Here is a 68289-nt window from a genome sequence, read left to right on the forward strand (position 1 = left end):
CCACCACTCTGGACTGTGGGTAAGAGATGTAAGGCCAGAGGCGCGACTGTGTGTCACGTTTAGAGGGAAAAACTGCTTGTCCCTAACTACGGAGCAGGAAGGGGAAACCCACTCCAGTAGTCTTGCTTGGAACATCCCACGGACAGAGGAGCTTGGCAGGATACAGTCCATGGGGTGGCAGAGTCGGACACGACGGAGCGACTTCAGTCTTTTTCAACCACCCAGCAGAAATGAAGTGACCGCTCTGTTCACTCTCAGCAGGCCGCCCCCCCACCCAGGGCGGCTCCTCTGGGGACCCGCAGGGGAGGAGGGGGAGAGGCGGAGGAAGGGGCAGGGGCGGAGGAAGGGGGAGGGGGAGGGGAGGGGGGAGGGGAAGGAGGAGGGGGGAGGGGAGCAGGGCGGGAAGAGGGGAGGAGAGGGAGAGGCTCGTGGGGGACGCCCAGAGGACCAGCACCGCTCGGCGCGTCTCGGGCACCTCAGGGCGCCCCCGCCCAGCCCCGCTGTCCCCCGGGGAGCGGCGCCCATGCCCGGCGCTGCAGGGCGGGCGCTTGGTGGGGAGGCGGGACGCAGCTTTCTAGGCCTTCAGTCCGAGCAGTTCAATTCCTGCAGCTGGCGGGGCGCTGAGACCTGGGGCAGAGCGAGTGGTGGGCCGGGGGGCGGTGTTGGGAGGGCGGCCCCGACCCCTTCTCGGAATCACGCGCCCAGAGCCGGGGCCTCAGCGCGAGCCAAGGCGTGCGGGGAAGGCGCGGTGGGCCGGAGGGAGGGCTGCCCTGGCTGGGGGCGCGGAGACAGAGGCGCTCGCTCGTCTGGCCGGACCGTGACGCGGGGTCTGGGGCTGTGGGGTCTCCCCACCCGCATGGGTCCGGACCCTGTGCCCGAGGCCCCGTGCGTGCTCTTACGTCCGTGCGTCTCGCCCTGAGGAGTCTGTCCTGGAAAGGCCCAGTTTTCAGCTGGTGGAGGGGCCTGGGTTGCAGGCCCTGAGTGGACGATTCGGGGGGACCGGGGGAAAGCAGGTTTCCCCGGGAGGAGAACGGCTGCTTTGCCAGCCGACAGTGAGACTTGTTCCGGCCTTCAGACCCAGCCCTGCACCTGCTGGGCCGTTACCTGGGGGCCACCCGTGCCCCACATCCTGTTGTTAGGGGAGCAGCCTCTGAAGCCGGGCAGCCCGGATTAATCCCAGTCAGTCACCCACTTGCTCGGTGACCTTCCTGTGTCTCTGCTTCTTTGCCTGTTGGTGGGGTGCCATGAGCAGTCCCCTGGTTGTTGTGAGGATGGAAGGACACCCACCACTGGGCCGAGGGCGCTCGCCTGTGGCCGCACTCACGTGAGGCCCGGCCTCTGAGCGGTGCCGCTCCGTGTCCTGCTGAGCCAGAACCTGGCTGGTGTCTCATCGGCGCCATAGCGTATCTCAGATGGAACCCACACGGCTGGCTGTCTGGGTCCTCCTGACCCAGCTTGGGGCACCCCAACGCCTGAAAAAGGCGCTGGGAGGGATTGGGGGCAGGAGGAGAAGGGGACGACAGAGGATGAGATGGCTGGATGGCATCACCAACATGATGGACATGAGTCTGAGTGAACTCCGGGAGTTGGTGATGGACAGGGAGGCCTGGCATGCTGCGATTCATGGAGTCGCAAAGAGCTGGACACGATTGAACGACTGAACTGAACTGAACTGAACTGAGTGTGTATGTTTTAATACCAAACTCTTAATTTATCCCATCCCCCAACTGTGCAGAAGGACAGATGAGTGGATAAAGTACATGGGGTACATACACATAGTGCAGCATCACTCAGCCATCGAAAAGGAGGAGACAATGCCATTTCTAGCCACAGGGGAGAGACTAGAGATGATCATGCTAAGTGAAGTAAGTGAAACAGAGAAAGACAAATATCGCATGATATCACTTCTCGGTGGAGTCTCAGTTAGGTTCAGTCGCTCAGTCGTGTCCGACTCTCTGCAACCCCATGAACCACAGCACTCCAGGCCTCCCTGTCCATCACCAACTCCCAGAGCCTACTCAAACTCACGTCCATCGAGTCGGTGATGCCATCCAACCATCTCATCCTCTGTCGTCCCCTTTTTCCAAGGAGCAAGCGTCTTCATTTCATGGCTGCGGTCACCATCTGCAGTGATTTTGGAGCCCAAGGTGGAGTCTAAACATGGATATGAATGAACTTTACAAACGAAAAAGAGCCTCATAGACTTAGAATTCTTAAAGAAACTTATGGCTACCACAAAAGAAAGGTGGGAAGCCAGGAGAAATTAGCTGGTTCAGATTAACATATGCACACTGCTGCTACTGCTGCTAAGTCGCTTCAGTCGTGTCCGACTCTTTGCGACCCCATGGACGGCAGCCTACCAGGCTCCTCCACCCGTGGGATTTTCCAGGCAAGAGTACTGGAGTGGGTGCCATTGCCTTCTCCTATATGCACACTGCAATTTATCAAATAAGGATCTGCTGTATAGAACAAGGAACACCACTCAACACTGTAATAATCTATACGGGAAAAGAACCTGAAAAAAGACATATATACATCTAAACAAATCAAGTTGCTGTAGATCAAAAAGAAAAAAAAAAAAAACCAGGACGTTGTAAATCACCTATAGACTCCAATTCCAAATACACTGAAAAAAGAAGACCAGAACGCTGACTCTGTCCCCACAGGCCTTGGTGGCCTGGGCTGGGGTCACAGCCCCGGAGCTTGAGCGAGCTTGGTTGCTGAGGCTGGGGGCGCTGGGAGGGTGTGCCCGCCCACCAGTGCCTCTGATGGCCCTGGAGGGCCCGCTCCCATTCTTGAGCCCAGTGTCCAGATGGCGGCGGGCCCTCCTGCGGTGAAGCGAAGCCGCTGCACCCACACGGGGCTGGGGCCTCGGGGAGGAGCTCTGAGAGCTCCCTGGGCTCCCGGTCTCCTGGGCATGGGCGTCCCACCTCCAGCCTCCTCAGTTAGGGTCTCCCCACCTGTGATGCCAGCGCCGACCCCACAGTGCTGTTGCAGGGAGTGGGATGCGCTGGGGGATAAAGAAGCAGGGGGAAGAAGTCTTGAGACACAAGCCTTGGGGTTTTCTTCTGGCACATTCCGCTGGAACTGACAAGCAAGGAACCGGATTTCCCCCGCCCCCCTCCCGCTCCGCCCCCCCTCCCCCCCTCCCCCTCCGCCCCCCCTCCCCCCCTCCCCGCCGAGGCCCTGGTCGCCTGAGTAACCAGCGTTGCGCCTGAAGCAATGCTGCCACCCCGTGGCCGTCTTCCGTAACAACAACTTTGACACCAGTCTGCGGGCTAAATTGCTTAATCCTGTCTGACTCTTTGCGACCCGGTGGACCATAGCCCGCCAGGCTCCTCTGTCCACGGGATTCTCCAGGCAAGAATACTGGAGAGGGTGTCATGCCCTCCTCCAGGGTATCTTCCCGATCCAGGGATCGGACCCGCATCTCTTACATCTCCTACATTGGCAGGTGGGTTCTTTACCAGCAGAGTCAACTGGGGAGCCCTGAAACCAGTCTGATGGGCTCTGAATATTCACAAGGGCTGCCAAGCTGGAATGGACTCCTGCCATTCTATGCTCGGAAACGTCCTAGCATAGGTCCTGAGAGCTGGTCCTGGGAACTAAATGGACACAGGGCAGGTACACGGGAGGGAAGCGTTCACACTTATTTCCCATGGGTTTGATGTGACCCAGGGTGCCCTCCTGAGGAAATTAAGACCCAGAGAAGCGGCAAAACCTAAATGCTTTTCTGTTGGGTTGAATGAAGAGGGGCGATTGTGCAGAAGGAACCACAGACGTGGGGAGGCGATGGAAGATGAGAATGTTGCTGAACCAAGTCTGTGTATGCAGACTTCTCTCCTCCACTCTCTGCCCGTGACAGCAACGTCCTCACGCTCCTTCCAGCAGACGGAGGACATCTTCCATGGGGGGTCAGGTGGGGGAGAGGTGTCCTCTCCTGCTTCCTGGAAGAAAGACGGGAAGGCTCTGCACACCTCTGGCACCTGCTGTATTGAGGGCGGGGCTGGGGGATTGCTCCCTTTTGCTGATGTTTTTTAAAGTAGCTCAGGGACTTCCTTGGTGGTCCAGTGGCTGAGAATCCACCTTCTGATGCGGGGAACGTGGCTTCAATCCCTGGTTGGGGGACTAAGATCCCATAGGTGGCAGGGCAACTAAGCCCAAGCACTACAGCGAGGGAACCCTGAGCGCCCCCACTACTGACCTGGTGTCCTCTAGAGCGCGTGCCCAGCAACAGGAGAAACTGCCCGGTGCAGCCAGAGTGGCTGTGGCTCCGGGCAGCATTCCGGTTTCTTTACACCCAGGTTCTTTGCCTGCAGTCTCGCTTCGGACAGGAGGAGGGCAGCTTCTTCTGACCTAATGAGGCCGAGCAGGCAGGGAAGGCAAGACAGCGGGGGACAGGGGACGGGCCTGTTCTCTTCTCTTGTGTTGGGAAGGTGACTCTGCTCTTGCCAGAAAAGATCTGATCTCTCTGTGAATCACCCAGCAAGATGTCCACCGAGAGGAGGAAAAGCAAAGTCCCAGAGAAGGTTGATGGTGGACGCTGGGGTCTCCTGAGCAGTGGTCTTGGGGGAGGCACACCACACCCCCGGTCTCGGGACCACTGTGTCTATGGCCGGTTTGGGGGGCAGGTCATTTTGAATGCACGTGCTGCCGCTGGGCCACCTTGGGGCAGTGTGTCCAGCCCACCTGAGTGGTGCTGCTGTGCCCACGTAAGACGGGGGTCACCAGGGGTGGCACCATGCCAGAGAAAGGACACAGCACTGAGTCACGGAGCAAAGGCACCTCTGAGACCGCGGCTCTCTGAGCTGGATGGGGTTGGAGATCGGTAGGAGATCTGTTTGCTTGTCTGCTGGGGGCGAGGTAGGGGAGCGCCGTTCTCAGCACCGAGAATGTGGACGGGAGGCGACGCCCACCCTTGCGATCTCGCCGCTGTCAGCTGCTCGCACACCGCAGGCGGCCCAACACGTGGTCAGCTCCCGGAGGCGCCCCACAGGCCTGTCAGAAGGCGGCGCGAGCTCCACCCCTTCTTCCTTTGCTGGGGGTGGGGTCTCCTGGCCTGGGGCTGTGCCCTGTGGCACCCATGCCAGTGGACCCGACCCTCAGAGAGTGGTGCTGCCTGGGTGCCTCAGGCAGGCAAGCAAACTCAGATGCGGAGAGAGTGCCGGTTCTGGAGAAAACGGTCAGCTTGTCAGCAGGGAGGTGTCTGGCTGGTCTCCTGGGGAAGGACGCTCGCGGGTGTCTCCGCACGCGGTCGTGCGCGCAGGCTGCGAATCCGAGAACGACAGGAGCAGAGTCGACCTTAACGAGTCCTCGTCCAGGTGGGGTTCCCTGTGGCCGCTCAGCTCACACATGCGCCGTGCTGGCACCACGGGGGCCTCCATTGCCCGCCCTCCTCGTCCCCCAGCCCCTCCTCCACGACAGGTGTTCCCCGGTGGACGTGAACCTGCCACATCCGCACCGACCCCGTCATCCAACCACGTTCCTCTAGGCCGGGTGCTGTGCCCACACTTCCAGGCTCTTGGCCAGCCTGCCAGGGAGTTCACTGCTGTCATGGGTCAGCAAGGATGTAACCCCGGCCCGCTTCTATACCAGCTGATGGCCTGGCACGTCCCCCAGGCACATTCCCTCACCACTGTCTTTTGGAGCCCCTGGTGACTGAGGTCCCTGAGACACTGCGTCTGCATTTCAGTGGGCACACCTACAAATGTAGCCACCCACCATAAGCCATGGCTGCTAATAGATACTACACATATACCTATGGGAAGGGTTGAATTTTTTAAACTCACAACCAGGTATTGCTGAAGAGCAACTGGAACTCCCATACAATGCCGGTGGATGTTTCCAGTGGGGCACCGCTTTAGAAAGAGTTTAGCAGTTTCTCGTCATGTGAACAACACATCATATGACACAGTAGCTGCACTCCTGGGTGTTTATCTGAGAGAAATAAAAACACATTACACAAAAGCCTGAAAGGGAAAGTCTTTAGGAGCTTTATCTGTGATTGCCAAAGGCTGGAAACAGTCCAAACATCCACCAAACTGTGTCTGCAAAGGTGCTGCGGTCCACGCACACAGTAGCGCATCACTCAGCAGGGAAGACGAAGGCGGTACCGAGATTCGCGAAACATGGTGATGCTCAGCAGCGTGAACGGGGAAGAGGCAGACTCAGGAGGAGACAAACGACGTGGCTCCCCTGACAGGACCCTCTTGGGGCAGAGAACAGGTGCATGGTCGCCATGGGCCGGCAGTGAGGAAAAGGGCTGGATCCGAAGGCACACGAGGAGCTCTGGAGGCGACGGTGTCCGTCATGCCGCGGCTTGATCACAATGGTGACTGGGCAGCTGGATGTGTGCGGTGAAAGTTAGGGAGCGCTACAGAAGAAGGTGGGTTTCACTGTATGTAAATTACGTCTTAATTTACAAAAGGGATAAAGCACAATGAGACACCAACAGAGCCCTGCTGGAATGGCTCAGACTGAAGGACCGAAGTAGTGAGTGCTGCCAAGCAGGCAGCTGGTGGGGATGCACAGTGGTGCGGTCACTCTGGAGGACAGCCCGGCCGTTTCTTACGGAGTTAAACCTGCACCTACCACACAAACCAGCCATTGCACTCTTATTTACCCAGAAACTTGCTCGTGAATTTCTAGAGCAGCTTTATTCACTGTATTCAAATGCTAAAACAACTGAAATGCTCATCAGAAATCATAGAAAGATAAATAGAGGTAAATTCTAGAAAAGGCAAACCACAGTGATAGAAACCTATCGGTGGTCCTCCAGACCCGGGGGTGGGTTGGGGCGGAGGAAGGCGGACACTGGCTGTAAAGGGCACAGAGCGCCTCTCCAGGGACTGCTCTCCGTCTCGATGGTGACGCGGCTCCACAACTGCACACGTTTGCTAAAGCGCAGTGAGCTGTACAGTAAAAATGGTTTGTAAGGTATCCGTCAACACAGCTGGCCTAGAAACTGAAAAACTGATAAAGTATTCTAACAAAACGGTACGGCTTAGGCGCCAGGTTAGAAAACCGTCCCCAGGAAACAGGGAAGCGCAGAAACCGCTGTGATTTGTCACAGAGATGGCGCTGCACCGGGGTGCCTGCTCGTCCACGCGGGAAAGCTAGTGGGGCTGGAACCCACATGCAGGTTCCTGAACCTGAACACACAGGACACTGGCATTATGACCTCGCAGAGGGGGAGGGGGCCACGTGATGTTATGCAGAGTGCAGTAAAAATAGATCAGCAGAACGACACAGGAGTGGAAACAGCTGCAGGCTTATGCCCTTCCTGGATTTTGCCGAGATGCCAAGGTAATTCAGAAGGCGAGGGGAAGCGTTTTCCAAAAATGGTGCTGAACACCTGGGTACAGTGCAAAGAAACGAACCTCAACCCCTGCCTCACACCACACGCAAGCACACGCTTGAGATGGACACAGACCTAAAGTTAGAAACGGGAGCTGTATCCTGCACAGTGAGGGAAACACGGACAAGTGGGAAAACGAGGCGGCAGCCCTGAACAGCAGGCGTTCATTTGCAGGATGTTTATCTGACAAGGGGCTAAGGCCTACGATACGTAAGGGAGTCATTCAAGTCCACAGCAGAAAACAATAATAATAACTCAGTTAAAAATGGGCAAAGGAGCTTTAGAGACATTTCCAAAAGCAGACACTGTGAATGGCCAACAGGTACATGAAAAGATTCTCAACATCATCAGCCGCCCGGGGTCTCCTGCATTGCAGGCAGATTCTTTACAAACTGAGCTACCAGGGAAGCCCTCATTAGTCATCAGGGAAATTCAAACCAAAACCACAATGAGATATGACCTCACTTTCGTTAGAACTGCTTTTACTAAAATAATAATGTTTTGGCTAGGAATTGAGGGAAAGCAAACACTTGTACACTGTTAGTGGGAACATAAATTGGTACAGCCATTATGGGAGTTCCTCAAAAAATTAAAGATAGAACTAACTTATGACTCAGCAGTCCTATTTCTTGGTACTTATAAATCCAAAGGAACTGAAATCAGGATCTCAGAAAGACACCTGCGCCGCCATGCTCATCGCAGCATTATTTAAGAAAGGAAGCAGCCGGAATGTCTGCTGACAGAGGAACAGATGAAGAAAATGTGGTGGATAAACACTGAAGGAAGTATTACACAGCCTTTCAAAAGGTGGAAATTCTGCCTTTTGTGACAACACGGATGAACTTTGAGGACCTCATGCTAAGTGAAATAAGCCAGACACAGAAAGACAAATGCCGCGTGATCTCGTTTATACGTGGAACCTGAAATAGTGACACTCACAGAAGCAAAGAACAGAAATGTCAGCTGCCAGAGCCTGGAAGAGGGGAAGGGGGGTCTTGTCAAAAGAAGCAAAGGTGAATGGGCTTCGGGAGCTATAGTCGCCAGTGCTGTGTCTTATACACGCAGTTTGCTGAAAGAGCAGGTCTTAAAGGCCGTCGCCGCAAAGGAGGGAAACCAAAAGGAGAGAAGAGAGGAGGAGGGAAGAGGCAAGCACGTGAGGTGACTGTGCCAATTATTTCACAGTGTAAGTCTGCATCAAAGCATCGCTGTGCACTTAATACATATAACTCTTATTTGTCAGCCGTAACTCAATAAAGCTGGAGGGGGAAACCAAAACTGTAAAGCTTCTAGAAAGAATCATGAGAGAATATCTTCGCAACTGTAGTATACAATCTTTCTTAAACAGGATTTTAAAAAGCACTGACCATAAAAGAAAAAAAAATACATTGAACATCAAAGTAATATATAACTATTTAAATTCTTAAAGTATTTTTATTTATCTTGGCCTCACCATGAGGCATGTGGGATCTTGGTTCCCAGTCCAGGGATCGAACCTACGCCCCTTGAAGTGGAAGCACAGTCTTAAGCTCTGGATCACCAGGGGAGTCCCTATACGTAACTTTTTAATGCAAGAAAAAAAATGTTTTCTAGAGATTCTCTAACCATCCTAACTTCAGAACAAACCTTTGAATGGCTTTTGTTTGCTTGCTTTTTTGTTTTTTGATTCCCAGAGGAGAAAAGGGGGGAGGGGGGAAGCTTGGAAGAAGATTCAAAGAGGGGAAGAGAGGAGAGGATAAAAGTCTTTAGTTCAAAAAGTTCTGTCCTGTTAGAAGATCACAGTAGGTGGACTTGTCAAAACCACACTATTATGGATAAAGAAAACATGATAGGTGCACAGAGACACACAAGGAACACCGTTTGGCCACGAAGAGAAGGAAATCCCGCCGTGTGTGACCAGGAAGGCCTTGAGAGTACTACATTAAACGAAGTAAGTCAGACAGAGAGAGACACATTCTGTACGATCTCAGTGGTCTGTGAAATCTATAAACAAACAGCAGCCACAGAAGCGATCAGAATTGTGGCGACCAGAGGTGGGGTGGGACGGTACACTAGAGGAAGGTGATCACAAGGCACAAACGTGCAGGTATCAGGGAAGTGAGTCCTGCCGACGTGATGGACAGCAAGGTGACCGCAGTGACCGCTGCTGTGGAGTATATTTGAAGGCTGCTGAGAAAGTAAATCTTAAAAATTCTCACCATAAGGAAATTTTTTTCCTTTTTGGTATCTGTATGAGGCGACAAATGTTAATTTATGGTGGTAATCATTTTTCAGTTTATATAAGTAAAGTTATTATTCTGTTCACCTTAAGATGGGGAGGGAGAGAAGAAAGAACTGAAATACATTCTTAGTAACGAAAAAGGCCAGAGAAAGAGAAGAGAAGGGAACTTCAGAGGCCTGGGTAGTCCTGGGCCCGGGGGAGAACTGGAGCTTTGGAACCAACTTGTGATGCCTTAGAGACCAGGCAGGCAGCCTGGGATGGGGGGCAGGATGGGAGCTCTCCAGTCGGGGAAGGGGTTCTTCAATACCCACCCCTCGTCTACTGACTCAAACTGACAGTTAACTTCCAGACTCCTGGGCTTGAGACAAAAGCCTGGAAAGCTGGCTTGCAGACTCAACCCTGGCCTCACCCAGAAGCAGGTACCTGCCAGGAGGCTGGGGTGCTGGGCAGCCCCCATTCAAGCTGAACAAGGGTTGTCAAGCAGGGTCCCCCGGGAGGGATGCCCAGGTTCGGCCACCTCAGAAGAGCCCTCTGGGCCCCATCCTACAGCATTAAAGGGTTTTCTCCTTGATCTCAGGGAAATTTCTGCCCTCTGATAAACCCTCAAAGCACCTTTTCTATGAGACAAAAATCTTCATGGACATAACACTCTAAACCTGGTCAAGACATCACATGATTAGGAATTTCCAGCCACTTAAGGTTTCCACCCTTCTGACCAGCCGGGGATGGGAGAGAGACATGTACTAACCAGCTTCCCTCGGTCCCTCTGATTTGACTCAGAACCTCGTAATCTGTCAACCCTAATCCCGGGAAAGAGAAGACTCAGAAGGCAGTGAGAGCTGACAGAGGAGCCCCAGTCGCTGGCCAGTCAGTCACACCCAGGTGGAGACGCCAGTTGAGTCCGAGGTCTGGGGAAGGCCTGATTAACGCCAAGCCCTGACTGTCTTCCTCTTGGCAACGCGTCCTTTGGGTGGGGTCACCGCTCCAAGAGCGGATGCAGGACAGACGTGCTCTGGTCTCAGCTGGAAGCCCCGACGGAAGGGAGGAAGGGGAGGGGGCTGGACACGACCAGCCCCCTTGGCCTCGGTCTCCCGGGGGCCATCAGCCTTGGCCTCTGTCTCCTGGGGGACATCAGCAGGGGCAGGTCAGCCGGGCGGAAAGGCTCAGGAGACTCCAGGAGAGGCAGGGAGGAAGCGGGAGCCGAGCGTGCCAGGCCCACACCTGCCTATCTTTGCAGAGCTGCTCCAGGTTCCCGGACAGTGCACGGCTGCCTCTGCAAGTACCTCATGGTCGTCGTGTCCCTGATCCTCCTGGGCTCCTTCCTCCAAGAGAAGCGTGAAGGAGAGAAGCAGCTTATGTACAGTTTACTGGTGGTGAGTCCCCGGGGGGAGCTCAGACCACATGCCAGTCCTTCAGTGGGGAGTCTTCCCAGTTACACAGACGCCCTAACCTCACCATGCACACTCTAAGGAGAAAGCTCTGGAAGGATCAGAAGTGGGTCAGAGACAGGATCAGTGCTGAGCCAGCCTTGATACAAAGTTGGGGTAAAGGCGAGGAGGAGGGGAGGGCATTCATGTGTGCAGGGCCTGCCAGGACCCGCCTGCCGGGAGGGCCACCCGGGGGCCACATCCCTGAGCCCTGAAGGAACTCCCCAGCAGCGGGCACCACTGCACCTGGAGGAGACCGAGTCCTGCACGGGCCACGCCAGGGCCTAGAGCCCACACTGTTCTGGAAGGCCTCAGACCAGCCTAAGCTTAGCGTAGAGCGGGTGAAGGAAGGTGCTTCAGAGACGTGTGTGTGGTCAGAACTGGGAGAAACAGAGCTAAGCACAGGACCACCACCAGCCTTCAGTGTCCGTTGCAGAGCCCAGCACGGGCTGAGCCGAGAGGTGACCTTTGCCAGCTGGAGGGTGGAGTAGTCAGACACGGGCCAGGTGGAGGCAGGTGAGTCTCCATGCTGCATAAGCCAGGCCCTTCCCGTTGGCCTTCTGCATAAGCTGGGGGCCCCCTACCCCTTTTAGAGGGCCCTGTGTGTGCCCATGATGAGAGGGTGCTGGTTGGCCGCATCCCGGGCTCGCCTGGCCTGGCTCTCAGGGGCAAGCCCAGGGCTGATGCTCACCTTACTCTGAGCAGGAGGAAAAGAAGAAAATACTGTGGCAACTCAACCAGCAGCAAATCAGCTCTGAAATCAAGAACCATCTGCAGGCCTTCAAGGACATGCAGAAAACCTCCCCAGGGCTCCAACGTGCCAAGTACAAGCTCCTCGCCGGGGCCCCTCCCCACGAAAAGAGTGAGTAGGTGCAAGGTCGTGGCCAGACTGGGAGACGGCAGACCAGAGGCACAGACTGGCCAGGAGAAGGAGGGCGGCTGGGGCGGGGGGTGCAGCTGTCGGCGGGGACAGAGGGTGCTCCGAGCCTGGGCCGGCCGCAGAGTGCGGAGCAGGCATCTTTGCTCTGTACCTGCCACCCCCCAAATGAGCAACACACTAAGAAGCACAGAGCAGCCTCTTAAGGACTGTCCATCAGGGAAACTCACTCAGGACAGGTCCCCTCGGGGAGGAGGACAGGTGGGAGAGCGCCCACAGGAGATGAGAAGAGAGCCTGGCCAGACAGGGAGGGGGCAGTGATAGGGACCTCTGGGCTCTGCATTGCCAGGCCCCGTGGGTCTACACAGTTCCCCAAAGAGCCTCCAACCCAGGTCTGGCAGACACACACAGCCACTGGGATAACTCTGAGGTCAAGGCCAGCAAACATCCCATTGGACCTGGCAATCTTCTCCATCCGAGGGAGCCTTGTCCTTCAAATGACACCCCCAAGCCCCCCAGCCCCCGCCCCGGCCAACAGCCTTTCAAAACAGAGAGGAGAGCAAGCCGCGTCCCTCTCCTGCCCAGCAGTCAGCTCTCCCTGGGAACGGAAGTGGGCGCTCCTCTCGGGCACTGGCCCTTAGGGCGGCCGTGCAGGGGAGACCTGGGACCTGCCCACCCTCAGGAGGTGCTAACTGCCACCCTCCACCCCCAGAGCTGCTGACGGTGGGCATCTCCTCGGCACTGCATCCCCACGAGAGCCGCCTCCTGGACACCCTGCGCTCCCTGTTCCAGGCGTCCTCAGGCCCCGAGCTGGGCTGTGTCATGGTGCTGGTGTCCCTGTCGGACTCCGACCCTGAACGGCTCAGCCAGACGGTGGCCAACATCTCTGACCTCTTCCAAACACACATTGAGGCCCGGCAGCTGCTGGTGGTCCGGGGCCAGCTCGGCGGGCCCCCTCCCCTAGGCACCCTGAGACCAGAGGACCTCCCCTCGTCCTGCGAGGCCCTGTACTCCGCACAGAAGGCCGACCACGCCCTCCTCATGAACTTCGCTGCCAACCTGTCTGAATACTTCCTGATGCTGGACGACCAGGTTCACTGCATACCCAAGTTCATTTCCACCATCTACTGGACGCTGTCTGCTTGGAAGGAGCTGCCTTGGGTGACCCTAGAGTTCTCTAGCCTGAGCTTTGCGGGGAAGGTGTTCCGCTCCAGCGACCTCCCCCGCCTGGCCTCCTTCCTCCTCGTCTTCCCCAAGGACACCCCCACGCACGTGCTTCTCTCTGAGTTCCCTCTTCTCCTGGCCCAGAACACGCCGATCCGCTTCGGCTCCTCAGTCTTCTACCACATGGGCAACCGTTCAGAGCTGGAGAATGCCTGCTTCCCTGCAGACAAGGAGAAGGTCTTTGGCGAGCCCGACAACCCCACAGCCAGTGTGCGCACGGACATGGTGATGCTGTCCAACAACATCCCGCAGTACGCCTACACCCTGAACAAGGAGAGCTTTGCTACCCTCAACCCCGTCCGAGGCAACTACCTGACGGTGATCCTGGAGGAGCCCCAGAAGGTCACCCGCGTCGAGGTGCTGACGGGCTCCGACAAAGAAGGGAAGCACCAGCTGCGGCGAGGGCAGGTGCAGCTGGGCTTCGGGCCCCTGGAGGACCTCCAGGGCTGTGCTCGCTACACCCTGCTCGGCCCCGTGGTGGAGGGACGCCTGGACCAGATGGTGTCTTATGAAGAAGACTCCCTGGAGGCGCTGGGCTGCATCCGGCTGCTGGTGCTGGAGGCCCAGGAGTCCTGGCTTCTGATCAGGCAGATCAAAGTCTGGACCACGGAGTATGACAAGGAAGAGGAAGGGTAGACCGCGCCGCGGGGAACCGGGAAGGGTGGGGCTTGGGGATGGAATCAGCTCGGCTGGCAAGAAATAAAGGTAGAAATTGGTCAAGGCCTGTTCACTCTTGAGCTGGACGACCACGTAATTTGTTCTCCTACCTGGGACACTGTTGAGAGTGATAGTGAGAGGAAGCAAGAGTGAAACTACACAGGTCAGCAGACATAAATCGGACCGCCCCAGGCGAGCTGAGAGGCGCCGTCACCCCAACTCTTGGTTTTCGTAGGCTGCTTCAGAGGGTAGGCGCAGACCAAGGAGGGCACCAATGAGACAACACCCTTCTGGCTTCCGCGGGCCAGAGGGAGGGAGGGAGGCACCAGGAGCTGCCTTGATTCTCATCCACACACAATTATAACACCCCAAGATCTTTCCAGGAAGGACCTGTCGCTCCACCACGGTCATGACAGCTCCATGATCATGGAGGGGGCTGACGGCAGCTCACGTCCACATGCCTGTCTCGGTCAGTTCAGGCTGTTATATTCCAGGGGTTATAAGCAACAGAACTTTACTTCCCATGTCCTGGAGGCTGGGAGTCCAAGGTCAACGTGCCGGAAGGTTCAGTGTCTGGGGAGAGCCCACCTCCTGGCTCACAGACGCTGTCTTTCTGCTGCGTCCTCACACGTGCACCAAGGGGGCAGGGGGCTCTCTGACTTCTTTTATGAGGGCACCAATCCTATTTTTGAGGACCCCTCCCTCAAGCCCCATTCGCCTCCCAAAGGCTCCACCTCCTATTGCCATCCCCTTGAGGGTTAGGATCTCAAGGTATGAGTTCTGGGGTCGGGGGGGACACATATACACCAGAGGAAGACCCAAGCCTCTAATGTGTCAAGGTTAAGACCTTGCTGGAGGAAAGTCTGCTTAGCTGGGACTCAGGAATGGACGCTTCGAGTATTCATGAATCTTCTAGAACCGTGTTTACATACTTTCATTTTTCTAAGGAGAGGGCAGCTTACTTTCCCTCGAGCACTGAAATGTACCCTATCTGCCTCATAAAGTTACGAATAGCTGAACCAGCAGCTATAACCTTCTAGAGGAAAGAAACAATATGTAACTTAGAAATCTTTCTATTCCCATCGAAAAATAAGAAGTCAGAATTACACATTCCTGCCTGTATCTATTCAGGAAATATTTGGGTACAGACTCAAGGTTAGTAGTAATAATATGAACCAAACTTGAGTGACACCAACAAAGAACTTAATGCAAAATCAATAATTAAAATTAAATGCAACATAGGTACCAGTTCTCTTTCATTTGATGAACGAAATTGATGAAGCCCAATAAAAACATAAAGGAAAGGGTTTTGTAGGGTTTTGAGGGGTTTTTGAAAATTTTCCTGAAGTTAACTTTAAAAAAAAAAAAATAGTGTTTGAACATAAGTAGTTGCCTCTCCCTGAGGTATTTTTCTCCACTTCACTAGAAACGGAATAGCATCATGGAAGACCGTGCACGCGCACGTGCTCAGTCGCTCAGTTGTCTCCGACTCTGCAACTGGGGACGGCAGCCCGCCAGGCTCCTCTGCCCATGGGACTCTCCAGGCAAGACTACTGGACTGGGTTGCCATTTCCTTCTCCAGGGGATCTTCCCTGACCCAAGGATCAAACCTGCATCTCCTGCGTTGGCAGGCAGATTCTTTACCAGTAAACCATACATCTAAAAAAGATAAAAAATACCATGTTCCTTCCAATATGTGTTAACCAGTAAAATGAACGCAAAGTCTTTGGGTGAATTTCCATTTAAAATTTTGATAAGGCTTTTTTCAGCTGACAGAAACCCTTTTTGCATTAGCCTGATAATTCTTCCTTACCTTGATATCTTGCTGTTGCTTTCAGTCAGATGCTATATGTATTTTGTTCAGCTTTTCTAGTTGTCTGAAATAAGATGTTTCAAATTACCTGATTGCTATTATAAAAAAAACTTTTAAGTATGACTTGAAAAGATCTTCAATACACAACCATTAAATGAAAATACTCAGGCTTCATTACAATATTTTCAATACAGAATTTATTAATTTATGCAAAAATATCTATACATTTCTATTCAGTGTAATCATAAATAAACTACTGAAGATTTTGCTACTGGCAGTTTTTCTGACTATGAATCCTTATATTAAACAGGGCTTCCCTGGTGATCCAGTGGTTAAAAATCAGGGGACACAGGTTTGACCGGTGGTCCGGGAAGATCTCACTTGCCTGCTGCTGCTGCTGCTGCTGCTGCTGCTGCTGCTAAGTCACTTCAGTCGTGTCCGACTCTGTGCGACCCCATAGATGGCAGCCCACCAGGCTCCCCCGTCCTTGGGATTCTCCAGGCAAGAACACTGGAGTGGGTTGCCATTGCCTTCTCCAATGCATGAAAGTGAAAAGTGAAAGTGAAGTCGCTCAGTCGTGTCTGACTCTTAGCGACCCCATGGACTGCAGCCTACCAGGCTTATCCATCCATGGGATTTTCCAGGCAAGAGTACTGGAGTGGGGTGCCATTGCCTTCTCCAATGCATGAAAGTGAAAAGTGAAAGTGAAGTCGCTCAGTCGTGTCTGACTCTTAGCGACCCCATGGACTGCAGCCTACCAGGCTCCTCCATCCATGGGATTTCCCAGGCAAGAGTACTGGAGTGGGTGCCACTTCACTCGCCTAGGGGCTGCTGAGCCTGCGCAGCCTGGCGCCTGCGCCCCACAGAGGGCACCACCGCTAGAGGAGCCCTGCCCCCTGCAACTAGACTAAGCCTGAGCGCAGACAGAGACCCCGTGCAGCCAAAAATAAACAGATGCAGAAACTCTTTAAACAAAATAAAACAACTAAATATACCAGATGTAACACTTAAAAGTTGCTGTTATGCGTATTCAGTCCAGTTCAGTCGCTCAGTCGTGTCTGACTCTTTGTGACCCCATGGACCGCAGCACACCAGGCTTCCCTGTCCATCACCAACTCCTGGAGCTTAGTCAAACTCATGTCCATTGAGTTGGTGATTACTGGGATGAAAACAATATATGAAATTCTCAGACACCAAATAATTAAACAAAAATGGGACTCCAGATAGGTCAACAACGACTTAAGCTGGTTTCGCCCTGAGGGAATTCAGCGTCTGTGATAGTAGGTGGAGTGGGGTGCAAGCAAGGAGCAACGGACGGGATCACCCAGGATTTCAAGATACGGGAGACAATCAGCTAAGCCACAACACCACGAACTACACATTCAACACAAAAAAATTTGAAACGTGCACAAAAACCGACCAGGCAGCAGCTCAGCAAGTCCCAGAGAACTGAAGAGACACTCCAAGGTCTCTGGCAACACAGTTAGCTTCTAACCCACCTGGTTTCTAAATGACAAAAAGAAAGATTTTTAAACCCATACTTTAAAAATAAACACATATTTCAAAATAATTTATAAGCTAAAGAAAAATCATTACGGAAGTTAGAATATATTTACAGCTGAATCATAATGGAATTACTATTAGGAAAACTTGGGTCATGCAGTTAATCCTGTTCCAGAGGGAAATTTACAGTCTTAAGTGAAAATAAGTGAGACTAATAAATAAAATAAACGAGACTAAAAATTAAAACGGTAAGCATCCATCATAAGAATTTAGTAAAAATAGAAGAAAAAAAACAATGAAAATATAAGAAATGATGTCTTCAATATAGGCTAAATTTAACAGCATACGAAGAAGCATCATAAAGAGAAAGAAAAGGCAAGATACACATGGGAGTATTGTTAACATGTAACAGACGAAGATTATCCACCCAAAAATATATAAAGAATAAGTAGAAATCAATGAGAAAAAGACAGGCAACCCCATGGGCCGAAAACCTCAACAAGGAACCCTGCAAATGAGGAAGTGTTTCACAAGGAGGTCCTCTCATTTTTCCCCAAAGAACTGCAAATAAACATCAAAACGTCTGAAGTTAAGATGTACCACACGTCGGAAAGAATGTAGAACAAGGGTTGGTAAACTGCAGCCAACCCTTTGCTTGTGACCAAACACAGCCCACGGATTGCTTCACCAATACAGCTGTGTCGGAGCGCGGCCATAGTCACTTTTCTACACGCTGTCCAGCACTGCTTTCGTGCTGCAAGGCCAGAGTTGAATAGCAGTGACGGATACTCTATAGTTCACAAAATCTAGAACATTTACTGTCTGGCCCTTTAGACAAAGTGTTTGTCAGCCTCCGATGTGGAGAAGCAAGAATTCTCCTCTCTACTAGTGGAAGGGCAAACCACCACACTGCTTTAGAAAACTGTTTGCAGAATCCACTGCCTCTAACATGGTGCACCTCATGATGGGGCAATTTCATTCCTAGTCACACACTCAGCAGAAACCCAAGTGCCTCCAGAAGACATGGAGGACAAGGTATATAGGAGCATCATTTGTAATGGCCCCAAATTGGAGGCCACCCAAATGGACATCAGTAGTAGAACAGATAGGTATTGATAAATTTGATCTAATCATACAACGGAACACTAATCAGCAATGAAAATGAATAAACTGTGATCACAACAATACAGATAGATCTCACAAACACAATGCAAAAAAGACATTAGATACAGAAGACCACATACTGTATGATCCCATTAATACAAATCCCTGCTGCTTCTGCTAAGTCACTTCAGTCGTGTCCGACTCTGTGCGACCCCATAGACGGCAGCCCACCAGGCTCCCCTGTCCCTGGGATTCTCCAGGCAAGAACACTGGAGTGGGTTGCCATTGTCTTCTCCAATGCATGAAAGTGAAAAGTGAAAGTGAAGTCGCTCAGTCGTGCCCAACTCTTAGCGACCCCATGGACTGCAGCCTAGCAGGCTCCTCCATCCATGGGATTTTCCAGGCAAGAGTACTGGAGTGGGGTGCCATTGCCTTCTCCGAATACAAATCCCTAAAGGACCGCAAAACCAGCAGTCCCCTCCATGTCATTTGAGGCTGATACCCAAGTCTTACCGACTATGGAAGCTTCTCCCACCAGTCACTTTGCTCAAAGGAGAAGCCCAGCAGAGTCACCTAAGAGGAAAATCAATGGGACATAGAGACAATCAGTGTCCTTCAGAGTTGCTGAAGGTATGAGGGCTTTGATGGAGGAGGGAGGTCATCTCAGGAGGAGGGAGTTAGGGAGCTCTTCTGAGCCTGGAGCTTCACCACCCATTGTCCAGTCTAGTGAAGGCCGTTCTGAGGGTCTGGATGGCAGGGGATGGGTGGGAATCGGGTGACTTATCTCTTGGGGAGCCTGGAGGTCAGTGCTCATCACCTGAGCTGGCGTCCTTTGGGTCACTTGGGAGTGTCTCTCTGTGTCCAGCTCCAGACTGAAGAGTCTGGCCACCACTCTGCCCCCCTCCACCAGAACAGGTCTCTGAGTGCTTTTCTGTGGGGTCTGGAAGGGGTTGAGTATCCGTTCATCTGAGGGGTTCTGGTAATGCTGGATGAGGATCGACTATCTGTTTTTGTAAATAAAATTTCACTAGAAAGTAGTTACTTTTATTCATTTATGTATTATCTATGGCTGCTCTCATGCTACAGCAGCAAAGTAGAAGGAAGAGTTGCTACACAGACTGTATGCCACCGAAATATTTACTGTCTGACCAAACAGAAAAAGGGTGCCAGCTCAGACCCACACAGAGGGAAGACCACGTGAAGATACGGTGAGAAGATGGGCATCTACAAGCCAAGGAATCAAGCCTCGGGAGAAATCCAGGGCAAATGCCATTCCAGTTGGGAACTGCGTATTAGAGAGAATGGCCATCCTGGCCAATGTGTGCTCCAGGCTGTCAGCGTCTGTGTCTGACTCCTCCCATCCCAGGCTTCTGCTGCCAGCAGAGCTCAGCTGTAATCCCTAACCCGGCGTCAGCACTGTCTGCTGAGTCACTGCAGCAGCTGACGCCTGTGGAGAGCTTTGCTCTGCGACAGTCCACACGCTGAGTACCTTACATGTCTCACTTAGGTCTCACATCAACCTATGAACTAGACAGACAATAGCACCCATCCATCTGTAGACAGGAATCACAGAGAGGCTGAGTAAGTTGTCCAGGTTCTGATTCAGTTTCATCTACCCCCAAAGCCAGGTCTTCGGCCCTGGAGGCAGGAGAACCCAGATCCCGGTAAGTGCTCAGTCCTGTCCGACTCTTTTGTGGCCCCATGGACTGCAGTCCACCAGGATCCTCTGTCCATGGACTTTTCCAGGCAAAAATACTGGGGTGGGTTGCCATTTCCTCCTCCCAGGCATCCTCCTGGCCCAGGGATGGAACCTGCATCTCCTGCATTGGCAGGCGATTCTTGACCACTGAGCCACCCGGGAAGCTGGAGAATCTTGACCTGGACCCTAAGTGAGCTCCTGAATGAGCCTGATGGCCGGAGGGCCTGGCCTTGCGAGCAAAACCAGTCACGGAAGCAGACAACGAAGTTGGCCCTGTCATTCCTGAGGAGACTCGGCCAGGCTGTGGCTCCTCCGGTTGAAATTCTGCCTGTTGAGAAACCAAGGTGACTACACAACGTTAGTTACTGGCAGGCCCTCCAGCTCTACGAGCCTGTCTCTCGCTGAGCATCTGCACGCTTGAGATTTCCAGCTCCCGCGGGGTGTGTGTCTACGTTTGACAGGACTCTGCCTGTTGGAGCCGGAGCGGTCCAAGCGGCCACTGACCGAAGGCTGGGGAGGAGGGGCTGGAGCGGCAGCCCCTCGGGGTAGGGCTCGGGGTCTGGGGGAAAGGGGTGGGGCGCCGGGTGGCCCCGCCCATCGGCCCCGCCCCAGACCCTCTCCAATCCAGGCCCCGCCCCCTCGGGCCCCCGCCCACACCGCCCCCTCCCTCCCCGCGGCGCATTGTGGGATCCGGCGGCCGGCTGCGCGGCGGGCTCAGCGGTTCTCGTCATGGGGCTGCAGCCGGTAAGACCCTTGCTCCGTACCCCGCGCCGGGGGACTCCGCCCCCTCTGGGACCCGGCACTCAGGTCCGGACCGGGGGCTGTCGCCGCCGGCCCCGCCCAGCAGGGCTTCCCGTCCTCCCTGGATGCCGGGGTCCCGGGGCCGCACGCTTGGGTTGGGGACCCCACCCAGGCTGCCCCCGGGCCTCGGCTGGCCCTGGGCCGGAGTCCGGGTTAGCCCTCCTGGGGCGCAGGTCTCCGGGGCCCGCCCCCGCCCGCGCCCTGGGCTCTTCCCTGGCGCGGCGGTCACTGCCCCCTCTGCCTGCAGAGCCCGGTCCTGCTGGCCTCCCTGGGCGTGGGGCTGCTGACGCTGCTCGGCGTGGCTCTGGGCGCCTACCTGGTGCGGAGGTCCCGCCGGCCGCCGGTCACGCTCCTGGACCCCAATGAGAAGTACCAGCTGCGACTGCTAGACAAGACGGTGAGTTGTGGAGTAGGGGCGGGGCCGGAGCTCCGCTAGACTGTGGCTGGGGTGCTCGGGAGCCTTGGCCGCATCAGACCTGCCTGGTGAGACGCTTGTCATCTGTCCTCCAGACCGTGAACCACAACACCAAGAGGTTCCGCTTTGCCCTGCCGACGGCTCACCACGTTCTGGGGCTGCCTGTGGGTAAGAAGGGTGGCGTGGGCTCCTTTCCCTGGTGTCTTGACAGGGTGGCTCCCCTCCTGGGGTCTCCTGCACCAGACTCCTGCCTTCCGGTGCCTTTGCACTGTGTCCCCCTTTCCCCACCAGGCTGTGAGGTGCCCTGGGCCACTCTGGGCGTGGCTTCGGTGCCCCCAGACATCTTCAGCACTCAACACTCCCCGCTCCTTCCTGCAGGATTTGAGCAAATACTGCTCCTGAGAAAACTCTGCCCTTCTCCCCATTGCCCAGACCTTCAGCTCTCCACTAAGGTCCTGGCAGTCGCTGATAAGAGTTTCTGCAGAGGGCAGCTTTTGAAGGGTCCAGCTAGGGCCTCAAAGGGTTGAATCCTTCCTGCCTGGTAGCTCACGGGGACCCCAATAGGGAGCAAGATGCTTTTCTCCTCTCAGACCTCCCAGAGTGTTTTGAAAGGTAGCCTGAGTGCAGCCGGTCCACATGTAGCTCTGCACGTGGTCCCCAGGCAAACATGTCTACCTCTCTGCCCGGATCGATGGCAGCCTGGTCATCAGGCCATACACTCCCGTCACCAGCGATGAGGACCAGGGCTACGTGGATCTTGTCATCAAGGTAAGAGGGTCAGAAGGAGCCCCCGGAGCCCTTGTCCTCCTCCCTCTGAGCTTTGTAGAAACTTCCAAGATGTGTTGGATAGGAGGCATTGCATGTCCTTTGTGGACGTGAAGACAGAGCCCTGGTGTCATCCCTGCCCAGCTTCAGGAAGGTTCTGTCACCGGGGGACTCAGAAGCCAGGGACATTCAAATAAAGTTCTTTCCATTCTGTCGTATCAGGTCTATCTGAAGGGTGTGCACCCCAAATTTCCTGAGGGAGGGAAGATGTCTCAGTACCTGGATAGCCTGAAGATTGGGGACGTGGTGGAGTTTCGGGGGCCAAGCGGGCTGCTTACTTATGCCGGAAAAGGTAACGGCCCACCCCCACGACTCTGGTGCCCGCGGACCTCTCTGCGGAGTGTGGCTCTGTGTGTGCGTGCACGTGGGTGAGGCCTGCCTGCCCCGCCTGTGAACACAGCCCCGGTGTTAGACGAAGGTGTCTTCCGCAGCCCCATGGCCCGAGATCAGTTCCGCATCCACACAGTTCAACAGCCATGACAGCCGTGGGGATGACTGACAGGCGTGCGCTGCTCCCGCTCTGCCTCAGAGACTCACCCCCAGGCCGGGCTGCAGAGAGCCAGGGATGACAGCGGCGTTCGCCCTTCCCATGGGAATAGCGGGTGCATTAGGCAGCCTGGGCGCTGCTCTGGGCCACTGGGGAGGTAGAGTCACACCTGGCCCCGTGCCTGTCGCCCTCGCCAGGGAGTGACCCTCTGCAGGAGGCAGCTAATGACTCACTGTTGCTCATCATGTGGGACAGACAGTCCTGGCCTGGTTGTCCCGCAAGCGCCTCGTTGTCAGGGCTGGCCCAGCACCCCCGCTCCAGGATCGGATTCCACAGCAGCTGCTGAGCTGGCCTGGGCTGTGTTTTCGACTCTGCATTTGTTTTCTTACGTCGCTGAATTGACTTTGTTCTTTCTCGCATCTCTTCACTCAACCTCTCAGGGAAGTTTAACATCCAGCCCAACAAAAAGGCTCCACCAGAAGCGCGCGTGGCCAGGAACCTGGGAATGATTGCCGGAGGCACAGGTGCTGGCCCCAGGGCTGCCCCCTCCCTCCCTCCATTGTGACGTGGCTGTGCCAGCTCCGGGTGCCCCTCAGAAGATTTGGTAATCATGGCCAAACTGGGGGTCCCCGGCAATGCCTAGAGCTCCCCGGGTGCTGCGAAACAAAATCACAGTCAGGTAGAAGCCCCCCCGAAAATTTATTTTTAGTTCACAGTATGAGAGAAAGATCAGGTGGGCTCTCCCAAGACCTCAAATTGAATGAATCTAATAAATTTTGCGTGAGAACAGAGAAGCAGCTAGGAATAGGACAGTGGAGAGAAGGAAAACTAGCATTGGGCATCTGCCTGTGTCAGACACTGTGCTAGGCTCTTTATATGTATCCGTGACGTAGGTATGAGCCTTCCCTTTTTAGGGATGAGAAAACGGAGGTTCGGAGAGGTTGAATGCTTTCCGCATGGCTGGAGGCAGGGTCAGTGAGCAGCTCTGCCCAGTTTCAAAGCTCAGGCACTTAACCTGCAAGTCCAGGGCTCCAGGACCCTCATCACGGAGTCAGTAGGTGCTTAAAGTCATCTGGGATATCAAGCCCTACCCTCCAGCGGACTTCAGGAGATTCCTGGATTGGTTCTTTAGAAGGATTTCAACAACATGAGGGCTTCCCTTGTGGCTCAGCTGGTAAAGAATCCGCCTGCAATGTGGGAGACCTGGGTTCAATCCCTGGGTTGGGAAGATCTCCCTGGAGAAGGGAAAGGCTACCCACTCCAGTATTCTGGCCTGGAGAATTCCATGGACTATAGCCCATTAGGTCGAAAAGAGTGGGACATGACTGAGCGACTTTCACTTTGAGTATTTTTTTCAACAACATGAACTTATGTGAACACTGAGCACCTGATCCCAAGTCACCTACCAGATAGGAAATTTAGTGAGTCTGGGATAAAGGGCACATCTGTCCAGAAATGTCGGTGCTGTGAAGTCACAGGAGAAGCACAGAGAATTAGGACATGAAGGAAAGCAGAGTTAAGGGCTGAGTAGAATTAAGCTGATCGAGTCGGGCAGCTCACAGGCAGGGATGGGAAGTGGGCCTCGCGTCTCACTGTGGGGCGTCTGTGTGCAGGAATCACTCCAATGCTGCAGCTGATCCGGGCCATCCTGAAAGACCCAGAAGATCCCACCCAGTGCTTTCTGCTGTTTGCCAACCAGGTTGCTTCGCTTTTCTCAGTCCTGGGATTTCATGGTTACTGTGTGGGGCGGGTGGTCCCGATGGGTACACTGGCCCAGCCTCTGCCCAGGGCTCTGCTGCAGTAGAGGGTCCTCCCCATAGTAAGCAGGACAGAGCATTGAGCCAGATTCCTCCCCTGAGAAAAGAGAAAGAGGAAACATTTGCAGAGTGTAGAGACTGGCTCCTTGAGTTTCCTGTTACACAGTCCATCTTCATTCCTTTTATTGTGTCAGTAAAGGCTCCTTCCCTCGCCTTCCCTTCATCCTAACTCCCTCAAAGCCTTGCTTATACCCTTGAACTTCTGCTTGCTTTTTCTTTCCTGGTCAGAAAGTTGTTATAGCAGAGAATTTTTTATGTTTTGGAATCTGAGAAGGTTCCTAAAGACTGCTTCTCCTCTTCATTTCAGACTGAAAAGGACATCATCTTACGAGAGGACTTGGAGGAGCTGCAGGCCCGACACCCCAGCCGCTTTAAGCTCTGGTTCACCCTGGATCACCCCCCAGAAGGTACCTCCCCACTGCTGGACGTCCAGATCAGGGTTCCCCCTGCCGTGGGTTCTGGTCTCAGTGAAACCCCCTGATGCTGCCAGCCTCTGAGTGCATGGACACAGTGCTCCCCTGGACCCTTCCCTGCTGTTCCTGTTGACCGGGGCTGGCAGGGCTGGCTGTCCTGCTGACCATTGGGTGCTGCTGCACCTGGAGGCCTTCTGAGGAGCCGAGCCGGAGCACCGTCCCCTGCCCGCGCTGCCCCCCGAGGCCAGCACGGCTCTGGAAGGTGGCGCTGTCCTCTCCCTGTGCAGGTTGGGCCTACAGCAAGGGCTTCGTCTCTGCGGACGTGATCCGGGAGCACCTGCCCGCTCCCGGGGAAGACGTGCTGCTGCTGCTCTGCGGGCCGCCCCCGATGGTACAGCTGGCCTGCCACCCCAGCCTGGACAAACTGGGCTACTCGCCAAAGATGCGCTTCACCTACTGAGCCTCCCCGCACTCCCCTGGCCCTGTGGCTGCCCTCGGCCCCCAGTCAGCACCCAAAGGCCATAAGCCCTAGGCGCCCTTCCCGACAGTATCAGCCTATTTGCCTTACTCAGAGCTCAGGTCTGGATGGTCCCTGCAGGAACAACATCCTCATAGCCATGGAAGAGGGCCAAGGTGGAGTCTTCCCCTGGAAGGCCCCCAGTCTCCCTGTGATGACATGCAGGTCAGGCTCCTGGAGCGGATTCTCCCATGAGTCAGAGAAGAGGAAGCTTGCACACTTGTTCCAAGACTGGCTAGTTCCTTGATTGCATCACAGTCTTCTTTGTGTCTGTGGTGAAAGAACCCTGTTTAATGGGTTTCATTTAATATTTGGTGCTTAACCCATAGCAGACTGTGTATGGGGTGGGGGTACAGACTTACAAACCTTATCTTTAGAGACAAGGGAGTGGAGGAAATGGTCTCCTCAGCCTCAGAGAAAGGAATCTGAACTGCGTTTGGTGTCCGTCTTGCTCTGGACCTGCCGAGGCTGGAGGGAGGGGGCTGCCCCTGGTCTGAGACTGCTACTGCTGCAGAAACCTCTGGGTTATGCCAATAAACGGGGCTCAAGCCCTGGGTTTCATCTAAGAGGCCGTTGTGTCTGGCGTCCTTGTTTCCAAGGCTTTTCATGCTGAGAATGTGAAGAGGAAGTGTTTCCCAGCATAGAATTTTCTTCACGTCTTCTACTGAACCTCGGAGTGGTTGTGCCCTGGCTGAAATGTGAGCTGTCCCTAAAGTCCACACTCCTCTCAGCAGCTGTCTCAGCAAAGCCAGAAGCGCAGGGTCTCCCTGGAGACGCCTCAGGAGGATGAAGGAGAATATAAGCGAGAGGGAAGCTTTTGGAGCCCAGGTGTCCTCACAGTGGTCCCAGGTTTGGCTGCTCCTGCTCTCCTGCCTTCTCTCGGCCCTTCACTGCACTTGTCCTTCAGGGTGCCTGGCAAATAAGTCAGAGTATTGTCTTTCTATTTGGAAGAGAAGCCTTGGTCCTTTAAAAAGTAACCTGACCTCACCAGCCCTGGCCAGACTGGTTGGTGCCTGGACAGAGTTCCCTGGGCCCATCTGTCCTGACCACCCTTTTCCTGTTCCAGCAGCTGGGCCCAGTCCACTCCCTCTCAGCATCATAGCGGGGTCCCTCCCTCTTCAGATCCTCTGTTAGTCACACTGGCACAAAACAATGCATCAGGAGGAAGGTTGGCATTGTTTTTCTGCATGGAACTGTGTCTGACTTCTGGGGCCCCAGAAAGGATGGCTGTGGGGCCCCCCAAGGTAGAGCCAGTGCTGAATTGCTCCTGGTGTCCCTTCTGGCATGTCTTGATCAGCTGGCATGTGTATGTACCGGGCTCTGTGAGCACTTGGACACCTAACCACCAAAAAGGAAAATCTTGCTTAGGATTGTTGGGCTCAGAGAGTGAAACACCCCAGCAAAGAGAATTCCCTACACAGAAGCTCATTCCTTGTCTTGCACGGGTTTCTGTCTTATCCACTCAATATACAAACATTAAGGACTTCCATGTACCAAGCCCTGTGCTAGGTCCTGAGGATTCACTGTTCTTAGACCTCAAACAACTCATAGTCTAGAGTAGGACAATGATAAATAACTACAACACGGTGAACACTATGGAACAGATACAAGGTGCAGATGGTAAGAGTTTTGAAAAGATTCTGAGAGGAAGAGAAGAACGTTTTTTAGTTAAAAGCCACATTGCAGGCATCGTGCCAAATGTTCAGTTCAATCTCTCAGTTGTGTCTGACGCTTTGTGACCCCATGGACTACAGCATACCAGGCCTCCCTGTCCATCACCAATTCCCAGAGTTTACTCAAACTCATGTCCATCGAGGCAATGATGCCATCAACCATTTCATCCTCTGTCATCCCCTTCTCCCGCTTCAATCTTTCCCAGCATCAGGGTCTTTCCAAATGAGTCAGTTCTTTGCATCAGGTGGCCAAAGTATTAGAGTTTCAGCTTTAGCATCAGTCCGTCCAGTGAATATTCAGGACTGATTTCCTTTAGGATGGACTGGTTTGATCTTGTAGTCCAAGGGACTCTGAAGAGTCTTCTCCAACACCACAGTTCAAAAGCATCAATTCTTCAGCACTCAGCTTTCTTTATAGTTCAATTCTCACATCCATACATGACTACTGGAAAAACCATAGCCTTGACTAGATGGACATTTGTTGACAATGTCTCTGCTTTTTAATGTGCTGTCTAGGTTGGTCCTAACTTTTCTACCAAGGAGCAAGAGCCTTTTAATTTCAAGGCTGCGGTCACCATCTGCAGTGATTTTGGAGCCCCAAAATATAAAGTCTGTCACTGTTTTCCCATCTATTTGCCACGAAGTGATGGGACCAGATGCCATGATCTTAGTTTTCTGATTGTTGAGTTTTAAGCCAACTTTTTCACTCTCCTCTTTCACTTTCATCAAGAGGCTCTTTAGTTCTTCACTTTCTGCCATAAGGATGGTATCATCTGCATATCAGAGGTTATTGATATTTCTCACGGCAATCTTGATTCTAGCTTGTGCTTCATCCAATCCAGTGTTTCTCATGATGTACTCTGCATATAAGTTAAATAAGCAGAGTGACAATACACAGCCTTGACATACTCCTTTTCCTATTTGGAACCAGTCTGTTGTTCCATGTCCAGTTCTAACTGTTGCTTCTTGACATGCATGCAGATTTCTCAGGAGGCAGGTCAGGTGGTCTGGTATTCCCATCTCTTGAAGAATTTTCCACAGTTTGTTGTGATCCACACAGTCAAAGGCTTTGGCATAGTCAATAAAGCAGAAATAGATGTTTTCCTGGCACTCTCTTGCTTTTTCGATGATCCAACAGATGTTGGTAATTTGATCTCTGGTTCCTCTGCCTTTTCTAAATCCAGCCTGAACATCTGGAAGCTCATGGTTCACATACTGATGAAGGCTGGCTTGGAGAATTGTGAGCATTACTTTACTAGCATGTGAGATGAGTGCAATTGTGCAGTAGTTTGATCATTCTTTGGCATTGCCTTTCTTTGGGATTGGAATGAAAACTGACCTTTTCCAGTCCTGTGGCCACTGCTGAGTTTTCCAAATTTGCTGGCATATGGAATATAGAACTTTCACAGAATCATCTTTCAGGATTTGAAATGGCTCAACTGGAATTCCATCACTTCCACTAGCTTTGTTTGTAGTGATGCTTCCTAAGGCCTACTTGACTTCACATTCCAGGATGTATGGCTCTACGTGAGTGATCACACCATAGTGATTATCTGGGTCTTGAAGATCTTTTTTGTATAGTTCTGTGTATTCTTGCCACCTCTTAATATCTTCAGCTTCTGTTATGTCCATACCATTTCTGTCCTTTATTGTGCCCATCTTTGCATGAAATGTTCCCTTGGTATCTCTAATTTTCTTGAAGAGATCTCTAGTCTTTCCCATTCTATTGTTTTCCTCTATTTCTTTGCACTGATCACTGAGGAAGGCATTTTTATCTCTCTTGGCTATTCTTTGGAACTCTGCATTCAAATGGGCATATCTTTCCTTTTCTCCTTTGCTTTCGCTTCTCTTCTTTTCTCACCTATTTGTAAGGCCTCCTCAGACAACCATTTTGCCCTTTTGCATTTCTTTTTCTTGGGGATTGTCCTGATCACTGCCTCCTGTACAATGTCACTAACCTCTGTCCATAGTTTTTCAGGCACTCTATCAGATCTAATCACTTTAATCTATTTGTCACTTCCACTGTATAATTGTAAGGGATTTGATCATGATCATGGTGTAATTGAATCCTTATGATAATCCTGAGTCTGGGATTCAGGATATGTAGGAAGTCACATAGCTGGTCAGTGGCTGGCAGAGCCTGAGTGTGAACCTAGGATTGTCTTGGTCCAAAGCCAAAACCAGAACTGGGCATTTTAAGTTGCTTGGATCTTTTGAAAGAGAATGACGGGGTGGGTGATCCAGCAGAAGGATCGGTGTGTACAAAAGCCTGAAGGACAGAAGAGAAGTTCATGTTGGAGAACTCGGCAAGTTCATTGAGGCCCAAATGCCAGAGGGCAAGTGGAGGCAGGTGAGGCCTGAGAGTGGGTGAGAGCCTTTAATGCCAAGCTGAGAGCAAACTCCTGTGGACAGCATCCATTTCTGAGGGTTTTATACAGTGGGCAGCACATGATAGCTAAGATTTGTGAAGCATTTATGATTTAACAAGCACCAAGCCAAAAACCTGCAGAAATTATCTCAATCCTGACAAAGAGCCTATGAAACAGCAGTGTTTTATTCCTATTTTTCAGACGAGGTACTTATCATGGAGGGTTCAAAAATGTGCTCAAGGTCAGAGGCTAGCCAGTGATGGAAGCCTGGGTCTATGTGATTCCAGAGCCTACAGTTTTAACCAGCACCTGGAGAATTATTCCCACTGCCCTGAAGCATCCGTTCAGTTCAGTCGCTCAGTTGTGTCCAACTCTTTGCTATCCCATGGACTGAAGCACGCAGGCTTCCCTGTCCATCACCAACTCCCACAGCTTGCTCAAACTCAGGTCCATTGAGTCGGCTCTGCTCATTGGAAAAGACCCTAAAGCATCAGGATTATAATAAACCACCTTGTCTCTGCATCTTGAATAGACTGGTCACTTACCAGCCTTGTGACAAATGAGGTGTCACGCCCCCAGATGGCGGCTGCAGCACCCTGTGGTCCCCATCCAGCCTCAGCCGGAGCCCGGGCCAGAGCAGGGAGTCCGCAAGAAAGTCCAGCCAATGCCGCGCCGCTATTCCTGACCAGGAACCTGCTGGCCTCTTGCCTCACACGCGTGGGGCCCTCAGTAAGTATTTGCAGAAAGGAAGGAGGGGCCATGAGGTTAAAGAAGAGGGATTAAGAAGTGCCCAGCCTAGAGGACAGGTGCGGGATAGGAAATTCAGCATTGCTTCACAGGGCTCAGTCTAATTCCCAGAAATTCCTTCCTCAACGGGAGCAGAGGTTAGCAACTTGTGGGGTGTGGGTCCCTCTAGGCTTTGCGTGGGAAGGTTTACGATTGGAGCAGAGCGAGGGGGCGGGGCCCGTGCGCGGGAGGCGGGGCCGAGGGGAGCGGACCTGCGATTGGGACTTGAGGCGCCGTCTTGCCGCGGAGGGGCGGCGCCGCCAGGAGGGGCGGGGCCCACAAGGGGAAGGCGGGGCCGAGGGGGCGGGCTTGTGGTCCGGACTGCGGAAAGATTGCCGGACAGAGGAGTCTTGGCGTGCTGCAGTCCATGGGGTCGCAGGGTGAGACACGATTTAGCGGCTGAACAACAACAAAGATCACCGGGCTGTAGAGAGCGGGGTCAGGTGGAGGGGCGGGGCCGTCTGGGGGCGGGACCAAGAGGCCGGCCTGTGATTGGGCTTCGCGAGAGCCGGGAGCCGCGCGTCTGAGAGGACGTGACGCTCTCGCGGAGGTGACGCCCTGCGGTTGCGCGCCCCTTCCGGCCCCGGGAGGGCGCAGAAAATCCGGGCCGCTCGGCCGCAGGCCGTCTCCAGCGACGCGGGATGTAGCGCCGGCGCCGCGGCCCCCAGCACAGCCCTCCGCCCGCTGTAAGTTCCCCTGGGCTCGATGGCGAGCAGGCCGGAGGGCGGGGATCGGCCGGAGGGCGGGCTCCCCACGGGAGTCCCGGCGCGGGCCTGAGGCAGCTGCCGTAGGGCCGGACCGCCCGGGCGTCCCCAGGGCCCCTGGACCCCTGCTCGGGGCCAGCCGCTCCTCCAGCCTCAGCGCGTCAGCTGTCCCCGTTCCCGGCCCCTCCCGTGCGAGTCGCGTCCCCCGCTGTCAACAGCCGCGGTGGCGGCCGTGCCGCCCCCAGTCGCCAGGGCGAGACGTCGGGCTTCAGGCTCCGGCTCGGGCCCGCCAGGCCGGAGCTGAGCCTGGTCCCAGGACCGCGCGAGGCGAGCGCCGAGGGGCTGCGGGCCTGAGGCCCGGAGCCGCCGTCCGGCTGGGAGCCCCCGCCTTCGGTAGCCCGAGGAGCCCCGCGGTTACTAGACCGTGACAGTGCCCCCACCTTGGCGGCGGGGAAGGGGAGGCTGGTGGACGGTTGGCCTGTGTGTAAGGTGGCCCTAAATGCTGCAATGTGAGCGAAATCTAAAGTACTTTGGGGAAAAAGGAAATTTCATTCCCTCAGAAATCTCTCATAGGTGCCATCCTATGTTTGAGGTTTTTGGTCAAGCCCGCAGTGTTTAATGGAAGATACGTTTCCCCTCGGTTTCCGGCGCTACGCAGGCGAGTGGGAAACGGACAAGGCGAATTTCATTTAGGGAGCTTCAGGTGTCAGAGGAGCAACAGGAGGCCTGCAGAGTGCTTTGCTAGGTTAACCTGGCGTTTCCCCCACGGAGGGAGAAGACACAGCAGGGGAAGGATGTATAGGCTCCCGCTTGAATCAAGCGAGCACTGGACTGAGTGGTTCTCTCTGAAGTGAAGGGGCTCTGGGGTCTGTTTACGGCTGTTTACCGAGAGGTAGGCTTGCATCACCTCCTGTGGCACAGCTGCTGCTGCTGCTGTTTGGAAGTGTCCACGCAGTGCTGGGATCCAGGCGAGGCGCTGACACACGGATTGCAGCCCCGGAATTTCTTCACCGCAGGAGTAACTTCCGTGTACTTGGGGCAGCAGTCTTAAGAACTGGTGTGTTGCCTGTAAGCAGCCATCTTAGGGCAGGTCTCCCCGAAACTGTACCTTATTGTTGAGTAGAATCTGAAAGCATTCTGTTCTCAGGGGCCAAGAAACTATCCGATGCCCAGGGGATAAACAGAGATTGTAAGCAACTGCTTTGCGTGCAGGTGGAGAGCTCAGACAAGGGCGCACCCTCCCACTGGGCTCCCGCTGCTAATGGGTAAAGTGCACTGCGGATTTTAGCTTTTAGACTGTCTTCAGTTTCTTCTTGGGCTTCCCAGGTGGCTCAGAGGTTAAAGCATCTGCCTGCAATGCAGAAGACCTGGGTTCGATCCCTGGGTCGGGAAGATCCCCTGGAGAAGGAAATGGCAACCCACTCCAGTGTTCTTGCCTGGAGAATCCCAGGGACGGGGGAGCCTGGTGGGCTGCCGTCTATGGGGTCGCACAGAGTCGGACATGACTGAAGCGACTTCACTTTCACTTTTTTTCAGTTTCTTAAGTCTGGCCTCACATTGCCTTTCCAAGATTTCCTTGTGGAAAGTGGATTATTCGCTGCCCTGGGGACTCTGTTCTTTTGCGCTTGCCCAGGTTCACAGCACTACCCTCAGGAATGCTTTGATCCTATCTTTACCTATCAAAATCCTTTCTTAAAATCTTCCACAAAACCTTTCCTGATATTCCAGCTCAAACTGAGCTTTTCTTATGAATTCCTCCAGCACCTTCTGGCATTTAGCCTTGTAGTGGTACTAGTAGAACAGATAAGTTATTGCCGCCTCTTAAAATTGAGGCCAGACTCCTCTCTGCTTTGTCTCTGTAGCCACAATGCCACGCTTATTTGTGGACGGGTAAAGAAATTTTCACTTCTTTCTAGGCCAATAAGTCTGTTCTTTATTTCCCTCAGAAATTTCCTTGACTTCTTTCATGTAAAGCCGAAAAGGAACTGTTGACACACTTGCAACACTACCCACCTACTAGTGATCATACTGGTGAACTAAGTGAAGTTAGTGAGAGTCGCTCAGTCGTGTGTGACTCTTTGCGACCCTATGGACTATACAGTCCATGGGATTCTCCAGGCCAGAATACTGGAGTGGTAGCCTTTCCCTTCTCCAGGAGATCTTCCCAACCCAGGGATTGAACCCAGGTCTCCCGCATTGCAGGCGGATTCTTTACCGCCTGAGCCACCAGGGAAAACCGCAGTCATCTTTACATGCAGAAGTTTCGTTGGTACTGGTGGGGTGTTTTCTGGTGCTGGTATCCATCAGAGTTGTTAGGTTTTGCCCTTAATGTCCATTTGTCCCTCATGTCGCCCACTGGACTGTGTTCCTTTCTCTATTTTCAAGGTTAATTGCCGTTTCCTGCTCAGAAATGTTGGGGGCATGGTTACTGTGTATGAAGTTTTAGCTGGCTTAGATAGAAAAGATCCTTGAAAGTGCCCTCGAGGCAAACTGGTTCCTAGTGATTCGCTTTTAGACATGTACCTCATTTACTTCTGTTTCATCGGGGCTCTCACAGTATACAATTACCATATAATGTGTTGACTGTACTTAAAAGCCAGGTATTAAAATCAAGGGCTGGTATGAAATGCCTCGGAGAAGGCAATGGCACCCCACTCCAGTACTCTTGCCTGGAAAATCCCATGGACGAAGGAGCCTGGTAGGCTGCAGTCTATGAGGTTGCTAAGAGTCGGACACGACTGAGCGACTTCACTTTTCACTTTCATGCACTGGAGAAGGACATGGCAACCCACCCCAGTGTTCTTGCCTGGAGAATCCCAGGGACAGAGAAGGCTTGTGGGAGGTCGTCTATGGGGTCGCACAGAGTTGGACACGACTGAAGCGACTTAGCAGCAGTAGCATGAAACGCCTTCACATTCCTTTTTACTTTACCTTGTGTTATGGCATTTGGAAAGCGTACCTGTCTGGGATTCAAAAAAGACCTATTTCTGTTGAGATAGCTTTACCTGGAGAAGAGCTACAGAGAACGTTAGATTTTGGTTTTTCGTCGCCGACTCTTCGGTCAGTGACGCTCGTACTTACATAGGGAAGCTGAGGCTCCACCGTTGCGACGCAGCAGCTTCAAACAGAAGCCTGTGCCTGCCTCATCCCCTAGCAGTGCTGTGCGACCACCTTCCCTGACAGGAGTAGAGAAGGTGCTCATGTTCTGTGTCCTTAGTGCTTTGACTAGTCTTGTCTTGGGCTTCCCTGGTGGCTCAGTGGTAAAGAATCCTCCTTGGAGAAGGAAATGGCAGCCCACTCCAGTACTCTAGCCTGGAGAATCCCAGGGATGGCAAAGCCTGGTGGGCTGCCGTCTGTGGGTCGCACGTCGGACACGACTGAAGCAACGCAGCAGCAGCAGCACAGAAATCACGGTTGCTTGGATCAGTCTTTCTGCTGATGAGGACAAGTTCACTGAATGTGAATGGACACTTACTTCTGGCACTGTGGTCGTTGGGTTTTCTGCCTGTTGCTGGGACTGCATCCGCAGCGATCTAACAGCAAACTGGTCCTTGATGTGTGTGCTTTACAAAAAAAAACTCTGCATACATCGTTGAAAAGAAAAAAAAAAAGAATCCTCCTGCAGTGCAGATATGGATTTGATCCCTGGATCAGGAAGATCCCCTGGAGAAGGGAATGGCCACCCACCCCAGTATCTTGCCTGGAGAATTCCATGGACAGAGGAGCCTGGAGGGCTACAGTCCATGAGGTTGCAGAGAGTCAGATGCGATGGAACAAGTCTTGCTTTACTGTGAGAGTCAGGTAGGCGTAAGAAGGAGCTTAACTTGTGGAACCTCCAAGGACCCAGGGACCCTAGATTAAAAATTTCTAGAAGTTCTGTGCCTTTGACTCTCCTGAGAAGGAGTGTACTATAATGTGAAAAACTTGGGAACTGGTGCACAAAATAAATGTCTCCAAAAGTATGAGGGAAATAAACTCACCAACCAAGGCTGGCAGCTAAGAATCAGTTCTTCCCCAAGTTTGGTGCCGGATAATCTTGTTTATAGGGGCACAGGCAGCCCCTGCCTCCACAGCCCTAACCCTCTAATGTCACAGGGCTATCCAGCTGGAGAGCTTAGTGGTAAAGATTTATTAGCTTGAATTAAATAAATCCCATCAAAAATGCACTCAGTGGAGTTTGGCCCAGTTATAATTGCTTTATTGGGTGTGGCAATTTTGAGGAGACATGTGTTTTCTCTAAAATATATAAAGATAGGAAAGTTTGTGAGGGCCACCCTGGTGACTCAGTGGTAAAGAATCCACCTGCCAACGCAGGAGACACGGGTTCAAGAAGATCCCTCACGCCAAGGAGCAGCTAAGCCCGGGCACCACAACTACTGAGCCTGCGCTCCAGAGCCGGGAGCTGCGACCCCCGCAGCCGCAGTCAGCAGCTACTGAACCCGCATGGCCTAGAGTCTGTGCCCCGCAACCAGAGGGAGCCCCTGCTCGTCGCAACTGGAGAAAGCCCGCGCAGCAAGACACCCAGCACAGCCATAAATAAATAAAATTCATCTTTAAAAAAGTTTAAGAAGAAACCCTTGAAATATTAAAAAATCAGAAGCAAAGCTCGTGGGAAAGTGAAGACCATTTGGCTCTGAGTGCTCGCGGAGTCCATCCTCACACCCCAGGGGCTGGTGCTGACGTGGCGCAGCGGACACCGAAAGGCTGGCCTGTCCCAACCGCCAGCTGCCTGGGAGAGGCCCACCCTGCCGAGTGGACTTTCAGGTTCCAGCTGTACTTGCTCTTCTTTCTTACCAGACCTCCACGCCCTTTCCCTCCCTTCCTGCCCCTGTGTTGCTAGCTTAGAAGACCCCGCTGGACAATGGACTCTGCTATGGTGCCATGACCTCCGCTGAGCGTCATTGTCTGCTCTTGGATGCGTGGCAATGTGTCTTGTGTGATGAGCTGTAACTGGTGCCTGGCTTGTGAGTTAACGGGTGCTTGTCAGAGTTAGTGACTCTGGGTCTAGAGATAATGCTGGGGGTGGGGTGTGGGAGCCAGAGGGGCTCAGAAGCGACAGGAGGTGGTTTCGACTGAACGAGGAAAGCCTTTGAAGATTGCCACAAGACTGAGGTCCTCCTAGGAGGACGCTGGACTTGAGGGCGTAAGAGCATCAGACCCAGTGAGGAACTTAGGAAGCGCGCCAGGCTGGAGTCTGCGCCTGCTCTCTGGCCCTGACTGCCCAACGTAAAATGTGTACGTTCTCGCTCCCACTGGCGAGACAGGCCACAGCACTCAGCTGCACTGGGTGTGCGCCGTCCCCGTCCAGGGCTCTCCCTGCGCTGTCCTGTTGGAGCAGTGATGCCCTCACTGGTTCTGTGCATGCCGTGGGTGACCTCATGCCACCGGATTACAGGCTCCTTTCGGACAGCGACTTGTGGGACTTGGGGTTTTGCACAGAACCTTAAAGTACCTTAGGGTGCTGGCACAAAGTGCATTTGTTAAGTATTCCGGGGGTGTGTTGGCTGCTCTGGGGAGGGGGACAGAGAGCGGCCCAGAGGCGCAAGCGCCTAACGCCTTAGCTAGCGTCACATGCTTGCTGGCGGGAATGCTGCCTCCATCATTCTTCCATCTATTCTGAAATACAGGTTCTGACCACAAGCAGGGATATGTATAAATTAGTCATCTGTGTAGCACTGCCTCCCAGAACCTGAGAAAATATCTATTTTTTAACCCTAGTGGCCGCCTCTCAAGTACTGTATTCTAGCTAAGTATATTCCCCTTTTCATACTTTTCTGGGATGCCCAAAGCTATCTGTATTTTTCACTGCAGTGTAAATTGTTTCTTCCTAAAGTTGTTCGGGAGTACTTCAGTTTGAGGAAATGTGTTTTGTGGTCAGCCTATTGAAAGAGATTGCCCAGTGTTTCTGCTCACGTGGGCCGCCTGTCTCTTGAGGGTTTCATGGGCCTCTGGCTTCCTGTTCTCCTGGGGCTCAGGCGTTGGCTGTAGCTGTGGGCTGGCATCTTTCTGTCGGAGTCCTGCGTGTGTGGAGGAGCCACTGCCTGTATGTTGGCACCACAGCAGGGTCTGTGGACGGAGTCACGGCCATTTGCTCTCCTGAACTAGCTCTCTGCTGCCTGCAGCTCTCAGCTGTGCTGATGGCTGAGCCTGGCATGACTATTTTGAAATTTGCGGGCTGCCCTACCTGACCACATAGATCCGGTCATAATCTCTGAGAAGGGATCGAGATGCCTCTCAGGTAAAAGAACAGGTGCACACGTCAAAGACGGACGTGCAGCGAGCACTGGAGGCAGACACGGCCCTCGGGAGCGAGGCTGCGCTGACTGCCCTGATGAAAGTGGCGGCCCCCGAGCTCTGCTTCCTCCCCGAGGGCAGCGCACTCCCTGCAGGTGTTACCTGGCCGTCTTTGCATTGCCTAGTGGCTCCCAGAGCTCAGGTGACCAGTGCAGGAAAATGTTACTATTCTGGCTGCTGCTGCTGTGAGCAGTACATTCCTTTGTTGGGAGCGGGGAGTTGGAAGTCTTAGGGCACTTTTCCCTCCTCTAAATGTTCATCTTATCTTCCTGAGGCCTGATTAAAGATTGCCTCCTTCAGGGTCTGTGTGCCGTCTCAGCTCCAAAGCTCTTTGGAGTGGGGCCCAGGTTATGATCTGTGGTCTCTGGGACAGGCCCGTGCTGAGCCGGTTTCGTGGCAGGGCAAGGGTGGGCTGCCTCGTGTCTTCAGCCTCCCACGGCCAGGTGAGTTATTGCTGCTGCAAGACAGGGCTGTGAGCAAAGTGCGCTCTCCTCACAGAGCCGGGCGGTGATCCTCCAACAGAAACAGTAAACCGTGCAGGGAAGGTAACCCCCAGACTGCTAGCCCACTCTTGGCCCACTTTTGTAGGCGGCATGCACGTTTCAGGGCATTTGTAGGTAAAGCCCGCTGAGCTCCGTTGGCAGTTGGTTCATTTCTAAGCCTGGGTCGCCTGTGGTGATTACAGCCAGGCGTCGGCTTCCTCTTTTTGCTGCTCAGTCTTGGAGCCAGGCTTTTCCAGGGCCAGCTCTGGGAACCGGGATAAACTCGGCTCACTGAACGGGCTCTGTGTTTGTGGGAGGGATGTGGGGTGGGTAGCTGTTTTTCTGAGGTGACAGTTTGGTGCAAAACACACAAAATTTTTTGAAAACTAGGTTTTCAGCCTTTAAGTGAAGCCTCAGTAAAGGCTGATGGTACAGAGGAGGAGAGATGCAGTTAACTGGCCTCTGGGACTGGAGAGGGTATGAGTGAGGGGCTGTCTCTTTCTCAGTATTGACTTCAGAAATGAGACGTCAGAAGGATAAACTGTCAACACTGTGTCTGTGTTTGCTTCCAGTGTCCCCATCACAGGGAGCTCTCTGGCCCCTGGGGCCAAGAGACCCCACACTCTCCCCAGGCTGAAGCCGGAGGGCCCCGAGGTACCATCCTCATGTCGTCTCACAAGGGACCCGCGGTGGCCCAGGGCAACGGGGCTCCCGCCAGCAACAGGGCAGCCGACACAGTGGAGCTGGCTGAGCTGGGACCTCTGCTCGAGGACAAGGGCAAGCGGGCGGTCACCAGCCCAACCAAAGTAAGTCATCTCCCTGGTCAGCCTCTCCTGAGACCTGTCGGTCTCCCCAGAGCCACAGCACCCTGGACTGTCTGTCCTGACGGAAGGCAGGAAGCAGTCAGCCCAGATCAGGCCAGGCTCCATATACCATCGAAAATCCCTGCCTCTTCAGCCAGCTGGAAGGCTCGTGGGAGGAGCAGGTGCTGCCCCAGGCTGCTGTGGAGGCTGCACCTGGCTGCTTTATCTCATTCTTCAGAGTCCCCAAGGGGTGGAGGCGGGGAGAGAAGGCCCCGTGCCTGGAGGCACCTGGCAGGGCCTCATATACAACCAAGTGGGCTTTTTGTTTTGCCTGAGCAAAACTCCAGTAGCATCCCCACTCTGAGGGAGACCAGGGACTCTGTGCCCAGATGGACAGAGGATGAATTTGGACGGGGAGGGGGGGGAGGGGGCGGTTCCTCTATCATGAGATCTAAGAGGAAGCATCGCAGGAGGAAAACCCGCCCCGTGGAGGAACTGCCCTCCCTGCCTCGGCTCTGGAGGTCTCCCCTGAGGTGAGCCCTCTCAGGCCCTCCTGCTGCTGCTTCTATGGAGCCAGCTCTGAGGCCCGGCTTCTCCCGCAGCAGTTGGACACTGTCTGGGTCCCAGGGCCGGTGCACAGGGCACTGATCAGATTGAGAGTCTTAGCGGATCTCTGAGCCTCTGTCTTATTCCTCCTCGTTCAGCGGTCTGAACGGGAAGTGTTTGGGAAATTGGGGGAAGCTGAGGGCCACCGTCTTGGAGACAGAGGTGGGCTGCCAGGGCCTGAGTGCACACCTGGGCTGCTGACCCTGCGCCTCGGGCGCCGGCTCCCTTGGCCTCTCCCCCGGGCGCTGCAGTGCACTCTCCCCCAGCGCTTGTGATGTCGCAAACTCAGGCACCATCCTGCTTCCGGAGAGCAGACCCGAGGCATGTGTGCAGGAGAGGCCGGGCAGTGGGCGGCGTGGCCTGGCTTGTGGGCGCCGGACGTGCGTGTCCCCAGGCCCTCCAGGGCTGCAGCCGCTCTCCCCTTCCCCGCAGGCCGAGGAGGAGCAGGCCTGCCCAGGGCCGCAGGAGGAGGAGGAAGAGGTGCGAGTGCTCACACTGCCCCTGCAGGCCCACCACGCCATGGAGAAGATGGAGGAGTTCGTGTACAAGGTCCTGTCCCTGTGGGGAGGGAGCAGGCTCACCCGCCCGGGGCTGAGACGGGAGCACCGCACCTTTATGAACACACTGAACACACATTCATGACGAGCTGTGTTATCAGAACTTGTCATTTCTGAGTGGTGACGAGTAGAAACTGATATCTGCAAAACTAATATGAAAATATCTATGATTTCCACGGGTGACAGAGTCACAAGTTCTGATACTAAACTTGCTCACCGGCTCTCTGGACACTGTCCGTTGTCTTTACGTCCTAGGTTAAGAACTCCTGCTCTGAAAAGTCACAGTCTCAACACAGTGAGAACCTAGCTGCTCAAGGGGGGATGATGACAGACAGCCACCAGAGTGTGGGGGGAGCGGTAAGGGTGTATTTCTCACGTAGCTGAGAGGAGGTCCTGCCATATTCTGACCTGCTCAGCTAAGCACATCCAGATAAGCTTCCTCACACGAGAACAAAGACACTCGAAGCAGGGGTCCGGGGGCAGCCTTGCTCCTGCTGTCCTGGCGTCTGCAGCCCCGGGCTGGCCCCCACCGCTCCCCGGGACCCTCTGGAACCCGGCGGATGCTCTCCTGCACGCCGCGACCTTGGGGAGGCTCGTGGCTCCCAGCCCTGCTTAGAGCGCGTGTGGTTGCAGGTCTGGGAGGGCCGCTGGAGGGTCATCCCGTACGACGTGCTCCCGGACTGGCTGAAGGACAACGACTACCTGCTGCACGGCCACCGGCCACCCATGCCCTCCTTCCGCGCCTGCTTCAAGAGCATCTTCCGCATCCACACGGAGACTGGCAACATCTGGACGCACCTGCTTGGTGAGGGCTCTGAAGGACATCGGGCTCGTCTGCTTCTTGCCCAGGAGTTGTGTGGCCTTTGTCCACGGGAAGGAGAAACACCATTGTCGCGATTATGAGGGAGCTGGCGGTGTCTTTACACTGCCGGGGAGCTCGCAGGGCCCTTCATCACTGGTGTGCAAGCGGGGGAAGACGTCAGAACAGACGTCCTCTGTGGTCAGAAGCGTCCCAGGGCTGGCGGCTCCGCCCCGTCAGCGATCCACCATCTAAATGAAGCGTCCGCATTTCAGCAGACGCCCTAGTTTGTCTGGGTCTCTGGGTCCCCGCAGCTCAGCCTGTGGCGTCAGGGCTGGTTTAAACCATCACATGTTCCCCTTTTCCTCAGACTTTGCTTCTCTCCCTCCTGTAGGTTTCGTGCTGTTTCTCTTCCTGGGAATCCTGACCATGCTGAGGCCAAACATGTACTTCATGGCCCCCCTCCAGGAGAAGGTGGTGTTCGGGATGTTCTTCCTGGGAGCGGTGCTCTGCCTCAGCTTCTCCTGGCTCTTCCACACTGTCTACTGTCATTCAGAGAAAGTCTCCCGGACTTTCTCCAAGTGAGCCACAGGGTGGCGGTGGGGAGGGCCGCGTGCTGTCGTCACGCCCCGTGACCCGGGTGCTGGCGGGGCCCTGGCGACGGCAGTGACTCCTCAAGAGTCCCTGATGTTACGTGCGTGTGAGAGGGTCAGGAAGCTTTTCTCTTAAGTCCGTCCTGAAAATGCTCACTGTAGCCTCCTCCACAGACAGAGCCCGCTGTGGGTAGACGTCGTCCCCGCGCAGCGCCCTGCAGAGGCTGGCGGTGCAGCGCCCGGCCGCGCCCCCTTCCCGTCAGGGCACCGCCCCCTGCGGGCGCGCCCACCCACCAGCCAGGAAAGCTTATCAGAAGCCCCAGGCGCCCATCCTCCCCAGCGCTGAGCCTGGGCTTCTGTTTGCTTGTTTCTGTTGTTGTTATTTTTGGTTTTGGAAGTGTTGCTGAGTTTTGTTTTTCTCAATAACACCAGTAACAAGTAATACATTTTTATCATTAAAAAGTCAACTAAAAGAGAACACTACCCCCTTAGTAATACTCCCATTATAAGGGTTTTGGCTTTAGAACTGTCAGAACTGGGGAATACTCAGTCCTTCCTGCATGGAAGTTGGGGCCTGGCTGGATTGTGATGGATGGAGCTCCTGACTGAGTGTCTGTGAGGGGGTGTGGCTGTTCACAGCCAGGGCAAAGGGATGCCCTTCAAACGTGCTCCAAACAGGAGTGCCTGACCGTGTGGGGGTTTGAGTCAGGACCCAGGCCGGACCACGTGGGGAGTGAGGGGCTCCGGTTGAATCTGAGGCCAGTAGAGCCCGCCTCCCACCAGCTGTTCCCTTCTGTGGCTCTTTCAGGCTGGACTATTCAGGGATCGCCCTGCTGATCATGGGGAGCTTCGTGCCCTGGCTCTACTACTCCTTCTACTGCTCCCCGCAGCCGCGGCTCATCTACCTCTCCATTGTCTGCGTCCTGGGCATCTCTGCCATCATCGTGGCGCAGTGGGACCGATTCGCCACGCCCAAGCACCGGCAGACAAGGGCAGGTGGGTCGCAAGGCAGGGCGTGCCCTTGTAGGTGTCTGGACCTCGAACCTCAGGGGTCAGCCCTGGGCCCCCACCCAGACCCTGATCTGTGTTTAGAACTTTAAAAACAGCATGAATTTTCAAAGCTCAATTCCCTGCAAGTTTCATACTATTTCAGTGAAATGTTAAAAGGGCAGTAATTAAAGTGCAGAAAAGACTACTCTTACATCTGGTTTGAGGAAGTTAAATGTACAAAGCACAGTCTCTAGGGCGCCTGGAGTTCTTTTCCTAAGGGAATTAAAGGCGTGGCTTGGTAGAGAAAGCACCTTGAGCACGAGCTGTGTTGACGAATGGGATCGTTGTGAGCAGGAGCCCCTTCCTGGTGTCTTGTCCAGGCTCCAGCTTTACTGCAGCCACACGTCAATTACCACTGTTTCCAGTCCCTTGAGACTTAACATCGCTGTGGTTTAACCCTCGTTTATGAGAGTTAACCATTCACTGAGTACCAGCCAATGGTGCCTCACCCAGGGCGTCTGCAGAGGTGAAGTGGAGCCCCGCCCAGCGGCCGTGCGCAGGGGCCTGGTGTGGAGCGGGCACCATCTGCTCTTTCTCTTATGACTTCTCACCTAGGTCTGTCTCCTCAGGAGGTCAGACTCCTATTCCTTACGTCTTCTGTGCTCTTAATGGGACGCCCGTCCTTCTCTTCTCTGGCTGGCAAACCACCCGAGGGCTCACCATCGGTTTTGTAGCCAAGGCAGCCATCAGAGTTCTGACATACATGGTCGCCTAGGCTGCTTAACAGATAATAAGGAACACAAGATGTTTGTTCTTGGTGCTCCATAGGAGGGAATGGCTGTGTCAGCATTTACCCAGCCTCCTTCCCACTCTGGACGTTGAAGAAGCATCTGATGATGGCTCTCCATCTTGCGCAAAATTTCCTGAACACATGCTGTTCACCACAAAGTAACTTGTATCAGAGCAGGGCAGCAGGGCCGTCCCTGTGCCTGACGCGCTCCATCCGTCTGCTCAGGGGTGTTCCTGGGGCTTGGCTTGAGCGGCGTCGTGCCTACCATGCACTTCACGATCGCGGAGGGCTTCGTCAAGGCCACCACGGTGGGCCAGATGGGCTGGTTCTTCCTCATGGCTGTGATGTACATCACCGGAGCCGGCCTCTATGCCGCACGCATTCCTGAGCGCTTCTTCCCTGGAAAATTCGACATATGGGTAAGAACGACTCTTCGCAGGGCTGTGGTGAGACTGCCTGAAGGTGGAGGTCGGGGTCAGAGGCAGAGAGAGACGGGCAAGTGGTGTCTGGGGTGACGCGTATCCCTGCTCACACCGGTGCGTGTGGGTGGGTGAATCCCTGACAGGACTTACACGTTTTTTTTCCTACAACAAATGTATTGGTTTTATGGGGCAGAAAATTTTGCGGAGGAACTAGAAGAGGCGAGTGCCTCCTCTTGCTTCCTCCAGGTCTCCTTGCCATCGCCCTAAAGTTTCTCTCTCGTCCCTGCAGTTCCAGTCTCATCAGATCTTCCATGTCCTGGTGGTGGCAGCCGCCTTCGTCCACTTCTACGGGGTCTCCAACCTTCAGGAGTTCCGATACGGCCTGGAAGGGGGCTGTACTGACGACTCCCTCCTCTGAGCCGCCCCCAAGGGCGCAGGAGGAACTTCCCAAGTGCTTTTAAAATAACTTCTTTGCTGAAGTGAGAGGAAGAGTCTGAGTTGTCTGTTTCTAGAAGAAACCTCTTAGAGAATTCAGTATCGACCAAGCTTCGGCCCACTTCACACTCACTGGGCAATAAACTCCATTCCCTCACTGAGAAAGGGGCGGGGCAGGTGCGGCCACCCTGCCCCCGGCCGCCCCTCCCAGAGACGGGGCTGGGACGCTCACCGTGAGATCTGACCCCTCCTCGCTCCATTCCGGCGAAAAGCGATGGACTGGGACTCTTCAGAAATTCCGTTTCTGGAAGAAACTGTCCCTCCCTCACCCCTGTCCTGACTTTGTAACCTGGCTTATAACAGGCCATCCGTTTTTGTAGCACACTTTTCAAAAACAATTATAACCTGGTCCCATCTTTCTCGGGCCTGGGCCTGCTCACACGGCAGGAAGAACAAAGCCACCGACTTTTACACAGCCCGGCCGATCGTGGAAGTGTGTCCAGGCTTCAGATAACTTGAGTTTTAATTTTTTCTTGGCAGAGTAATGTAAAATTTAAAGTGGGGAAAGATATTTAATATTTAATACTAAGCTTTAAAAAGAAACCTGCTACCATTGCTATGTATCCTGATGCAAAGACGATGATAATAAAGTACAGAAGACACTTGGCGTTCTGAAACCTGTGTGGTCTCCGCTCTTCGCATGCAACTCCAGAGGACTGAAGCCAGCAGAGTCGGTCCCGATTCTGCTGCGGCTCAAGTCTGAATCCCAGGTGCTGCAGGCTGGCGCGGGAGGGCCAGGGAGCCTGACCGACCCCAGGTCTGCTCCTCCAGGCCGCTCTGCCCGTCTCTACTGGGGACACAGACGCGCCCCGGAGCGCTCGGTGTGCTGTGGCAGCCTCCGTAACCAGAAGCTGCCTGCGTGAACACAGGCGAGATGCTGTCGACTTTGAAAACTGCTGTGATCGAGGCTGGCTCACCGGGAGGTCACTCCACACCTCTCCGTGCCTTTGCGTGCACTGTCCTCGGCCTGACCGCACTCTGGCCACTGGCTGCGGGGCCTGCAGTGGTCCTCGTGAGCTACTGCACGCATCGCACGGGGGTCTGCAGGCTGCAGAGTTGGATTCACTTCCGCAGTCAAGTTTGAACAACTAGGTGAATAAATGATCCTTTTAACGAGGCCAGCAGATCTCTGCCTCCAGTGCTAATCAGGGAAACATTAAGACCAAACTGACTCCTACCAGGCTGGTACAAATTAAAAATCTTAAGATGGTGGGCTTTCCTCGTGGTCTAGTGGTTAAGAGTTCACCCGCCAATGCAGGGGACACAGGTTCAGTCCCTGGTCTGGGAACATCCATATCCCTCTGGGCAGCGAAGCCTGTGTGCCCTGGAGCCTGTGCTCGGCAACAAGAGAAGCCACCGCAACGAGAGGCCTGCGCACCACAGCTAGGCAGCAGCCCCCGCTCGCCGCAACAAGAGCAAACCCTGCCCAGCAAGGAGGCCCAGAGCAGCCAAAAAGTAAAAAACCTAAAAGGTCTTAAGATTGCCTGCTGGTACAGATGTGGATCTGACCAGATGCTGCTGGGGAACCATCCATAGGACCACTTTGGATGTGTGGAGTATACATAGGTTACAACATTCAAACATACAAAACAACACTACAGCGTGAGCTGTGTCTGGCATCTGTCCTAGTTACTTTGTTTAAAAAGGCTGGGAGACTTCCCTGCAGTCAGTGGTTAAGCGACTCCAGTGCTTCCAGCACAGAGGATGCTTAAAAAACTTCTTTAAGGCTGGTTCTGACTCACTAAGTTGTTTCATAACTCATCAGCGGTCACAACTCACATTTTAAAAAGTTACCCTTGAGAAACTTAGCTTGTACTAAAAAGCTTCATTGTAGCTGTATGTAGTAGCAACATACTGCAGACAAGCCAAATGTCCAGAACTGTTGAGTGGAAAAATAGATCTTGGTTTATTCTTATGAAACAGTTCAGCAATGAAAGCTAGTTACAGTAAGGACAATGCGGCTGAATCTCAAGATTAGGAGAAGGGAGTAGGGCTACTTAGAGATACCACATCTGGTGTGACTGCACTGAGGTGCTGTTCAAAAATGCACAGAATTAACTGAGTGCAGAAGTCTCAAACTGCTGACCTGCAGGCTGCAAACATTCACGGCTGCGCTGTGGGCTGCACAGTGGAAGCAGCCCACCTCGGCCCGATGGCAGCCGAGAGGGCTGCCTCTCAGGCTCACCCTCAGCCCTCCCCAGCAGGGCAGCCGCCTGTCTGGCCCCCGGAGGCGTCCACTAGTACAGAAAGGACCACATCTGGCCCAGCTCCGTCCGTGTTGTACTCGAGGAAACGGAGACCCGCAGCTGTTGGTGAGGCCCCGTGTATGTTTCCTCATTGCTGGTGGACAGGACCAGGGAAAGGGTCTAAGTGAGGACATCTGCTGAGCATCTTCTTTGTACTTCCTGTTTGGCTCTGCTGGGTCTTTGTTGCCATGTGCAGGCTTTCTCTTGTTGCAGCAAGCAGGGGCTACTCTTCATCGCATGGTCTGCTGGTTTGGGGGCTTCTCCCAAACCAGAAGAGTACAGAGTGCAGAGCTGCAGAGTACAAGCTCTGGGCACACAGGCTTCAGCAGCTGCGACTCCCGGGCTCTAGAGCACAGGCTCAGTAGTTGTGGTGCAGGGGCTTAGCTGCTCTGCGGCGTGTGGGGTCTTCCCAGACCAGGCATCGAACCTGTGTCTTCTGCATTGACAAGCAGATTCCTCTGCACTGGCCACCAGGGAAATCCTCTGCACTTTCCATATGTCATTTTATGTTTTTATTTTTAACCCTTAATAGTAGGTAGTAGTATCCCATTCCACAGATGAAAAAAAGTTAAGGCCCTAAAAGACCAAGACTTTTTCACAAGATGGCAGGATCAGAGTATCTGAATCCAGGTTCAGATCTGACTTAAACCCCAGGTTTCAAAGCCTTGGATCATTTAAAAATCCTGATTTGACAATCCAGCCTTGCCTTCACCAACTCTGCTACCAGCAGCAGGTATTACCTTCTTTCTCTAACTGCATGCTATGGTTCATTCATTTCCTAAATATTTGTTGAGGGCACTATAGGAGAAAAGTGATGAGAGAAACAGTGATGAGTTCTGGTTAAAGAAAGGCCAAGAATAAAAGCTAAGACTGACTCCACCCTCTTCCAATCAGGTAAACAATTAGGGAAGAGTAATTAATCTCTAGTTGTAGAACATCTGCTGCTGCTGCTGCTAAGTCACTTCAGTCGTGTCCGACTCTGTGTGACCCCCTAGATGGCAGCCCACCAGGCCCCCCCGTCCCTGGGATTCTCCAGGCAAGAACACTGGAGTGGGTTGCCATTTCCTTCTCCAGTGCATCAAAGTGAAAAGTAAAAGTGAAGTCGCTTAGTCGTGTCCAACCCTCAATGACCCCATGGACTGCAGCCTACCAGGCTCCTCCGTCCATGGGATTTTCCAGGCAAGAGTACTGGGCTGGGGTGCCATCGCCTTCTCTGAGTTGTAGAACATCTGTTGCCTTGCAATCTAAGAAAGGTTCAGCAACGCCCTATGTTTGGAGAAGTCCTTGACCCAAAATCTGCTGACAAAGGAGTCCCATCTCCCCAGAAAGTATCTTCCTCAGTGTCTGCCTTATCTTCAGTCAGGACCAGGAACCAGCCCTTGGGGGCATGAGCTAGGGCTGGGAGCAAATTCACGATGAATTTCAAAGCAGCAGCTGGGGCCCTGCTGTGATTACATTCCATAATTATGAGGCACATTCTCCTGTCTGCCATGCTCTGATGGCACAAAAATGCAGTGCACTCTGCCTAACTGGTTTCAAGATTTGAGCACATTCGATGTACTTGATGTAGTAGAGCTGCACAGCACACCCATGTTTCCCTTACTGACTGGAACCCTTCAGTAGCTGTCAACACCAGAGTCATCCCAGGAGTCCAAACACAAAGGCAGGCGATGTGTGGAACCTGACTGATCCACTCACCTCATCCAGACACAGCCCTCCAGCAATGGACCTAAGAACTTAGAATCAGTTTGCGCTGCAGGGTACCAAATCAGATATCCAAAGTTTAGAAATATTCTCACATGAGGATGGTGTCCCTGTGACTTGACTCAAAACATGTTAGGGCTGTACCCTTGAAAAAAAAACAGGAGAAGCCTGACTAGTCCCCTTGGTGTGTTGGCTTTCTTGCTGGCAGTTTCTCCATCTTTTACTTCTCTGGAAAAGGAGAGGACTTTTTCTAAACCAAAGCCTCTTTTATTCAGTACTTTCTCATATTTGGAAAAACTCTTAGTTTTGCAACCAGGAATTAGGCAATATCATTAAAGCATCTAAATACTATTCTGCACCCAGAAGACAAGGGATTATTTTTAAATTATACATACATTAAGTCCACATGACTAAAATTTAAAAGGCACATAAATATGTAGAGGAGAAAATCTCTCCCACCCTGTCTCCCAGACAACCAGTTCCTCTCTCCAAAGAAATTTCTGTTGCTACTGTACTTTGTATCTTTCCAATTGCAATTTTTATACAAATACTGGCAAATATGACTATATCTTTCCCAACCCTTCTACACAACTAATGGCAAAGAACACACACTGTTCACAACTTTGTGGTATTGAATTGTATAGACGCACCACACGTCACTGAAACAGTCCCCAATCCAATCCACAAACCACCTTGAACACACATCCTTTTTCATGTGTGTGAGAATATACAGAGGGTAGATACACCCCAAAAATCGCTGTTAAAGGATATCTGCATTCATCATTCCGGTGAACTTTTACAAAATGCCCCCAATAAAACCTGTATCAATCCTGCGCTCAGAAATATGGAAATCAAGAGAATTTTAGATCAGAGATACTACATGAGAGATGGAAACACTACACAAAATTAGACTATTAGACTGCTACCCGTTTGGCCATAGTTTTATTATCCCTGAATAATCAAAGGCACCGCAGAGGAAAACGGTACACTCAAGCACAACTGGCGTGAACCTTCACAGGCACAGCGTCAAGGGCCTCATTCCCTTCGCAGGCGCTGAGATAAGTGCGCCAAAACCAATCAGAAGCAAAATTTCTAGCAGAACGCTCAGCACCCAGCAACTGTGAAAGGCAGCAGAAGCGGACAGGGCCCTGAGGACCCCCGGGACGTCTAAGGTCCTTCGTAGTCTCCCTGGCGGAGTCCCGCTTCCAGGGCCGCACGCCCCTTCCACGTAACTGTCTCGGAGGGCAAGCAGCAGAGAACCGCGCGGCGGTGGCCACAGGCCCGACTGTGACGCAGAGAACGCCGAGGTCCGTGGTCGCGGGGCTTCGGGATTCTCATCACAGCGATGGTCGGCCCGAAAAGGCCACTGCGGACTATGGACGGGAGGAAACGGGGCGCCTCGGTGGGTGTTCTCGACGTGAGAGTGCGCCTGAACGCGTCAGGTGAAACGCGCCCTGCGGCCAGCTCCCTACCTTGGAAACCTCCGCACTCCTCTCGAGTCGCCGCGCCTTGAGGCCCCAGGGTGCGTGGTCTCAGGGAGTCTTTGCCGCGGGCCGCACACGTGCCGGGGCCCGCGACCCTGCGCGCGGCGTCCACCCGCTCCGCCTACGCCCGTCCGCGGCGCCCGCGGTCACGTGACAGCGGTCCCGCACGTGACGCGGGCAGACGTGACGTCATCACGGCGCGCGGCCGCGAGCGCGGCGCCGGAGCCTCCGGGTCCGGGCGGCGGGGCTTGGGCACCTCCCGGGCCGCCCGCTCGCTCCGCGCCCGCTCGGCGGGCCGGAGCGCAGGTGAGTGGGCCGGGGGCGGCATCCGGCGCCCTCACCCGCCGTCGTCCCCTCAGGGCAGGCGGGGGCCTCCAGGCGTCGAGCGCCGCGACCTCCGTCTGGAGGCTGTCGGGGAGCGGGGCGCCGCCGGTGTTGTCGCCCGCCGGGAGGCGGCCCCTCCAGCGGGGAGCTCGAGGGGGCCCCGGACCAGGTGCCCTGGGGCGGAGCGCGGCCGGGGACCCCGGGAGGGGGCAGCCTCACGTGGGGCCGTGTCTGTCTGACTGGCAGAGCCGGCTCCGACCCGCCGCCCCAAGGTCCTCGCCGTATAGCGGCGTCCGTGCGGGCCTTTCTCAGTCTCCAGAGTTGAAACGAAGTTGACGGAAGGAAAGTCTTTCTGGAGATCATCTTATGCCTGCATGAACCACCTCCTTTTCTGTAAAATGGATCCTGTAGAGTGATTGGAGCGCTTAAAGAAGAGTACGCTACCTATAAACAGGAGCAGATGAGGATTTAGAGTCTCGTTTTCCCTTTTCGTATACAACTATGGTTGTGAGTTGTGGATTTTTGGAAAACATAGTTTGATTTAATTTTCTTGGATCCTTACAGAAAATTTTGGATTCCACATAAGACAGACTCTTAGTAACCTTCCAATTTCATTCCCCAGAAATTGTCCTTGAAGCAAACAAAAATAAAATAATAACTGAAGCTTGTCAAAAATCAAGAAATTACTTCTATTAATTTTTTAACGTGTAGCCTGTTGTTGAGTTCATTTAATTTATGCGTACAAGTGAACTTTACAAATGACTGGCTGTGGCCATAAAATTAGTAGTAGAGTTTTGATAGGTTTTCTATCCCAGTAATTTTCTCGTAGTATAGAAGAATTACTACAAATATTAATTTGTTAATATTGATGAATGTATACTATTAATTAGAGTAGGGAGACCTTTCTGTAGAACTTCAGTAGCTTAAGCTTGCATGGTCTCCATTATTCAGTGTAGGTGTTGGATCCTCTGGAGAGGGATAGTGGCATCCCACTCCAGTATTCTTGCCTGGAGAATCCCCATGGGTAGAGGATCATGGCGGGCTACAGTCCATAAGGTCACAAAGTGTTGGACACGACTGGAGTGACTTAGCATGCAGGCATGCATTGGGTCCTCGTTTGAAGTTTCATTTTAAGAAGAAATCCAAATATAGTTGGAAGTCATCATAAATAATTGGGTGCTTCTTTAGAAAAAGTTTATTGTCACTGATACTGGCCTTTTGCTCTAGGTTGAAGGCACAGTTCCTTTCTTGCATTCTGTTAATGAACATTTATTATACACTTGCTAGGAGAGAAAATATATATATATAACTGGGTCCCCACCCTCTATAAATATTCAGCTACTTAATTTCCTTTCGGTATTAAAAATAGTGACATCACACCTTTAAGAAATTGTATCTTCTGATTTTTACCATGAGAGAGAGCAGCCTTGTGAAGATAGGTGAGAAAGGAATAGTTTCTTTCTACTTACAGCGCAGAGTGTTGATGACAATCCTGTCCGGTGGTTTGGGCACTCCATGACAAGGGGAATTCAGAGGGAGGAGAGAGGAGATTTGCTCAGGGGGATTAGTGGCTGGCTTGTGTTGGTAATGCCAGGAAGGGAGTGTGCTCTGCTTGTGGATGTTTGAGTCTGATGGCGCCGCCTTCATTTGTAAAGCTAACTGAATATGTTAGTGTCCCCAGGCTTTCACATATGCTCATTGGTTTTGTTTCTTGTACTTACAGAATCCAAGGATCCCTTTCATTCTCTCTCCATATTGCTTGATGAGAGGCATTATGGCTCCCAAAGACATAATGACAAATACTCATGCTAAATCCATCCTCAACTCCATGAACTCCCTCAGGAAGAGCAACACCCTCTGTGATGTGACGCTGAGAGTGGAGCAGAAGGACTTCCCCGCCCACCGGATCGTGCTGGCTGCCTGCAGTGATTACTTCTGCGCCATGTTCACCAGTGAGGTACGTGGCGAACCATCTCCTCACAAGTGGAGCCCACACACGTCACCTCATGGGCATCTCATTTCACTGATGAAACAGTGGAAGTTCTATATAATTGTGAATCTCTGTAGTCTGGTGTTCAGTGGCAGACTCTGGATAACATCTGCCGTTTGCGCGTTAGTTTTCTCATTTCAGAATGAGGAGTAGCAGTAGGACAGTCTCGTGGTTCTTGTGACAGTTACCTGAGAAGCTTACAGGTGACGTGCTTAGAGCGATGTCCAACGTGCCGCAAACGCAGGTGTCAGCTACTGGGTTTTCCTTAGCAGTGTTTTATTTGTTTTCCTATTTTCTTTCTTCTAAAGTTTAACATTTTAAAGAATACAGGGGAAGAAGGAGGAGGGAAGCAAAGAGGAGCGAGAGTCCATCCTCATCCCACTCCTTCCTGCAGCGCATGGGAAGAGCAGTAGTCTTTCTTCTCCCAGGGGAGCGTTAGTGCAGCCGCAGGTGGGTGGCAGAGGACTGGTGCCTGGCTGTGTGGGCACACGAAACATCGCCAGAAAGATGCCAACTTGGGAGCACAAGCCCTTAACCAGGGAATTAGGGACAGGCTGGCCTGGCAAGAAAAAAGGTGGTGCTCACACAGTGTTAGGAAACAGGCTGCCGCAGTGGTTGCCTGGCAAGACACCCAGCGTGTGGAGGAGCTGCTGAGCCACGAGGGACGCGGAGAGCTAGCAGAGGACAGCAAGTCTGATTTTTTATTTTAAATAAATTGTCTTGATTATGTCATCTGTCTGTACTTGTACATAAGCCTGACAGACGTCGTCACGGTGATCATGTCGTGATGACGACAGTCGCCGGCTGGGGCCAGATGCTGTGTTAGACGATGGCCTGTCCCACTCACCCCAGGCACGGCTGCTGCCATCTCACTCTACACATGAGGAAGTAAGGTCTCAGGTACGAAATGCCTTACAGCTTGTGAGTGGTAGAGAGGATTTAATCCTAAGTTAACTTGGTTTGCCATTCCCTTCTCCAGCAACTTAACTTGATTCTAACTTTGATGTTTGCATCGTAAAGCCAGAGTCGTATGTGATGCTGAGCCAGTGCTCAGCCCGTGGCTGGCAGGGACAATGTGGAAGCCTGACATTTGCCCCAGTGGACCCTGTGCGAGGTGACCTTGCAGATGCGGTCCTGTACTGCCCCCCACAGTGTCTGCCGGTGAGCACCAGAGTGCTGGTGTTCAACTGGGCGAGGACAGTGTCGCCTGACTGCCAGCAGGAAGCACGGAGGACTCGTCACACGGTGTGCGTCCTGGCTTCACTCTTTCTCTGCACATCTGAAAAGAACTCCCTTTTCATTTTTTTCTCACCAGGATTTTGTAGTCTTCCTTTAAGAACTGACATCAGGCAAGAAAATGGTGAATGGTTCGCGTCTTTCTCAACTGAAGTGTAACTGACCTGCAGTACTGCGTTTGAGGTGCACAGCGTAGTAATCCGATACAACATAAGATGATCACAGTCTAGTTACCATCTGTCCCTCTTCAGAGTTATTTCAGTATTACTGACTGACTCCCCACCCTGTGCATTTCATCCCTGGGACTCATTTATTGTGGAATTGGAATTTCGTTCCTCTTAATTTCACTTTGTCCCGCATCTGTCTCACTCTGCCTGACTTACCTAACTTAGTGTGATAACCTCTAGGTCCTTCCATGTTGCTGCAGATGGCATTATTTTTATGACTCTTCATGACTGAGTGGTGTTCCCCGTGTGCGTGTGTCCCCCACGCATGCACCGCGTCTTCGCTCGCCCGCTGATGGGCGTCCAGGCTGCTTCCTGTCCTGGCTGTTCTAGGCAGTGCTGCTGTGAGCGCTGGAGTGCATGTGTGTTTTCAAATTAAAGGTTTCGTCTTTTCTGGAAATATGCTCAGGAGCAGTGTTTCTGAATCATGTGGGACTCTTATTTCTAGTCTTTTAAGAATCTCCAGACTGGTCTCTATACCCTTGAATTTGTTTTTAACACTAAATGATTTAAACAGGAGGGTCCAGAGACCTGGATTTTAGGTTCAGTTCTCTTAGAAATTCTGTGTGAACTCTATCGACCATCTAACCTCATTAGGTTGTCTGTAGAACAGAATGATTAAACTTGGTGGAGTCTTCATTCTCTTCCAGCTCTAAATTTCTCCATAAATGCGGTGCCACTGAAATAGCACAGGGTGAGGCAGGAGGCCTGGCTTCAATCTGTCTCTTGTTATTAATAGTGAAGACCTAGGTTAAGTCGTGCTGTTTCTCTGAAGCTCAGACCCTTTGTGTGTTAAATGGCCGTGACATCAGACCTAATTGCCTTACCAGGCTGCTGTGACCATCAGACGAAATAATAAGTGAGAGGCACTCTGAAAACCTGTAAAGCGAGTGTTCATGTGAGATACTGCAGTTGCTGTAAGTTCTTAGATAGTAAACTCATCTACGTATTTAAGCTATTTGGCTAATGGGAATGTAGGTTACTGACTAAGAAACTCCTGACATGAATGTACTTATATATTTCTGTTCATAAATACTTACAGTTAGTAAAATGTTTTTCCAAAATAATGTATTGGTGACATTTTTTGCTTTGGGGGATTTATTTTATTCTTGGCTTTGTTAGAGAATACATTTTGATGATTATTCTGGACTGATGACGGAATCAAAGTTGATAAAGATGTTTAGTTTATAATGGACGTACACTGGAGTTTTGTCAGTAATTGAAATGTCTAAACTAAGATCTAGTAAAACTTCCATAAGGTAACCAGTTTTCAGATAGTTACTGTCCTACTTAGACAAACCATTTTCTATGCTTATCTGGCCTCAACTATACTCATAGCCCCAACGATATAGTCTAGACTGAATGTACCACCAGTAATTCAGTAATCCCCAAAGAGAATCAACCCAGTATTGGAGGAAGTATCAAACAATCCAGCTGTCTTCAGTGCTGCAGTGGAACGCCCTCAAGGTGGCCAGCGTGCAGTCGCAGGACAGGTGGGCAGTGCTGGCTCATTCTGGAGGGTCTGCAGCCAGAACTCAGCAAAGTTCATGTTTCATCTGAAAAGCCCATGGACGCTAGTGGCATGCTCATGGAACTTTTGGTTCTATTCCATGTCTGCGTTTGTTTTAATACGAGAGCAGCATATTAAATTATTTACAAGTAAAATTGATATTCTCAGAAGGTGTCACCTCTGTGTGCTCTTGGGTTGCATATAGCTCCCCCATTTGAAAGTCTGCAAATATATGCTGTATTTGCTTTGCACAAATCAAAATAGACGACCTTTTTTTGTTAAAGACGTGTATGCAGTTAATATTGTTAGATCCCTTCACGTGCTTGGATGTGAGCCTCTGCCTTAACCTCGTGGAATTGCAACCGCCGTGATCTCATGCCCTTTTCACTTTCAGCTCTCAGAGAAGGGGAAACCGTACGTAGATATTCAGGGTTTAACCGCCTCGACCATGGAAATCCTGCTGGACTTTGTGTACACGGAGACCGTGCACGTGACTGTGGAGAACGTCCAGGAGCTGCTGCCCGCAGCCTGCCTGCTCCAGCTGAAAGGTACGGCTGCGGAGGCGTGTGCCCACAGAGGCCCGCAGCGTTCCAGGTCGTGGAAGTTGGGGGCACCACGGGCCTCGGGGCTAATGCCCATGGCTGAGAAGCTGAGGTTTCGTCGCAGTGTAGAGGAGCCTCCAGGTGTTCATCTCTGGCTCTTTAGTAAAGAGAGCACGTGCTTTCTGTTTGTAAAAACATGCAGGAGGGGCTAGTAGAGGCCTTTCCTTCCGTCTGTGTGCACAGCCGTCCTGTGGGGGGCATGAGACACAGTTACAAGTCATGGCCTCCATGGAGGGGCGCTACAGCAGGTTCCCCGGGTGGGTGAGGAGGCTGGGGGACCACTCACAGGGGCCCTTTAACCTTCTGAACCATAAAAATGATCTATTAAACATTGAAGTTGGCCCACAGAAGTGAAAGTGGAAGGTTTCCACAGCTCTGGCGATGGTGCCCTTCCCAGGTGCCGACCTGCGCTGACCTCTGGATCTGCTTCTGTTAGCTTCAGCCTTTAGAACACGACCGAAGGAGTGCGAGGCCTTTGCATTAGTGCCCAGCTCTGAACGAAGGCTACACTCAGAGCCTTTCACTTAGAGAAATGGGACAGTGTTACCAGCCCCTCCTGTCTGTCCTTCTTTGGCATCTTTCAGTAAGTCCTCGTGTGGAGTAGGGATTAGGTGCGTTGTGCTCAGTGACAGTTGGTTCTGTAGCGTGGCGCCCAGGAGTTTTACAGGCGCGTCTGTAACTCTGGCGGTGTCCATGAACACAGTTCCTCCTGCTGCACTTGCTTTAAGGCTGCAGCACACATCTATAAAGGCCTTGCTGAAGGCTGCAGAGCACGTAAGACAGAAACAGGATTTGCATTCCCAAAGAATGACATTTCTAAACTGATTCTTAGGCATTGAGCCAGGGTCCCTCTGATCCCACTCGGAGAGGTTGTGACCCAGGGACTGAGGCCTGTCCCCCACCAAGCGTCCTCAGGACCCCTGTCTGTGTCTGTCTAGGCGTGAAGCAAGCCTGCTGCGAGTTCTTGGAAAGCCAGCTGGACCCGTCCAACTGCCTGGGCATCCGGGACTTTGCTGAGACTCACAACTGTGTTGACCTGATGCAAGCAGCTGAGGTTTTTAGCCAGAAGCATTTTCCTGAAGTGGTGCAGCATGAAGAGTTCATTCTTCTCAGCCAAGGAGAGGTGGAAAAGCTCATCAAGTGCGATGAGATTCAGGTACCTACCTGCTTGGCATCCGCTCTCTTCAGGACTGGGCCAAAGACCAAAAGGCAAGATGGAGCTGCTGTGCTTCTGTAGCCGGGCTTTTGGTCAGGTGTCCACATTAGCGCTAAGGTTTGAGCACGTGTCCCTGAAGTTATATGCCAAATGTATTTGCATGTTTATGGGAGGGAGTTCACTTCTTCCTCAATGAAATCTGTGGTCCCAGTGGTTAAGAGTCACTATTAAACAGTATGGAATAAGCAGAAATGGGAAGTTAAGTAGATTTTTTTAGGATACGTCTCTTGTTACGCCTTCAACTTCTTTTGAAACATGCACTGAGAATGTCTCCTGTGCAGCACTCACGCCCTGGGTGCTGGGGAGCTGAGAGTGAGCAAGGCACAGTCTTGTTTTCAGGGGATTCACAGTGTTGTAGTGGAGACAAATGAAAAGACGCAAGTGCTGACAGAGTGTCGGGAGAATCACGAGCCTGTTCAGAGTAAGGAAGAAGAAAGAAGAGGAAGCTTCCGGGTCTAGATGAGATGGTAGAGGAGGTGGATCAGGAGGACCGAACAGAAGGCTGGAGACCGCAAGCAGGACGCAGTGGTGGGCACCTCTGGGCGTGGCAGGCTCTGCTGGCTGAGTTGGGCGGCGGTCCCGCCGGCCTGCGCCCCGCGCCCAGGGACACCGCCCCACAGGGAGGAGCTTGGGGGCTGGTATAGGTCTGTAGCTAAACGGGACCCCGAGTGTGCGCAGCAGGGCCATCGTGTTGCTGAGGCCAGCAGCCACCTTGGCAGCCCAGCTCTCCCGTTAGCTTCTGGAAGCACCCAGCAGAGCCTTGTTCTCAGGGAGGAGTCCTTCTGGGGGCTTTGCTTCCCCGGCTGAGGAGACAGCGATCCTCAGGGAGGATCCTCTAGGGAAGCTGAGACTTCCTCTCTCTCTCTTTCACTGTCCTCAGATAACAATGAAAAATGACTGTAGATGACTGGATCCCAGAAGTTCATGGCACCTCAGTATAAACAAGAGGTATTAATATATTGGAAGGAAAGTTTAATCCTTTAAATGCTAGAAAAGGAATTTGTTACTTAAAGAAAGTCTGTAATATATTTAGTAAGCATATTCAGTAAGCTGATTTATTTTGTTAAACTGGGATTTTCATGGAACAGCAAGTCTTCAGTATATCTCTTGTCAGCGTTCACCCGACTTTGTGTTGGCGCCTCTGCCAGGTGACTTTTCTGAGGGAACTTGACTGGGGCACGTCCACACCCTTGTTTCTGACCCGGTTCACATGTGCTTCACGTCTGCCTAGGACGCTGCTCCTGTAAGGACTTCGGGGCCGAGTGTCTGTGACCTGTTCTCGCCTGTGCTCACGCGTGGGGGAGCTGGGTCCTCGCACGGGACGCCAGACTGGTGGTAGAAGGGGCCCCGCAGATGTAAGCTTCACTGCGAACACTCACAAAGTAACTAACTCCTGGCTCATTTATCAAGTATTTATTGAGTTCTTCCTGTGTGCCCAGAGCAGTTCTGGGCTGGGGATCCGGTTATGGACAAGATGGACCAAAAGCCTTGTACCCTGGGGTTTCCATTCTCACGGTACCATTCTTGGCATTTTAAAGTGTTATTAATTCTCAGAACCGTCTCCAGTTTCCGAGATGAGTCATCACCCACACTTGGCTCGAGGGGCAGGACTCGGCCGCCCTCACCTCCCGACCGTTCTGGCGACCACGGGGCAGGGAGCTGGCCGCCCCTAGTTTGTTCCTGCGTGACCAGATCAGGGAGCCCTCGTTCGAGGGCAGTGGAGACCGTGAATAAAGCTGGCTGGAGCGGGGAGGGCAGTGAGCTAGCCTCTTCAGAAGCCAGGGCTGACTCTTCTGTGCCATCTTCCTCACGTATCTGGCAGGAATGGCCTTTGCTTTTTTCAGCAAATGACATTTTTTTCTCTTTCACGTGCCAGCCAGAAGCACAGGCCAGATGTCTGACCCTGTTGCTAACTCACGCCTCCTCTGGACCATGGAAAACAATAGCACCTGAGACAGCGGAGGCAGGGTGTCACGCTGCGTAAAACAACATGGGCTTCAGAGTCACTCTGGAGTTCGGTTTTGGCTGTGGGGCATGTATTCCTAACCACTCACCTTCAGATTCCTCTCCCATAAAATGCAGAAAATAGTTGTACTCAGTATGTAGGGCTGTTCTAATGTCGGCTGATACATAAAAGAATTCTCTGTGAAAATTTATTGCGGAGAAATTTTCTCTGTGGTGAAGCATTAATGTTGGGGGCTTCTCTCGGTTTAGCTGTTTCTCTGCGATGCTTGTTTACTCTGTCTTTAGTAAGGTCAAGGATCTCTGCTTAGGATGGAAAAAGCCCATTTTCAATGGATGTATCTCATTGAAACCTAGAACGTGTCAGAGTCCAGCACTCAGCTGTTCAGAACTCTGAGCCTGTCGTCCTTGCCAAAGCCGAAGTTCAATTAAAAATCACGGCCACTCTTCTGCACCCTCCCCTGCTCCTGGTCCCTCGGCAGCCTGGGCTCACCTGAGCCCCTGTACGCTCAGTGTGCGAAGCCTGTCAGCTCTGCTATCGTCTCCGCCTCGCCGCCTTCTGCCTGTTGGGCCCAGGGTAGCCCGTCTGGGCTCCCAGCAAGCAGCCCTTCTAAACCATCCTCCGTGGTCGCCAGAGTAACTTTACGAAACATCAGTGTGGTCCTGTCACTTACCTGCTAGACACCTTTTCACAGTTTGGAGGAAAATGCAGTCTTCTGGGTCAGGGTTTGCTTCTCCAGCTTGACCTTTTCCGTCGCCTCCCTCGCTCATCCCGCCACACCAGGCTCTGTCATTTCCCAGGCTGTCCAGTAGAACGTTCTGTGAAGATGGGAAGGCCCTGTGTCGGTGCTGGCCAGTTCACTGACCCCAAGCACTGGTGGCCTTCAGCACTTGTGAAGTGCGGCCCGTGGGACTGAGAAGCTGAGTTTGTTTTCCCTAGCTGCACCGCGCAGCTTGCAGGATCCCAGTTCCCAGACCAGGGATCGAACCAGCTCCCAGCAGCTGAAGCACCGTCCCAACTATTGGACCGCCAGGGGATTCCTGAAGCGGGATGTTTAGTTTTAGCTTCACGTGAATTGATGTAGACGTCAGAGCACATGGGGCTCGTGCCTGCAGTTTTGGACAGTGTGGTTGTAGGGCTTCTCCAGGTGCTTCCTATCTGCCAAGGCTAACTGCTACCCCTCCGCCAGGTGGAAACCTACGGCTCCTACAGGAAGGCCTTCCCTGTCCCGTCAGTCTGCGTAAAGAAATCTCAAGTTCAAGTCAGTCTGTCTCCAGCCCCTGGACTTTTCCTGTTTGATACATAATAACAAAGTGGGATTGTTTGTTTTTCTGACTTAAGTTATCTCCCCACTTCAAGAGGAAGGTTCATGTCTGATTTGTTCCTCCAGAACAGTTCCTGGCACTTAGTAGGTGTTTGGTAAATCCGTCAAATGAATGAACGTTCGGAAGCATTTTCTGTCCTTTCAGTTCTTGGCAGAAGTCCCCAGAATGGCTCCTCTCTCTGGGCGCTGCCACACTCTGAGAGGACCTCAGGACAGGCGGACTCCGGGGCCTGGTCCTCGGGTGTCGGTCTTGTGAGTCCCGGTGCCCACTGTACCGAGTGCTCGTCCAGGGACAAGGTTTCATTTCCCGCCTGTCACGTGTAGCTCAGACCTCAGTTCCCCAAAAGATTAATTATGTGTATCATCTCAGATTGCACGGCACCGTGCAGCGTGGTCGCTCAGGTGCTCATTGATGATGCTTTGCAGACTCTGCATTCCTTGCATTGTTTTAAGGGAAGTTCCTGCTCACAGGCCTGGCTGAGGAGTTGGGGAGCAAGGCTGGACCTCCTTAAACAGCACCTGTGAATAAATGTGTCCTGAGAGCCAGTTTTGAATAGGGCAGCAGGTTCCCCTTTTGCCTACTAAAGTTTCAGAAATGACCAGAAAAAATTTAGGAATGGAGAAAATTCTGAATTAAAAGCTGATTTGTGACTGATGGTCTACTAGGTACCCTCTCTCTTAGATGTTTTTCACCCAATCTGACTATAACTCTTCTCATGATCTTAGCAAGTTGTGTCTGAAACGATCGTTTCCCCAAGAGCCTGGCTGTTTCTGGGAGATGGGAGTGACTGGGGGGAGGGGAACGGAAGATGGCTCCAGAGCTCCCCCACAACGTGTCCCGCGCCTGCAGGTGGATTCTGAAGAGCCGGTCTTCGAGGCTGTGATCAGCTGGGTGAAGCACGCCAAGGAGGAGCGGGAGGGGTCCTTGCCGGGCCTGCTGCAGTATGTCCGGATGCCCCTGCTGACCCCCCGATACATCACAGACGTCATAGACACTGAGGTGAGTCGCCGGGACGGGCGTCTCTGCAGCTTCACGTCCTGCACCCAGAACTGGTTTCCTAGAGGCAGAGCACCCCCGGAGCCTGTCCCGGTCTGCCCGGGACGTGCACAGTGCAGGGTCTGTTAGGCGGTCGCCGGGCAAGTCGGGCTCCCAGCAAAAACGAGAATCTGTGGCTTCATTTAATTTTGCTCTTTGTTGTCTTTTTGTTTTGCAAGCCGCTCATTATTTTGCATAGCAGTACTGGATGATAAATTTTGTCCCTTTCTCCATTTAAAAAAATTATTCCAAAAAAAAATTTGTTCCATGAGAGGGGACATAGGTAAACCTATGACTGATTCATGTAAAGCAATTATCTTTCAATTAAAAATAAATTTTAAAAAATGCAAGGCAAAAAAGAGCAAAACAAAAAAAATTCGTTTCAAATTGCCTTGGAAAAGACACTTTCCTTGTCAAGTCTCTCTATTTTTGACTCTGGAAAGGTCAGCTTGAAAGCAGTGTGATGTGTTTCATGTCAGCGTGGCTCCTGTCGTGTTTGTTTACAAGCATTTCTTCAGCCTCAGTTCCCTGTGGGGCGTTTCCTGACTTTCTCCATGGGCCACCGGGACCACCCTGGAGACCACCAATCTGTAAAGCGTGGGTGAGGCTGGCCCAGCCCATCTCTGAAAGTTCATCACAGACACGCCTTTCCAGTCGTTGGCATCGGGGGCTTGCCAGCTGCTTAGTGTCATCTCTCAAACTCGGTCTCGTTTGTGTAACGTCTTCCTATGGTCCATTCACGTCCCCTCACCTACCTTTGAACCATGTGACGTCTATTCAAAACAAACCTTTTTAAACTCATTTCCGGAAGCCCACGGCCTCAGCCCTGCCGGCAGCCCTGCTGAGGCCCGCGCTCACTCTCCTCCCACTGTTGCAGCCTTTCATCCGCTGCAGCTTGCAGTGCAGGGACCTCGTTGACGAAGCCAAGAAGTTTCACCTGAGACCTGAGCTGCGCACTCAGATGCAGGGGCCCCGGACGCGGGCGCGGCTGGGTAAGCTGGCGTCTCGTGTGTGCTGTATCATCTTGAGCAAGGCCCTCTGCCACCCTGACCTTGCGTTCCTAGAAACCAAGGGCATCGTCCCTTCTAGTTCATGTGGCTGTTGGGAGGGTAAGAGGCGATAGGGGGGGAAAGCACTTTACAAATGTCAAGTGTTAGGCAGTGTAAGTCCCAGCTGTATTTCAGCGTATTTGGGGCCTGTGGGTTAGAGCTCTCTCAGATGCCGTGTAGTCAGTGAATCATCTGCTGCCCTGTGCCTCCCTCCTCCGGGTGGAGAGGAGGTGAGGAGGAAGCCTTGCGGGTAAGGCAGGGGTCTGGGAGGTCGGAGGCGGTGCTGTGCAGCGGGCGAGGGCCCGGAGCCGAACCAGACGGCGGTGCTCACCCACGATTACCACTCACCGCGGGTGTGAACTTTGGCAGGAAACTTAACCCCTCGGGGTCCATCGCCAAATCTGTGAAACAAGGGTCATCACAGCTCCAGCCTTGCAGGTTGCTGTGAGAGGGAGTGCGTGCTGCCTCCGGAGGCTGTCACCTTAGTGGACAGGCCTGGGCTCAGGTCCCGGCAGCCGCTGGCTGGCCTCCGCTGGCCTGAGCTGACGCCTCTGCCTCTGAAACGAGGAGGCCAGATGAGACCGTGCGTGGAAGATGCCTAGCGCTCCACCTGGTGCGCGGTCTGTGCTCACGTGTGCCCTCACTTCCTGCTCGCTGTCCCAGGAGCCTAAGCGTTTGGCAGCTTATAAATTACTCTGTGTACATGAGGTGGTGTTTTGTTGTTGTTATTTCCTGTTTTTACTCTTATCTGACTGTGGCTTCATGCGTGCTGGGTATTAGTTGATAATTAAGCCTTTCATTCATAGATATAAGTAGAGTGATGATTTATCTCATTCTAATGGCAGAGTTAATAGGTCTATAGAAATTTTAGAAACAAAGAGAAGCAAAAAAGTAAACGAGTCATCCGTAATTCCACCACGCAGAGATACTGCTTTTTGTTGTTTTGTTTTTAAAGGGATGCCGTTCTGTTAATCCCTGGGAGATGACAAAATGTGGCTTGTGTCTCATGTTGTATACAGAGATTTATAATCAGCATGAGATACATGGAAAAAATATAAAAAGAAAATTTTTGAAAAAGATTAAAGGACTGAGTGTGAAAAATCACGAGAATATTAGAAGAAATTATAGGAAAATATTTGTATTCTGGGTGGCCTTTTTTTCTATTTTGATAAATACACACGACGTAAAATTCATCGTCTTACTATCTTGGATACATTTCAGTGTTAAATACCGTCACACAGCTCCCACGTCCAGAACCATTTTCATCTTACAGAACTAATGCTCTGTATCCATGAGACAGCAACCTCCCTTCCCTCTGTCCCCTTTTAACTAAAATAGGAAAACTTGGAGCCCTTCATGGTTACTTGACTGCATCAGGTTTGTTTTTTTTTTTTGTTTTTTTAATTGATGGCAAAAGGCAAAGACACGGACTGGTGGACTGGGAGAAAATACACTCGATACATACGACAAAAGGTTAGTATTTCTACTATAAAAAGAACCCTGCGTGGCAACAAGAAAAAGAGCAGTGACCTCGTAGAACGGGGCATGGGAGCAAACAGGCAGCGCCCAGAGCGCCCTGTGAGAGGGAATGCTGGGCGCCCGAAAGGTGCTTCACCCGGAGGTCTGGACGAGGTGCACACCCTGTGTCCCACCTCGGGAGTGTCCTGTGAAGCAGTGTACAGTATAGACGTAAGCACGTAAGAGTCCAGACACAGGCATAAGAATGTTTACCACAAGTTGCTGATATCGAGAAGGAAATTGAGTACAACCTGCACCCCAAGTAAAGGGGAGTGGCTGGTTGAATTATAGCACGGCTGTACCATGCAACGTCAGGAAACTTAAAAGGCGTTGAGTCAGATTCACGGAGTTAATTGTGTACACTGAGTGAGGGGAGAGAAAGCGGCAAGACTCTTCCGGGTGTGTGTGTTTACCTGAGCACAGAAAAGGGTGTGTATACAGGATAAGCACTAACCCCTTCATAAAGTGAGATCGCAGGGGGATATTAACTACTAAGGCTTTGTTTCCATACCTCTGTGTTATTACCATACGCTTGTGGTTACACAGAAAATAACATAAGTATTCTCTAAATACCAGCTGAGCCAGTGAGGTGGTGCCAGGAAGCTGGCGCTCGGAGACAGGACATTCTCCTTGCTTTGGTTCCTGCTCCCAGCTCCATCACTGACTCTAGGAACTCACTGTCTGAACCTGGACAAGTCCTTCAGCGCCTCTGGATTACCACCAGCTGTACATCAGAGGAGTTAAGTCAGTCATTAGAGTTCTTTCCAACACAGAAGATACGTTTCCTTTTTGTAGAGCCAAAAGCGCCCAGCCAGCTCATAATTGCTCGTTAAGGGGCGCTACAGTGACGCTCCGTGGGGACCAGCCCAGAGGCGGCTCAGAGTTCAGCTCCTGCCCTTGTTTGAACAGGCAGCAGAAAACCTCTGCGGCTCAAAGAACTTCTTGTCCTGCCCTGGAGGGGTAAGAATGTGATTTCTGCACGCCCACATGGTGCTGAGGTCCTTTTTTCAGAAGTCCTAGGAAGGAAATAATGAAAATATTCCCAGCTGGGTTCTTAGTTTAGCATCTCTGTGTTTCCACCTTAGCATGAACCGTGCCGGCCATCCTGTGCTCTGCCGTCCCCTTCAGGGAGGCTGCTGAGCCAGTTACCAGGACGATGGCTCTTCTGCACACAGCACAGGGCAGTGAAATGCACAGGAGTGAGCACAGCATGCCACATCCTACACGTGGGGGTTCTGTTTTCCTTACTACCCTTACCTGTTACTCTCACCAGAGATGTAATGCAGATTGCAGCTCCTGCCTCGTCACTGGCTCCTTCCTGTGCAGGTGGAAACGCAGGTCCCGAACGCATCCTTGGCGTTCCTGCCGCCCGTCTGCTCTTCCCTCCAGCAACGCACCCCAGGGCATGGGTGCTCCCCCAAAAACAGAGGTGACCAGGCACTGCTGGGAGGCCTCGGTGTCAGCAGTGTGCCTGCACACACAGTTCTCGTCGTGTGTCTTAGACACGTTTTCCTCTTCGTAAACGTGGAAGTCCAGCTTGACAGGCCCCCATTGGTTGGCAGAGAACTAACAGGCTTCCTTCTGCTCAGCCGTTTCCCCGGTTCTCCTTCACAGTAGGCAGACTGCTGGAATAATGGTCCCAGTTCAGGGTCCAAAGACAGTGAGACCCTTGGGAATTGTTCTGAGGGAGGAAGACTTCCAGGCACAAAGCAACAGAAGAAATTGAAAAGGCCAGTGTTTTTGATCAAATAAAAATCATGTACCACATTGTCATGGTCAGCGAGGAAAATAAATTCACTCCAGCCACAGCAAAGGGTTAAAGTACTTTGTAAAGAACTAAAAAAAAAAAAAAAAAAGCACATAAGACAAAAACACTAGAGACTTGAGTGTATGGTTCACAGCCAGGGAGGCCTGTTAAATATAAGAGGAGAAGTTCAGCCTAACTGCTAATAAAGTCTTATTAGTGATAAATAATACAATAAATACAATTTCTTGCCTATCGAAGTATCAGAGAAAATAGGCAGTGCTACAGAAAGTAGAATGGATTGGCACCTTTAAGTGTCGGTGGGAATGTAATTTGTTTCACCTGTCTTATAGATCAAAGGATTCTTTAAGGTTCACGTTCTTCACGAGGCAGTGCTCTCATTTCTGCGTTAAAGAAACGGGGAAATGTCTCATATTCACGGACATTTATCACAGGATTCTATGTGATTATTTATAATCCAATTAGCAGCTCCTGAAATGCCTAAAGTATTAAATCATAAAGGCTTTTGTTAGTATCTTGAGAAAATGAAATGGAAACAGGCTGTGCTGTGATATGCCCCACTTCTGCCGTATAGACATTCAGAAACAGAGCTGGAAGGAGATGACAGTCTTCTGTTTTTGGGTCTTTGTGGAATTACAGATAAAGTTTTTTCATAATGCTTTTATTTTCAAGCTTTTTAACAGTGAAAATGTGCTTTATATATTACATGTTTTATAATCACAAGACGTAAAACTTATTTATCTTTTTAGCCAAAGGGCGGGTCATATGCAAGTAAGGGCGACAGTCATACCTGCTCTTGCTTTTTAAACTTTTTAAAAGGAAATCATCTTTGTGATAGAAAAAGCTACATAGGCTAAACAGACATCAGTATTGCCTAAAATTACATTTTCAGTGTTAAAACACTGGCCTTCTTATCCTTATCAAAAGCTCTCTTGGCACTGACATGAACTCCAGCTGCAGTGGGAAGTGAATCAGTTCACTCACTTGGCAGACAGGCTTCCAGCATGGAGGCTCTTTCAGGGACGGTAATGGGCAGAGAGGCTCGGGGGCCGGTGGTCTTGGCACCCGGGTGCTCAGAGCCCTGAGCTGCCGAGCGACCCCACGCTCGCCCTGTCCGCACTCCTCTGTGAGCCGGGGCCAGCCGGAGCCTGCACCAAAAGCCTTCCTGCCAGTCGGCTGGTCCTCTGGGTGTGCAAATCATAGCTTGACTCGGTGGAGTTTGCTTTACCGTGTGGTGGAGTTTGCTTTACTCTGTGGTGGAGTTTGCTTTACTCTGTGGTGGACTTTGCTTTACTGGGTGAAGCATAGGAAACCCCTCAGCTGTGGGTGTTTTCGCTCAGCTGCCCCTCCGGGGTCATCATGGCCTCCCCACCCATGCGCACGTCAGAGGGAGAGAATTGCTGGGGGGAGAAGGTGGTAAATGGGAGAAAGCGCTGCCAAGGAAGACCCTGGCCCCCCAGCTTGGAGGAGCTTAAACATAAAATTAGTGTCTTGCGAAAGGACCCTGTGTTCAAATGCTTTGTTTGCGAAAAGGAAGTGACTGCTCACCTTGGGAGTAGGGCCTACCTACTTTACTTGGCAAGTACACAGAGAGGTGCCCTCTCATAAGAGGAGGTTAAAATCCGTGGCTTTTGTGTAGGTTATTAAGGAAAATAAAAAACATATATAAAAGCAGAATAATCAAAGGATTCCCCCATACCTGTCACCCAGTTTCAACAGTTATTGACCTGTAGCCTATGTATTCTGAAGCAAATCCCAGACAGGATAAAATTCCATCCATATTATATTATGCTTTTGTGTGTGTCTCTGAAAGATGAAACATACAACCGATTATTTACCTTCATCAGATTTAAGTACATGTTCACATTTCCGCAGTTTTCCCATAATTTATTTTTCTTTGTTTTTGAACACTTCAGCTGCTCCAGTCAGGATCCAGACAAGGCTCACATGTTGCATTGGGTTCATAGCTCTCTTTAGTCTCTATAAAATCCACAGGCTTTTCACTCCTGCTTTGGTTTTCCTTTGCAGTTTATTTGTTGAATTTCCCATGATCTAGATTTTATTGACTACATCCCAGCAGTCTCATTTAACACGTTTTCTGTTCCCCGTGTCTCCTGTAAACTGGTGGTTAAACTAGACTTGATCAGTCTTGATAAAATTTAAGATTCAGCTTCAGTTTTGTGGCGCAGGCTCTCCGCTGGCGATGGTGGCACGCTTCCTGCCGAGCGGTTTGTGTCGTTCCCCTGCCGGTCGTGGCAGCCGTGACTTGCCTGGGGGCTTGTCTGTACTTCCTGTCAGTTTAAAGGTACTCTGTTTGGTCTTTCCGGTCCAGGTCAGCTAAATGCTCTCCTGAATGTCCTGAAATGCCCCAGCTAACTTCTCTACAGTAGAGCAGCCACACAGGGAGTTTTCTCAAAAGAAATATTATTGGAATATTATCCAGAGAAGTCCCTAGGGGAAAGGGGAAGACACAGAAGCTATCAAAATGCCTCATTTGGTAAGATAGTAGAGAAAAAGACTCCCTTTAAAAGTCTAGCCTTATGGTCGGTTACCTGGCAGTTTTGATGAATTAACAGGACATGTGGTCATGGAGTTGGCTAATTTGGAAAAATTAAGGTCATGGAAAAGATTTTTAAATTTATTATTTGGTTCCTAAGCCACATCTCTCAAATTTTGGGAGCCAAGGTTAGGAGAACATTCTTTGCCATCACAAAAAACTCCCGTTTTGAGTTTTACAGGGTGAGAAAGGCAGGGAGCTCCTCCAGCCTACCCTTAGAGCCTGTTGTGGATTCAGCTGGAACCGTATAGATGGGTTTATGAGGTGTAGGGTGTGTTCAAGCTTCTCCTGTGGACAGAGGAGCCTCACGGGCTGCAGTCACGGGGTCACGAAGAACCCGAGACGACTGAGCACGCGCGGCGTGTTCAGGCGTGCCTTCTGGGCTTTAATGTTGTCTGGAAACTCGTGTCGCCGAGATTCGGGTTCTCAGGAAGCAGCAGTTTGCTGCTGGGCAGCCCTGTGGAGGCCTCCCGTCTCGGATGGCTCCTCCTGGCTGCGCGGGGCAAGGCGCCTAGTGCTGTCTGCACTGCCCTGTCCCTGTGGGCAGTCAGCCGGCAACGCGGGAAAACGGCCTCTCTCCTCGCTTGTCCTCAGGAGCCAACGAAGTGCTTCTGGTGGTCGGCGGCTTCGGAAGCCAGCAGTCTCCCATCGATGTGGTGGAGAAGTACGACCCCAAGACGCAGGAGTGGAGCTTTTTGCCAGTAAGTTGTGATGGAACCAGGCCCAGGGAAAGAGCTTAAATGTCCGCAGCCCCTGATTCCGGGTGGTAACTAGCCCAGCCCTCAGAGTGGAGAGGCCTGGTCACAGCAGCGCGTCCTGACAACAGGCAGTTACAGTAGTCGGTTGTTGACTGACTCGGCTTCAGGAGTACCTGCGGCCCTGTGTGCAGTTACACTCGGCTGGCCGCCGCCATTCCCACGCCTTCCCCGGGCCGCCCGAGCGGTTCGCAGGGTGCCTGCCCCTGCCCTGTTAACCTGAGCACGGTGCTCAACTGTGCTGGACTGAGCTGGTGTCTGTGGGACAC

At 52.5% G+C, this 68289-nt stretch overlaps 4 protein-coding genes and 1 long non-coding RNA gene across 9 annotated transcripts in view; 4 read left to right on the forward strand and 1 right to left on the reverse strand.

Moving 5' to 3' along the window:
• Positions 1 to 9469: 9469 nt before the first annotated feature.
• Positions 9470 to 13739, forward strand: LOC129654334 (alpha-1,3-mannosyl-glycoprotein 4-beta-N-acetylglucosaminyltransferase-like protein MGAT4E). Its single transcript, XM_055583823.1, has 4 exons — positions 9470 to 9507; positions 10714 to 10948; positions 11708 to 11864; positions 12592 to 13739. Exons 1-4 carry the CDS (start codon positions 9470 to 9472, stop codon positions 13737 to 13739), a joined length of 1578 nt encoding a protein of 525 aa, XP_055439798.1.
• A 6725-nt stretch (positions 13740 to 20464) lies between these two features.
• On the forward strand, positions 20465 to 25720 carry LOC129653467 (NADH-cytochrome b5 reductase 1). Its single transcript, XM_055583186.1, has 9 exons — positions 20465 to 20623; positions 20928 to 21077; positions 21191 to 21263; positions 21757 to 21863; positions 22083 to 22212; positions 22848 to 22931; positions 24021 to 24106; positions 24532 to 24631; positions 24925 to 25720. The coding sequence occupies exons 1-9, from the start codon at positions 20609 to 20611 to the stop codon at positions 25095 to 25097; spliced, it is 918 nt and encodes a 305-aa protein (XP_055439161.1). The 5' UTR covers positions 20465 to 20608; the 3' UTR covers positions 25098 to 25720.
• A 4777-nt stretch (positions 25721 to 30497) lies between these two features.
• On the forward strand, positions 30498 to 44134 carry ADIPOR1 (adiponectin receptor 1). Its single transcript, XM_055583192.1, has 8 exons — positions 30498 to 30668; positions 38035 to 38268; positions 39304 to 39420; positions 40062 to 40233; positions 40622 to 40808; positions 41629 to 41816; positions 42826 to 43019; positions 43312 to 44134. Exons 2-8 carry the CDS (start codon positions 38128 to 38130, stop codon positions 43438 to 43440), a joined length of 1128 nt encoding a protein of 375 aa, XP_055439167.1. The 5' UTR covers positions 30498 to 30668; positions 38035 to 38127; the 3' UTR covers positions 43441 to 44134.
• A 4258-nt stretch (positions 44135 to 48392) lies between these two features.
• LOC129653470 (uncharacterized) lies at positions 48393 to 49098 on the reverse strand. Its single transcript, XR_008715146.1, has 2 exons — positions 48940 to 49098; positions 48393 to 48840 (listed from the first exon to the last, which is right to left on the reverse strand). It is a non-coding gene; the product is annotated as an uncharacterized LOC129653470 (long non-coding RNA).
• KLHL12 (kelch like family member 12) overlaps positions 49087 to 68289 on the forward strand; it is a 23190-nt gene continuing 3987 nt past the window's right edge. The window contains exons 1-8 of one of the 5 annotated variants that reach the window (XM_055583188.1): positions 51099 to 51232; positions 52581 to 52684; positions 53556 to 53642; positions 54630 to 54783; positions 55776 to 55993; positions 60191 to 60340; positions 61254 to 61368; positions 67860 to 67966. In XM_055583188.1, the coding sequence (XP_055439163.1) occupies positions 54684 to 54783; positions 55776 to 55993; positions 60191 to 60340; positions 61254 to 61368; positions 67860 to 67966 (690 nt within the window). In that variant the 5' untranslated portion in view covers positions 51099 to 51232; positions 52581 to 52684; positions 53556 to 53642; positions 54630 to 54683. The other 4 variants (XM_055583187.1, XM_055583191.1, XM_055583189.1 and 1 more) reach the window with 4 other exon arrangements.

This window comes from Bubalus kerabau, chromosome 5 (genome assembly GCF_029407905.1).
Source record: "Bubalus kerabau isolate K-KA32 ecotype Philippines breed swamp buffalo chromosome 5, PCC_UOA_SB_1v2, whole genome shotgun sequence".
NCBI classification, from domain to species: Eukaryota; Metazoa; Chordata; class Mammalia; order Artiodactyla; family Bovidae; genus Bubalus; species Bubalus kerabau.

Excerpts from the sequence above, each read along its gene's own strand:
- ADIPOR1 (XM_055583192.1), top strand. The coding sequence starts at position 38,128 with ATGTCGTCTCACAAGGGACCCGCGGTGGCCCAGGGCAACGGGGCTCCC. Across the intron at positions 39,421-40,061 it reads TGGAGGAGTTCGTGTACAAG|GTCTGGGAGGGCCGCTGGAG; the intron begins GTCCTGTCCCTG and ends GTGTGGTTGCAG. Across the intron at positions 40,234-40,621 it reads CATCTGGACGCACCTGCTTG|GTTTCGTGCTGTTTCTCTTC; the intron begins GTGAGGGCTCTG and ends TCCCTCCTGTAG.
- LOC129653467 (XM_055583186.1), top strand. Across the intron at positions 21,264-21,756 it reads CGTTCTGGGGCTGCCTGTGG|GCAAACATGTCTACCTCTCT; the intron begins GTAAGAAGGGTG and ends CGTGGTCCCCAG. Across the intron at positions 24,107-24,531 it reads TTCTGCTGTTTGCCAACCAG|ACTGAAAAGGACATCATCTT; the intron begins GTTGCTTCGCTT and ends TCTTCATTTCAG.
- LOC129654334 (XM_055583823.1), top strand. The coding sequence starts at position 9,470 with ATGGACAGCAAGGTGACCGCAGTGACCGCTGCTGTGGA. Across the intron at positions 9,508-10,713 it reads GCAGTGACCGCTGCTGTGGA|GGGCAGGTCAGCCGGGCGGA; the intron begins GTATATTTGAAG and ends GGACATCAGCAG. Across the intron at positions 10,949-11,707 it reads TTATGTACAGTTTACTGGTG|GAGGAAAAGAAGAAAATACT; the intron begins GTGAGTCCCCGG and ends TACTCTGAGCAG.